The sequence below is a fragment of the Mobula hypostoma genome, chromosome 1 (assembly GCF_963921235.1).
Source record: "Mobula hypostoma chromosome 1, sMobHyp1.1, whole genome shotgun sequence".
NCBI lineage: Eukaryota > Metazoa > Chordata > Chondrichthyes > Myliobatiformes > Myliobatidae > Mobula > Mobula hypostoma.
The window spans coordinates 8159116-8231204 of NC_086097.1; the positions used below are offsets into that span (position 1 = coordinate 8159116).

The following is a 72089-nucleotide window of genomic DNA, read 5'->3' on the forward strand; positions in this document are numbered from 1 at the left end:
TCCTCTGAACCCTCTCCAGTTTTGCAACATCTTTTCAAAGATCAGGGGCCCAAATCTGCACACAATTCTTCAAGTGAAGCCCCACCATTGCTTTATAAAGTCTCAAAACTATATCCTTGCTTTCATAATCCAGTTCTCTTCAAATTAATATAACATCGTGTTTGCCTTCCTCACCACAGACTCAACCTGTAAGTTAACCTTTAGAGAACCCTGCACAAGGACTCCCATGTCCCTTTGCACCTCAGATTTTTTGGATTTTCTCTCCTTTTGGAAAATAATCAATGCCTTCATTTCTTCAACCGAAATGCATGACCATACACTTCCCAAAACTGTATTCCATCTGCCACTTATTTGTCCATTCTCCCAAACCAAGTCCTCTGTAGCCTCTTTACTTCCTCAAAACTAACTGCCCCTCTACTTATCTTCATATCGTCTGCAAACTTTGCAACAAAGACATAATTCAAATCATTGACATAGAGCATAAAAAGAATCAATCCCAAATAGACCCCTGGGGAACACGGTTAGTCACCAGCAGCCAGTCTGAAAAGGTTTCCTTTATTCCCTCTCTTTGCCTCCTGCCAATCAGCCACGATTTTATCCATGTTAGAATCCTCCCTGTAACATTATGGGCTCATAGCTTGTTAAGCAACCTCATGTGTTGCACCTTGTCAAATGTTGTCTGAAAATCCAAGTACACTACATCAACTGATTCTCCTCTGTCTGTCCCACTTGTTATTTCTTCAAAGAATTCCAACAGATTTGTCAGGCAAATTCTCCCTTGAGGAAATTCAACCTGTAAATGTACCTTTAGAGAATCCTGCACAGGGACTCCCAAGTCCCTCTGCAACTCAATTTTTGTATTTTCACTCAATTTAGAAAATAATCAACCCTATTGTATCATGTGCCTCCAAGTACCCCGAAACAGCACTCTTAACAATTGACTCCAACATCCTCCCAACCACTGAAGTCAGACTAACTGGCCTATAACTTCCTTTCTTCTGCCTCCCTCCTTTCTTGAAGAGTGGAGTGAGATTTGTACTTTTCATCTTTTGGAACCATTCCAGAATCTAGTGATTCTTGAAAGATCATTACTAATGCTTCATGATCTCTTCAGCCACCTCTTTCAGAACCCTGGGGTGTACACCATCTGGTCCAGGTGACTTCAGATCTTTTCACAAGAACCTTTTCTCTAGTATTGGTTCCGTCACATATTTCATGAGCCCTGACACCCTGAAACTCCCACCATACTGCTGTGATGCTCTGGAAATTGTAGCAATATTTATTTTTAAACATCCCAACTGTAGACTTTGAAAAAAGAAATGTCAGCTGAAAAACAGAGAAATGAACAGACACAAGAGATGGCAGATGCTGAAGTCTGGTGCGACACATAGGCTGCTGGAGTAACTTAGTGGGTGAGGCAGTATTTGTGGGAGGAAAAAAATTGTCAATGTTTTGGGCCAAAATCCTGCGTTGCTACTGAGAATGGAATGGCACAAGATGGCCAGCATAGAGAGGTAAAGGGGATTTACAGGAAAAGGACCAGTAACATCCTGAAGGATCCCACTCACCCTGCTCATGGTCAACTTGACCCACTTCCATCAGGGAAGAGGCTGTGTAGCATCCACAACAGGACAATCAGTGACTTTCCTCAAGCAGTAAGGCTGATCAACACCCCCACTCACAAACTCCTCTCCAGGACACCTAATGTCATTTAAGAAGGAATTGTTTTGGCCGGAGAGTAGTGAATCTGTGGAATGCTCTGCCACAGACTTCAGCGTAGGCCAAATATGTGTGTATATTTAAGGCAGAAGTTGATCGTTTCCTGATTGGTCAGGGCACCAAAGGATGTGGTGAGAAAGCAGGTGTATTGGGTTGAGTGGGATCTGGGATCAGTCATGATGGAATGCAGAGCAGACTCGATGGGCTGAATGGCCTAATTCTGGTCCTTTGCCTTATGGTCTTATGGTCTAATGTATGAACACTCCTGTGCCTAGCATTGCTTTATGGATATGCAACCACTATGTATATAAGCTAACATTTATTTATTGCTATTTATTTAGAGACACCGCTTGGAATAAGCCATTCAAGCCCCTCGAGCCATGCCACACAGACCATTGACCATTTACAATGACCAATTAACCTACCTGGCATGTCTTTAAACTGTGGGAGGAAACTGGAGCACCCAGGGAAAACTTAGAGCTCCGACACACCGAGCTGTCATAGCATCGCGCTGACCGCTACGCTAAAATGGCACCCTACGTATTTATATTTATTGTGTTTTTTTTATTATTGTCTTCTTTATCCTATTGTGTTTTTTATGCCGCATAGGATCCAGATCCAGGGTAATAATTATTCCATTCTCCTTCACGCTTGCATATTGGGAAATGACATTAAACAATCTTGAATCTTGAATCTGGAAGAAAGGACTCCACGGAAAATGAACAGATCTCGTTGGCACCTAGGAATGTAGGTGTGCACTTACTAAGAACCTTCAGAAATGGGTGTCAGCTTCACTCTGTTATAATTGTCTAACCTCCTGTGAGTATTATTTCTTTGTCATGTTGGAGAGGTTTGTGAGTTCTTGGATTCTGAAAGTGATTCTGTCTTGAGAGCCCCTGCTTGGGTCACCCATAATGGTAATGTCAAGGGGGAGGATCCAGAAGAAGCGCTATCTAACTAAGACCTCAATGGCAGAGGGGGTGGAAGATGATGATACATCACAACTACACTGAAGGTGAAGGAACTTGTAACAGTGAAGGGTCCCCAGTCATCTTGCATTTCATGACATTGGTCCCTGACCCTGACCAATCAAAGACCATGTAGTGACTGCAAGTGCATCAGCCTCCCCATGTTAAAGAAAGTCATGCACAGCGTTCTCCATTATAAGTTAATAACCCTGAGGAGAACATCATATTCGACTTGAGAGATTGATCTATATTACTACTTTGGTATACTGTTCCCCCACTACCTCCATACAGTTCGCTCCTTGCCTAACAAAAATGAGCAAGGCATGTTTTTATCGCCTTATTCCTTCTTGTTAGAGGCACGGAAAGAATGAGGTTTTGATTTCATGTCTATTATGAACATTAAAGGCTCTTCTGCAATCAGAATTGGCTGGCACAATGGGTTTACACACTTCCCTTTATCCCTTTCATCTCCAACTGTAGTTCATAATCCAACTCACTAATAGCATGAAATTCCCCTTCTCTGTCGACTGAATGAGACTGAATTGGTAGTTCTGTGACAGAGATCCAATTAAGTATTCATGTTTTAAGCGTCGCAGTGAGAGTATTTCAGTGCTTGAACAAACTCATTAATGTCAGCACTAATTTCAGTTACTGATATCTGCAACGGCTGTATTTTAATGGCTGGATAAGCCTTTCTTAAGTATTCACATTGATTTTAACACCATATTACTGTATTTCATTTAAAGCAATACTCAGCTTGAACCTTATTGCCAGTTCAGCAATGTCTGTATTTCAGAACTTGTCTAAACACTGTAAATATAAGCATTACTTTTACCAGCAGCATCGGTAGTATGTGCACTTCAGGCCCTGTGCAAACATCATAAATACCGCACTATTTTCATCATGGCGCGTCTATTCTTGAGACTTTGTGTAAACATTATAAATACCGGCTCTAATTTAATACCAGCGTGTGTCATGCCTGCACTGTGTGAATGCTGAAGACGCCAACAATAATTTTAATAATAATGACATCGTTTTGATATTTCAGGGTGAAAAAAATTCAAAGAGTAGCATTTAATACTTTTGCACCATTACTTCAAACAGGCAGCCAAGACCTCTCAGTGATTATCAGAGTCAGTTCGTTGTCTTCTGCACTCCAGTTCATCTTTCCTTGATCCTGCCACATAGTTACTATCAATAGATTTGCTGAGTACGCCTGCAGGAAAGTGAATCTCATCATTTGTATGTGGTGGCATATATGCACTTAGATCATAAATTTTATTTATTTATTTATTGAGATACAGCGTGGAATTGGCCCTTGCGGACCTTCGAGCCACGCTGCCCAGCACGCCCCGATTTAGCTCTGGCCTAATCATGGGACAATTTACGTTGATAAATTAATGTGCCAATAGGAAACCAGGAAAACTATAGGAAACAATGTGGGAGGAAATTGGAGCACCCGAAGGAAACACAAGCGGTCGTGGGATAAATGTACTTACAGGCAGTAGCGAGCATTGAACCCGGATCTCTGGCACTGTAAACTACACTCTAATTGACTTCAAATTTGAACTTTGGAATGACTCACTTAACTCAATCTCCTTTTTCAGATTCTTGAGATGGTGAAGATTTGAAAGCTCTTCAAAGTTTTTACTTAACACATCCACAGTGAATATGATAATCAGACTTAAATTAAACAGAAACCACTTCCAAACAGAAGTTTAAAATGCCATTCTTTTTACATAACTTTACTATTTTTTCACTTTCGCTTTGGCCTATTAATGTCACGCATTAATCAACATGGTGGGCGGATAACAGATGTCATTGTGACGAGCTGTTATTTAGATATATAACAGAGTGGTGCAGAGGTAATGTCTAGTATAATATGTATTAAACACATTGCAGCCTCTAAAATAGGCAGAATATAAGCAATATTTTCAAACTCACCAACTGAATCCTTGTAAAGCTGACTGAACAAGCTGGTCCGAGTATGTAAGCACAAGGGTAGTTTCGTAGTCTGTCCCTTGTGCTATCGGTATATAATGTAGTTCATTAGTGGTGGAGAAAGCACGTTTTTATTATTTGTCTTTTGCACACCAGTTGTTAGTCAGTCTTTGTTGTTTATTGTTTTTCATGAATTCTATTATATTCTTTACTTACTGCCATTTCACCACTGGCATTTAGGGCAGCAGTGAAGCTCCTCCATCTCTGGTGGTGTTCAGGGCTTCCTTCTTCATGTCAGTAGCTTCCTCTTGGTTTTCACTACTGTCGGTCATACAAGTCTTGGGTGGAGACTCAGGAATACCGCCGCGCTCAGATCTAGAAGGAATCTTCATTGCTGTTTCCGTAATAATTTTGTTTTACCAGTCAGGGATGTTAACCCTGAGCTGAACCCCCAAACACGGAGGACCGGGGACCACTCTTAGTCTGGTATCCTCCCTTTCACCTGTTTGCAATGGGTGACTTTACCAAGAATCAAATCATCCAGCCAATGTAGCTCTTTGGATTATTGAGGTACACAAGCCTTCAAACAATACGACAAGGTTCTGCTCCTCATGGGGAATTGTTTGTATTTCTTTACCTGCGAGAAAACAAGTCTCAAGATGACATATACCTACTTTAATGACAAACTTACTTTGAACTTTGTGAAATAGTTGGAAGAAATTCTAAACTGGTGATGCAGATTTGGATTTACATATGGGTATGCAGAAATATCCTGCTCCTCCAAGGGAAAAAAAAAATCATAAAAAGAAAGAGGAATAAGGGTTTTTGAACCAGATTCAGGTTTAATATCACTGTCAAGAAATTTGTTGCTTTGTGACAGCAGTACAGAGCAGCTGCATCAAGAGCACTGGCCTCTGTAGTATCTATGACATCTTCTAGGAGCAGAGCCTCAAATAGGCAACATCCATCATTAAGAACTCCCATCACACATGTCATGCCCTCTTGTCATCGCTACCATTACGGAGGAGGTTCAGAAGCCTGAAGGCACACACTCAACGATTCAGGAAAAGTTTCACTGCAATTCATGTTTTTTCACTATTAATATGTATTGCATTTTATTGTTGCCAGGAATACAACAACTTGCATAACATATGCAGGTGATACTAAACCTGATTGTGATTCTAAGCAATATAGTCAGAGTCATACTTTAGTAATCCCAGGGGAAATTGGTTTTCATTACAGTTGCTCCATAAATAATAAATAGTAATAGAACCATAAATAGTTAGATAGTAATATGTAAATTATGCCACTAAATTATGAAATAAGTCCAGGACCAGCCTATTGGCTCAGGGTGTCTGACCCTCCAAGGGAGGAGTTGTAAAGTTTGATGGCCACAGGCAGGAATGACTTCCTATGACGCTCTGTGCTGCATCTCGGTGGAATGAGTCTCTGGCTGAATGTGCTCCTGTGCCCAACCAGTACATTATGTAGTGGATGGGAGACATTGTTCAAGATGGCATGCAACTTGGACAGCATCCTCTTTTCAGACACCACCGTCAGAGAGTCCAGTTCCATCCCCACAACATCACTGGCCTTACGAATGAATATAATAATAAAAGTAAAAATTATGTATATAATATATATAAAATAAAATCAATAAGTAGTGTAAAAAGAGAGGAAAAAAGATAGTGAAGTAGCGTACATGAGTTCACTGTCCATTCAGAAATCTAAAGGGAGCCAAATAATTGGTTTTTGAAAAACAATAATATCCATTATTCAAGTTTACTCTGTCCAGTTCACACACTTTCTTTCAAAGAGGCAATGTCCTCCCTTTTTAATTCCCATTATGCTCCTCCCATAATGGGATGGGAAGATGGCGGCACGATGCAGCTCGCAGCGGCCACTCCGGTGGTGATGTCAGTTATTTCTCAAGTAGGGTGCCGTGCACAATTCTGATTTGATGGAGACGGATGTGAGAGCACGGAGGAACATCTGGTGAAACTTCTGAAATGTCTGCTTCGCTGCTGCTGCTACTGTGTGGTCCAGGATCTCCAGAGGAGAAGGCCCCGAGTCCTCGGCTTTGCTTGTTGCTCGGCGGCCGGGACACGGTCAAAGTGCTTATCAGAGGATGGTGCTCGGAGAGGCTGTGTCGGAGGCTCGAAGTTTTCGGATGGACTCAGAGTCCGCTGTGGTCGGGTGCTTCCAAAAGTGCTGCATCAGCGAGTTGGCAGCATTGGAGGTTCATGGTAGGGAGAGTTTCTCCCTTCTGTCACCTGCGTGAGATGATGAGTCTATCGGGACTTTGAGACTTTTTTTTTTACCGTGCCCATGGTCTGCTCTTTATCAAATTATGGTATTGCTTTGCACTGTTGTGACTATATGTCATGTCTTGGTCTGTCCCGTGTTTCTGTGATATCACACCGGAGGAATATTGTATCATTCCTTAATGCATGCATTACTAAATGACAATAAAAGAGGACTGCGTGTCCTCATAATCTAATCTAAAGTTCCTACAGCATTTTGTGTGTTGCTCAAGATTTCCAGCATCTGCAGAATCTCTTGTGTCTACCTCATTTTGCCTTCTAAAAGGAGTCCAATGCTGTTAGACTGGACCAGAATATTCTCTCGTCCCTCTACTAGCCAATGCTACATTACAATGCTGACTGCATTTTAGAAGTCTTGGCCAAAGAAGGGCTTTGGGTTGGCTTGAGGTCATAAAAGGTGCAAGGTAAATAGCTGTTAATACTAAACACGAGAAAGTCTGCAGATGCTGGAAATCTTGAGCAACATAAAATGCCAGAGGAACACAGCAAGTCAGGCAGCATCTACAGAAATTAATAAACAGTTGATGTTCGGGCCAAGACCCTTCTTCAGGACTAGAAAGGAAAGGGGAAGATATCCGAATAAAATGGAGGGGGTGGGGAAGGGAAAGGAGGATAGCTAGAAGATGATAGGTGAAACCAGGTGGGTAGGAAAGGTAAAGGGCTGGAGTGGAAAGAATCTGATAGGAGAGAAGAGTGGCCCACAGGAGGAAGGGAAGGAAGGGGGGCACCAGGGGCAGGTGATAGGCAGATGAGAAGAAGTAAGAGGCCAGAGTAGGGAATAGAAGAAGAGGGGAGGGGGAGGGAATTTTTTTTACCAGAGGAGAAATCAATATTCTTGCCACAGGTTGGCGGGTACCCAGGCGGAATACAGGGTTTTGCTCCCTCACCCTGAGAGTGGCCTTATCTCAGCACAGGAGGAGGTTATGGACTGACATCTCAGAAAGGGAATGGAATTAAAATGTTTGCCACTGGAAAGTTCATTTATTTTTACTGCTAGTTGGCTTTGGGCCATACCAGGTTTAAAAGGAAACTCAAATAGCTCATTCATCACATCCACATGAAACACTGTTACGGCATCCATCATCAGGGACCCCCATCACCCAGGGCATGCTCTCTTCTTGCTGCTGCCACCTGGAAGAAGACACAGGAGCCGCAGAACCTACAGGTTCATTAACAATTATTACCCCTCAGCCATCAAGTTCTGGAAGTAGAGGGGATAACTTCACTCAACCTCACTTGCCCCATCACTGAAATGTTCTCACAATCTGTGGACTCTTCATCTCATGTTCTCTATTTTTTGCCAATTTATTTATTATTATTACTTTTTTTCTTTTTTTATTTGCACAGTTTGTTACCTTCTGCATTCCGGTTGAAAACTCAAGTTGGGTGATCTTTTGTTGATTCTGTTATGCTGATTATCCTATAGATATATTGAGTATGCCGACAAGAAAATGAATCTCAGGGTTGTATATGGTGACTTATATGTACCTTGATAATAAACTTACTTTGAACTTTGAACTATAACATGCATTGTGATTTAACCTTGCAAAGGATGCCATTAAAAAAGGTAAATACTTCCACTTTAGGTTTACAGCAAGGAGAGAAATATTCAATTGAGGAAAATAAGAGGTTGAAACATGACCACAGGAACTTAGAAGCCTAAGAAGAAATTTAGAGTTTTTGCTTAAATAATTGAATGATATCTATTGAATGAATACAGAATGCAATTTTACCTAGTTGTCATGTCAGTGATAAATCGCGTCAAGTTAAGATAATCTCAAATAGATTGCAGAGATAGATGAGAAAAATCTCTTTACAATAGTGTTATTGCAATATGTAGCAAGTTGTTGAGGCAAGGAATATATTATTTATCGTAACAAGACAGTCTTTTAAAGCAGAGGTATTGTCCTAAGTTATTGGCAGCAAAATGGTTCTTAATCATTACTCTATAAATCAGATTGAAACTTTGGGATTTCCAAGCATGGGAATTTTAAATTTGCTGCCTATTACTCAGTGAACCTAAATAGGCTTTTCTATAGGCAGCCTCCTCCTTCCAAATCAAGAGAAATCACTTGATTTAATTTAAAATATTTATGAGTTTGTCCTCTCAGTTCAATAACATGAAAATCCTATGCCTTGGTACATGATGTCTAGGTAAGTTTTTAATGACATACCAAGGGATAATTACAGCTCAACAAATTCTAGCCCTAAAGAAAACTAACTTTTTCCAGATGTATTCTCATAAACTCATAGTGGATTTTACAATCATCATCATCATCATCAGTTGCCATACATATTTTAAAATTTATTTATGATATTTGTTGCTTCAATCACATACAGCTATTCTTTATTTGCTATTCTGTACAATGTTTGCAGCTATGATTAGAAATTGTACTCATTGCCTTGTCAATAATTGCTGAATGTGATTGGCTACTTACAACACAGCTGCAGAAACTGAGGATTCTTTTGAATTGTAGTACAGGTGCACAGAACATTGGAAAAAATGTTTTCAACTTTAACCTCAGTATATCTTGCTTCCCTTGTGACCTATGGTGAGTACTGTTGCTTCACTACCAACTGCAACTTTTCAGCTGTTTATTTTTGGAAAAAGAAATGCAGCACAACACATACAAAATGCTGAAGGAACTCGGCAGGCCAAGCAGCATCTATGGAAAAGAGTGCAGTCGACGTTTCGGGCCAAGACCCTTCAGCAGCGCGAAGGGTTTAGTCCTAGTGAGACGTGGAAGAAGCCTTGCCCGAAATTACCCCATGGTGCCCAGAACCTCCAAGTGCCAGAAACATCCACTACAGACAGAGTAGCAGAACACTGGCAGGTTAAGTGGCCTCCGGTAAGCTGAGGGAGGGAGTGGTTACAGTTTGAGGAAGAGCTATTGGAGCCTCTAGAGATGGGGTTTAGACATTTTGCTGGCTGCTTGCTGTATAGAACCTACTTTCTCCTTCGCATTACGGGGGACTGCAAAGAAAAGAGCCATCTGGATCATCACAGAAGCTGCTGAACAGGCCTCCAGATGGCTACGGTTCAAGACCTACGACACAGGACCTGATCAGCCCTGTCTGGGTCGCCTGGGTGAGAGTGTCAGATGTTGAAAGACCTGATGACCCCAGGTTACATCACTGACGATGTGACCCAGTGCGTCCTAGGAGGTACCTTAGCACTATATAGATAAGATGGTAGTGGGTTTACACACACAAAATGCTGGAGAAACTCAGCAGGTCAGGTAGTATCTATGGAGAGGATAAAGTCAGCTCCTGGCCTGAAACGATGACTGTTTATTCCCCTCCACAGATACTGCCTGACTTGCTGAGTTCCTCCAGCAAATTCTGTGTTCCTGAGAATGTCCAGCACCTACAGAATCCCTTATCTTTAGGGAGTGGGGTTAATTGTCGGCCAACCTAATGCATGACCTGCAGCTAATGGGACTCCTGGATTGTCTGTGACTGGCTTCGTGGCTGTGGACCCACTTGCATGAACTTCAATTCTGAATGTTATTTGCTTACTTTTATTGTTGTACAATTTCTTTTCCTCTGCAGATTGGGTGTTTGACAACCTTTTTTAATGGGTTTCTTTGTTTTGTGTCGGCCTGTATGGAGAGGAAGCTCAAGGTTGTATATAGTATACATGCTTTGATAAGGTACGTTAAACTTTGAACTGTGAAAACATTGGCTCATCTCTGATAGACGAACTGGCCCCTTTCCTTGAAATAATTCATACTTCTTCAGGGCAGGTAGAATTGAGGAAATAGGGAGTCTGCAGAAGGACTTGGACAGATTAGGAGAATGGGCAAAGATATGGCAGATGGAATATAGCGTGGTGAAGTGTATGGTCATGCTGTTTGGTAGAAACAATAAAAGCATTGACTATTTTCTGAACAGAGAGAAAAATTCAAAACTTAGAGGTTCAAAGGGACTTAGGAATCCTTGTGCAGGATTCCCTACAAGTTAATTTGGAGGTTGAGTGCATGGTAAGGAAGGCAATAGGAAAGCATTCATTTCAAGAGGACTAGAATATAGAAGCAAGGAAGCAATGCTGAGGCTTTAATAAGGTATTGGTCGAACCACTCAGAGTATTGTGAGATGTTTTGGACCCCTTATCTAAGAAATTATGTGTTGGCATTGAAGAGGGTCCAGAGAAGGTTCGTGAGAATGATTCTGGGAATTAAAGGGTTAAAATATATGGAGTGTTTAATGGCTCTGACCTGTACTCACCAGAGTTCTTAAGAATGGGGGGAGGGATGGATTTCATTGAAACCTATCAAATATTGAAAGGCATAGACAGAGTGGATGTGGAGAGGATGTTTCCCATAGAGGGTGAGTCTTGGACCAGAGGATGCAGCCTCAGAATAGAGAAATATCCATTTAGGACAGAGATGAGGAGGAATATCTTTAGACAGAGGGTGGTGAATCTATTGAACTCATTGCCATGAACGACTGTGGAGGCCAAGTCATTGAGTATATTTAAAGCAGAGGTTAATAGGCTCTTGGCTCATCAGGGTGTCAAAGGTTACAGGGAGAAGGCGGGGGAATGGGATTAAGATAGGGAAAAATCAGCTATAATGGAATGGCAGAACAGACTTGATGTACCGAGTGACCCAATTCTCCTCCTATGTCTTGTATTGATAGACTAAACACTGCACACCTACTAAGGAAGAAGTTCATAAAGAAATGCTCTCCAGTTGCATTCTGTTTAAATAAATAGTCAGAATGTTTAGTGGTTTTATGCATTGCTCATACCCAATTGTCCTTGATGTATTGTGCTCTAACCATCCATAGTCCCATTGCAAATTTGATGGTTTACATCTCAGGATAATTCAATCTACTTCATTATTTTCTGTCAGATTTTATCTTCCTTCTTATGGATAACCAACACAATGTCATTGTGATTAGATGAAATAACTGGATGGAAAATGTGATAGAATCATAAGCATGCTTTGCCGCTTCAAGGCTATTTGAGCTGTTTCAGCGATAACATGCATTGCTTTGCAACTTCATTCTTGTCATACTCATGATGAATACTTCTCTGTCTGTTTGTCATTCCTTGCTCTCAAATACGACAAGATCAGAGGCGGAGATTATTCACCAAAAGCAGTACGCGCAAAGTGCAGCTTCCCTATTGGATGCCTCTGATCCCCTTTTCCATCGGTAAATATTTGGGAGATGCAGCAGCTGTGCTGGAGATTATGTTCAATCAGCACAGGCACCTGTCTTTCTCCCCATGTCCAATGGCATGGAATTCATTTAATTCACCTTGGAAGGATGAAAGGCTGAATTATTCCTGCACACATTGAAACAGAGAAGCTTCTGTCCCTAAATGTAACACTTGGACAACACTGGTGTTTGATCAGCGGGCTCGGACAGCTTCAAATGGAACCCATAATTCCCTACTCTTTGCTGCATTCCCCCAGCCCCCACAGTTGTTGCCAGCAGATGTATGTCACATCAATATTACAGTTTACACAACTGCGGCAACTGGACGATGACATCAGCTGCTGTTATAATAAGTAGAAATTCTAAAACAACTTATGAAAACACCAAAACCACATGATCGCACTTTGCTGCATGTAGTGCTAAAATAGTATTCCCAGAGCTGAAGGCGTCCACCTCAAGTATTTCAGTTCTGAATTCAGCACTATTGTCCCTCAAACGTTGGCAAACAAGCTCCTACTCCTTGGTCTAAACGCACCGCTGTGCAAATGGAGCGTTGAAATTCCAAACCAATAGATCTCACAAAGTCTGGATGTAGAACTGCTCCTCCCTCCCCATCATCCTCAACATGGGTGCTCCCCCACTTGTGTACTGGAAATGACATGGAATAATCTTTGAAACAAGTTATTGAATCCATGAACACTCACCTCTCATCAGAGAAAGGAAGAAAAATAGAGCTACATAGGAGATAAGGGTTAAATTGACTGTAGAGTAGGTTAAATCTTCTGGAATATATTTCTTATGTTGACGTTAGTCAGTTTATTGGTGGTAATATTATTTTATATGTTGTGTGTGTGAGTTATATGTACTGTGTTGAGCACTTTGGTCCAGAGGAACATTATTTTGTTTGGCGGTATACATTTGAATGACAATAAACTTGAACTTGAACATAAACTTGTAAAGACTGGCGTAATATTGTGAGCCAAGGGGTCTGTAGTGTGCTGTATGCTCTGATTGGTGGGTTTTCCATTGTATCGGACAGTGACGGATTTGTGCAATTCAGTTGTGTGTTCATAGGTGGCTGCCGAGTCCAAGTTGTGAGTGATGTAGATGTCCACATTAAAGGCATGAAAACTCTGCTGCATCTGGAAGTCGAGCCATTGTGACTGCTTTCCTTCTTTTCTAGTCAGCAATTAGTACTGCTCGGCATCTCTCTTCTAATCAAGGCTCACCAGTTACCCCAGTCTTGTGCACTCTGTTCCAGCCATTCTGGCACAGCCCAGCGTGTGCATGTTAGCTTTCACACAGTCTTTGAATCTCTTACGGGATATGCCTTGTTTCCTTTAAATTAACTTTCCATTCTTTCCCTGCTCCCATATAATTATTTAACTTTGCATTAATGAATCTATTATTCACCTACAGTTTAATGTGGTAAATTTTAAATTCCAACCATTTCTGACTAAATAATTCCATAATTTATGGTATAATTTTATTAAATTATGATTGTATTTTACTAATAGGGTTCCTGGACTTCCTGTGAATGCCTGAAAGAAAACAAATCCCAGGGTTGTATTATTTAAAATTTTTATTTATTGAGATACAGCAGGGAACAGGCCATTCTGGCTCTTCAAACCATGCTGCCCAGGAATCCTCTGATTTAATTCTAGCCTAATCTTGGGACAATTTGCATTGAGCAATTAACCTACTAACTGGTATGTCTTTGGACTGTGGGAGGAAACCAGAGCACCCAGAGGAAACCCACACTGTCTAGAGGAGAACTTACAAAGTCCTTACAGGCAGCATTGGGAATACGGTGACATATCTGCACTTTGATAATAAATTTACTTTGAAGTTTGAACATAATATTAGCATTATGCCCTCTATATCAGGTTTGGTCTACAAGCGTGTATCCAACCCCATCAAAGCTGTCCTAAGCAATGTGTGAAGAGGTACTGTAACTATCTAGGCTGTGTACTGTGCTATCAGTTAGTGTGACTGGATCAAATCAATCAGCACAATCGTGTAGTGTCTCCTGTTTCTTTACATCTGACCTTTCTTGATGAACTTCCCAGTGTTAATTGCAACATTTAATCAGCCCATTTTTCAAAGGATGCCTAATGCTTTTATCGCTAACTAGGAGTTAGTGAATGAAGTTTGTTGTTTGTTTGAGTGTTTTGATGCATGCAGATCTTTAACATGGAGGAATGGAAAAAAATAGAAATTTAATATCAGAAGGTCAGAAAGTGTAGAAATAGAGAAGGGCATTGAGCAGAGCAAGTGAAGTACTCTCTTTTTCAGAATTGCGTACATTGGTTAGCAATATCTTTCACTCTGTGACGTAAATGCTTATTTGTCAATCATAATTCAGTCTGAAAATGATCTGGATAAAGTATGAATTTGTAAGTGGATTTAATCAATCTCAAATGGTATCTGGATCCCAGAAGAGATGAAATTCAGTGATATATAACTTGTAAGTAAACTTGCACTTAATTCTAAAAACATTTAATCTTCTCCCGTCTAAGTATATCTTCCCATTTGTTTTAGTTTTCTTGACAATTTTCTCCTTTCTTATGCTCCTTGGAGTACTGGTTCTCCAATTCCCCACCTGAATGCCTGTACATAACTCATGGATAAGTATTGACAGGGCATGTGGACAGAAATACATCATGGCAGTACCATTGTGAGAGTGCTGGATCCTCTTTTCATCCAACGGCCACACATCTAGCAGAATTTATTCGATGCAGGCCAAGAACAAGAAAGCATTTTTTCCTCTCTCTTGTGACCAGGGATTATTAAATGCATATTTGAGTGTTTGAGCAAGTTACTGAAGAATAACATAATTTCTATGGGTACAAAACTCAGAGTGTTGCAGCGCTACGTTCATTCCACACTAACGCATGGAAGTGAATGTTGGACAACATCAAAGCAAATTGAGGAAGACTTGAAGCTGCAGAAATATGGTTTTTGAGAAGAATGATGAAAGTATTGTGGAAGGCCAGAGTAACAAATCAGGAAGTGTCGCAAAAAGCCGAATAAGAAGAGAGCTGACATCATCAATCAGGAAAGGGCAGATGGAATTTCTGGGACGTGTACTGTTAATGGATGGACAGAACAAAGTTTTGAAGGGCTTGGTAGAGCTTCTCAGATTAAAAACAGATGGAAGACCATGATCACCCATGTCATACTATATGACAAACAATAATGATGGTGAGGGACCTGAGTTTAATTCCAAGTCTGTTCCTGTAACCACATGAGCTTCCTTTAGGTGCCCTGTTTTTTTCATCAAATCCTAATTGATGCCACAGTGGCGTCGTGGTTAGTGTGACACTGTTACAGCTTGCGATGTTCCAGAGCTCAGAGTTCAATTCCAGCAACATCTAAAGGATTTTGTGCATTCTTCCCGCGACCGTATGGATTTCTTCCGAGTGCTCCAGTTTCCTCCTACAGTCAAAAGACGTACCGGTTCGAAGGATAAATGCTCACTGTAAATTGTGCTGTGATTATGCAAGTGTTAAATCAGGGGTTGGCTGGGTGGCACGGCTCAATGTGCCAGAGGGGCCCGTTCTACGCTGTATCTCTAACGAATGATGAGATGGTTTATAGGTTAATTATCGCTGTTAAGAGAAGGGGCAATGTGATCTGGTAATTGTAACACTCTACTCTGCAGTCTGTTATTGTTTCCTCCTGGTACTAATTTACTTAGGTGGCAGGGTTGAGATATATCTCTACCAAAGGAAGGGTAAAAATCTCCGTCCCTCTGCTAGCCTGCGCGTCATCTTTGGGCAAGGTGTAGCATATGCTTTGACACCGATCAGGGTTGCATGAACTCATGGGAGCAGGTGGCAGATGGTTGTATCAGCAGCTGGAGCATATCACCAGTCCTGGTTATGTGACCACTGACACCAGGCAGACAATCTCTGAAGAGTATTGATAATGGCTGGGATCACCATCTTGTAAAGACGCTGCCCAGAAGGAAATGGCAAACCACTTCTGTAAAAAACTTTGTCAAAAACAATCATGGTCATAGATAAGACCATGATCGCCCACGTCATATGACACGGTACAAAACGAACAAACTATCTCAGTGCATCGATATTGTCACAATGGGGGTGCTGGTAGTGAACCCAAATGCTAGACACAGACACTGAAGTACAAGGAACAGGACTTAACTAGAGTAGGGATGTGAAAGGATACAGACAAGGAGCACAGACAAGAACACAGACTAGGGCTTGGACCTTGAGCCAGAGACTGGACAAGGACCCAGAACCTGGGTCTTGCCTCGGGCTTGGGCCCCAGAATCAGGCATGCACATGACATGACTGCAGGACTGGAGGCTGGGGTCTTGAGGCTTGAGATTGGAGACAGGCTTGGGGTCTTGGGGCTTGAGCTTGGAGACAGGCTTGGAGTCTTGGGGCTTGAGCTTGGAGACAGGCTTGGGGTCTTGGGGCTTGAGGCCTGCAGGCTGGGGTCTTGAGGGTTGGGTCCAGGGTACTTTGAGGCTTGGGTATGGACTCCAAGACAGAGACTGGGCAAGGACCCAGAACCTGGGACTTGACTCGGGCTTGGACTCCAGAACTAGGCGAGGACAAAACGAGGCTACAGGACTGGACATGGGTTGGGTGTGGGATGCTTGGGTAGGGCGAGATACAAGGACAGGTAAAGGCACATGGACAGGACTCAAATAGGACTGGACTAGGCACGGACTGGACGAGGGCCTTCAGGAGCACAGAGCCTTGGACTAGAAGAGACAGGAGCACAAAACCAGGACCCCTCCTTGGAACAGGATGTAGGGCCAGGACTCACACAGATAACACAGAGCCAGGACCCCTCCTTGGGAACAGGATGTAGGGCCAGGATTCATACACAGAACACTGAACATGAAGAGATGGATCCCAACACAAGGTGGTGGCAAATGGTCAGACCTACCTAGCGAAGGCGTGGACACAGAGAGACAATGCCACACAACGAAAGACAGTTCCTTATCTTGACCTAACAAGGCTCCGGTCTTGCTCCAGCAGTAAGACTTCAGCGATACAGGCAGGGTATACAGGTGGGGTATCCAGGCTAGGTGAGCAGGCAGAGAGTCAGGCAAGGGAGGAAAGACAAGGAGCAGAACAGAACAGTCCAGCAGGGAATCCCTGGTTTGCAGAGGTATTTATGTCTCAGCCCCAAAACGAGAAACATGTGCCCACAACAGAAACTGGGGAAAACCAGAAACCCCAGAACAAGGAACCATGGACCGGACCGTGAACTGGAACACGGACTTTACGGACTGGACTATGACAGATATTATGAAATGATCTGCATGGTTGGCATGCAAGCCAAAGTTTTTCACTGCATGTTCTTTCATGTGATAGTGATGAAACAATTTACTAATTTTATCAGCCAATGGGAATGTTAAGGGAATAGAATAGGATAAGTTTGGGATTAATATAAATGAGTGTTTGCCATGGGTGAAGCATTTGCTCCTGTGTAATATGACACCATGATTCAAAAGATTCCATAAAAAAAAGTATCCTGTGAGAGAATGGCAGAGAGGGTCAGTGAATTCTGGTTTTGACATAGGTCACAGAATTCCTCAGTCACATCAAATGGAAAATGAGACCACCACCAATGGGAATATGCTGAATAGGAATAATCAGCAGAACTCGTAAGAAGATTCAAGATTGTTTGATGTCATTTCCAATACACAAGTGTAAAGGAGAACAAAATAATTGTTTTTCTGGATCCAATGCAGCACAATAAAACATAATAAGACAAAGAACACAATAATAAAGTAACACAATATAAATAAATACATAGCTTATATACCATACATGGACTGATCGTATGTCCATAAGTGACACTTGGCACGCGAGTGTCTGTATATAAGGGCACTGGGAAGAAATGATAAAGCAGTGCTGACAGGGGGTGTGGAGGGGTGGAGATGTTGATCAGCATTACTACTTGAGGAAAGTAACTGTTTTTTAGTCTGGTGGTCCAGACATGGATGCTATATAGTTCCTTACTGACGGGAGTGGGCTAACCGGTCCATGAGCAGGGTGGCAGGGATCCTTCATGATGTTAATGGCCCTTTTTCTGGAACCTGTATATACAGTACTGTGCAAAAGTCTGAGGCACATATATATAGTCAGAGTGCCTTTGACTTTTGCACAGTACTGTTGTAATTGTATGTATTGCACAGTAATACTGCGCAAAAAAAATCATGACACGTGAATGATGATACACCTTTGCATTCTTTCCCGGCCATGTCTGCTATGCAGCCTTCCCTGCCAGTATCCTCCTCCAACCCTGCTAGGCAAGTACCTCTGACATGCCCCTGTAATTCCCTTTACTCCATTGTGATACTGATACATGAGAGTAATGCTTCTCCCTCTCAAATTTCAGTATGAATGCAATCATATTATGATCGCTGCCTCCTAAGGGTTCTTTTACATTAAGCTCCCTAATAAGATCTGAGTTAATACACAACACTGAATGTAAGATAGCCTTTCCTCATTGGCCTCTTCAATCCGGTCTTCCCAGGAAACAGTAGGTTCCAGCAGGACCACTTGCTTCGTAGACTCCGATATTAACACCATGTCCTGGTGGAGCGGAGTGGCTGCGATGTTTTCTGGGAACTTGAGCGGCCTCCCTAGGTCGACTTGGAGCTGCCAGTCTCGTGCAGTGGCAAGAAGACGTCCCGAGGAGCTAGGCTGATGTCGAGCCTTCTCCCCCACTCTGTTGAAGGTGATGGACTGTTTGGGAGCATGCTGATTTTTGCTGTCTTGAATCGCTGTGCTGACTGCGTCCGCCACAGACCTCAGGACTTGGACATGACGCCAGCGGTAAGGCCCTTCCCCCAACGCCTTCGGACAGCAACTTAGGATATGCTCCAAGGTTGCCCCTCTTCTTTATACCTTATACTTTATTGTCGCCGAACAATTGGTACTAGAACGTACAATCATCACAGCGATATTTGATTCTGCGCTTCTCGCTCCCTGGATTACAAATCGATAGTAAATATTAAAAATTTAAATTATAAAGCATAAATAGAAAATAGAAAAATGGAAAGTAAGGTAGTGCAAAAAAACAGAGAGGCAGGTCCAGATATTTGGAGGGTACGGCCCAGATCCGGGTCAGGATCCGTTCAGCAGTCTTATCACAGTTGGAAAGAAGCTGTTCCCAAATCTGGCCGTATGAGTCTTCAAGCTCCTGAGCCTTCTCCTGGAGGGAAGAGGGACAAATAGTGTGTTGGCTGGGTGGCTCGTGTCCTTTATTATCCTGGCAGCACTGCTCCGACAGCGTGCGGTGTAAAGTGAGTCCACGGACGGAAGATTGGTTTGTGTGATGTGCTGCGCCGTGTTCACGATCTTCTGCAGCTTTTTTCGGAATTGGACGGGACAACTTCATACCAGGTTGTGATGCACCCTAGAAGAATGCTTTCTACCGTGTATCTATAAAAATTAGTGAAGGTTTTAGGGGACGGGCCAAATTTCTTTCGTTTTCTCAGGAAACTGGAGTTTTCTGGCACAGTTGGCATGCTGGAGTGTTTGCCATGCCCCACCTGTGCAGGTTGTCTGGGCTTGGGAGAACGTCATAGACTGATTGGATGAGAAACTTGATGTGCAATGGTTCGGCTCTCCAGAGCTCTGTCCGGGTTAACTTGCGAGGTTCCGCATGCTCCTATCTAGTCCAGGTGCCTTGTTTATACATGCCGGCCATCTTGCTGTATCGTTCTTCCTCCACTTCTGCTTGTATCTCCTTCTGAACCAGTTGACACTTCTCCTTTCCACGGGTTTTGTCATAGCATGGTTTGGGAAAACAGCCCGGTCCTGCCTGCCCCACCGTCACAGTGCCCACCAAACTGTTGTGCCGCAGCCGTGCCTCCGCTCTGTCGACAGCTTCCTGTGCCTGCCACTTCCTGCCGGTCCTTACACGGATTCCTGCCGAAGCAACTTTAACATCAGAGGCGTCTCAGTACATCATAACCTCCCTGGCTCGAGTGACTCTGAATTCCTCTGATAGGCCGCTGATGGGGAGCTGCAGCTTGGCGGGATGCCCATACAGGGCAATGCTGCTTAAGGTCCGGGGGAGCCCTAGCCACCTCCGGAGAGACTGACTGATGGTCTTCTCCAGAGCCTCCACTGTTGACATTGTAGACCAGAAGGGGCCAGAGTAGCCTTGGCAGGACTCCGTGTTGGTACATCCAGGCTCTGAATTTTCCTGGAAGCCCCGATTTCTCAATCGCGCTGAGCCAGGTTATCAAGTCGCTCCTCGTTTGTTGAAGTGCGGCTGTGTCCTTCAGGGAACTGTCGAAGATCTTGCCCAGGCTCTTGACTGGTTTTTCTGTCACCATTGGAATCTGGATCCCTCCCAGGGTAAAGTGGAACCGGTCGGCCACTCTTCCCTCCTTCGGGACCACAGACCTGGACTTGGCTGGTTTAAAGGTCATCCTTGCCCATGAGATGAGCCGTTCCAGCCCTTGAAGGAGCCATCTGCACCCAGGGACGGACGTTACCATCACCGTCAGGTCATCCATGAATGCTCGTATGGGGAGCTGCCGAGTACCAGAATCTAGACATGGGGCCTCCACATTCCACCTCCGCTGACTTGACAATCATGTTCATGGCCAGTGAGAAGAGTGATAACGAGATTGTGCAGCCAGTGATTATGCCCTTCTCCAGCCGATGCCAGGTGGATGTTAGTGACCCTGAGGAGACTCTCAACCTGAAGTTGCTGTAATAGTCCAGAATGAGGTTTCGGATCATCTCTGGAACATGGTGTCTTGTCAGTACTGTTTCAACGAGCTTGTGTGGGATGGATCCATAAGTGTTGGTTAGGTCAAGCCAGAGTGCTGCAATGTCTCCTCTGTTTTTCCTTGCCTCCCGGATCAGCTGGGTCACCATTCCTGTGTGCTCTAGGCATCCAGGTACTCCTGGGACTCCCCCCTTCCGTACTGAGGTGTCTGTGTGTCCATTCTTCAAGAGGAACTCAGTTAAACATTGGGCCACAATCTTGAAGAAGATCTTCCCTTCAACGCTGAGCAGTGAGATAATACGAAACTGCTCGATGTTGCTTGAATCTTCTTCTTTTGGTATCCAGACACTGTCCACGTGCCTCCACTGAGCAGCGACCTTTCCTCTCCACCAGTTCACCTTTAAGATCTTCCAGAGTCACACAAGGAGCCTTGGGCCCTGCTTGTAGACTTTGTAAGGCACTCCGCTAGGACCAGGGGCGGAACTTGCTCTTGCTGCTTTGACTGCTTCTTTGACATCTTTCAGGGTGGGCTCAGAGATGTTGAATTGGGTCACCGGTTCTGGAGGTGTCACCAGTGCCTCACACAGGCTGAGGTTCGGCTCCTTCGAGATGTCATTAAAAGTGATATTGAGATGGTGGTTTATCTCCCCCACAGAACAAGTGAGGTGGCCACTTCGCTTCTGTCCTAGTATCCTCTTGGTGAAGCCAAAGGGATTGGTAATGAAAGCACTGCGCTTTCGGGCCCTCTCTTTGCCCTTCCTTTGGTGCCACTCAGCCCACCTGAGTGTGATGAGCCTCCTCCTCATGATATCTGTGAGGTCTGACAGGGCAGTTTTCTCCTTCTCCTTGGCCAGCTTAAATTGATGCTTCAGAGATTTGAGTTCTCATCTCTGCTGGCTGATCTTCAGTTCCCGCCAGTTTGGTCCCGCTGGATTACTTGTTTCATGCTTTTCCTTGACGCCAAACCGTTCTGAGCCTATTCTCGTTATGAGGGTGTACATAGTCCGGAGCTTCTGGTCAGCATTGCCCTTCGATATCGCCCCCAGAATCTTGTCTACATCCTCATCCAACTGGAGCCACTCCTTCTTGTTAGCGGCAGGCCACTTTGCCTGACGCTGTTCCGACTTTCTGCTTATTGGGGGAACTAGGAATAGTTCACAAGGCGCAGGATAGATATGTTCCACAGATGAAGAAGTTCTCAAATGGCAGGGGTAGGCAACCGTGGCTGACAACAGAAGTTAAGGATGGCATAAAAGTCAAGGAAAGAGCATACAGTATAATGTAGCAAAAATGAGTGGGAAGTTGGATGATTGGGAAGCTTTTAAAATCCAACAAAAAGCAGCTAAAAAATCAATCAGAAGATGAAATATGAGGGCAGACTAGTCAATAATATAAAGCAAGCTACCGGAAGTTTTTTTCAGTTATATAAATAGTAAAAGAGAGGAGAGAGTTGATATTGGACCACTGGAAAATGATTCTGGTGATGTAGTAATGGGGGACAAAGAAGTGACAGATGAATTTAATGGGTACTTTGCGCTTGTCTTCACTGTGGAAGACACTAGCAGTGTGTTAAGGTTCCATGACTGTCAGGGAGAATCAGTGGGTGTTATTGCTATCACAAAGGAATAAATGCCAGACAAACTCAGCTGTCTTAAGGTAGATAAGTCATGTGGACCAGATGGACTACGTCCCAGAGTCCAAAGAGAGATTGCTGAAGAGATAACAGATGGATTGGTCATGATCTTTCAAGAATACTTGATTCTGGCATGATCCCAGTCCCAGAGGAGTGGAAGATTGCTAGTGTCACTTGTATCAAGTCAAGTCAAGTCACTTTTTATTGTCATTTCAACCATAACTGCTGGTACAGTACACAGTAAAAATGAGACAACGTTTTTCAGGACCATGGTGCTACATGAACAATACAAAAACTACACTGAACTATGTAAAACTATGTGAACTATGCAGTAGGTTGGTGTCAGTCCAGGCTCTGGGTATTGAGGAGTCTGATGTCTTGGGGGAGGAAATTGTTACATAGTCTGGTCGTGAGAGCCCGAATGCTTCGATGCCTTTTTCCAGATGACAGGAGGGAGAAGAGTTTGTATGAGGGGTGCGTGGGGTCCTTCATAATGCTGTTTGCTTTACGGATGCAGCGCGTGGTGTAAATGTTTGTAATGGCGGGAAGAGAGACCCTGATGATCTTCTCAGCTGACCTCACTATCCACTGCAGGGTCTTGCGATCCGAGATGGTGCAATTTCCGAACCAGGCAGTGATGCAGCTACTCAGGATGCTCTCAATACAACCTCTGTAGAATGTGGTGAGGATGGGGGGAGGGAGATGGACTGTTCTCAGCCTTCGCAGAAAGTAGAGACGCTGCTGGGCTTTCTTTGCTATGGTGTTGAGGGACCAGATGAGATTCTCCGCCAGGTGAACACCAAGAACTTTGGTCTCTTAACGATCTCTATGGAGGAACCGTAGATGTTCAGTGGAGAGTGGTCGTTCCGTGTCCTCCTGAAGTCAACAACCATCTCTTTTGTTTTGTTCACATTCAGAGACACGTTGTTGGCTCGGCACCAGTCCGTTAGCCGCTGCACCTCCTCTCTGTATGCTAACTCATCATTCTTGCTGATGAGTCCCACCACGGTCGTGTCATCAGCGAACTTCATGATGTGGTTCGAGCTCTGCTCTTTAAAAAGCAGGAAAGCAAAATAAAGGAAATTATAGGCCAGTTAGCCTAACTTCAGTGGTTGAAAAAGAGTTGGAGTCTATTATTAAGGACAAGGTTTCAAGGTAATTGGAAACTAATGATAAAATGATTTAAAGTCAACATGTTTCCTGTGAAGAGAAATCTTGCCTAACAAATCTGTTTGAGTTCTTTAAGGAAGTAACCAGCATCGTGGACCAAGAAGAGATAGTGAATGTCAGTTACCTGGATTTTCAGAATACATTTAATACGGTGTCACACATGAGGGTACTTGACTAGGTAAAATCTTATGGAATTACAGGAAAGGCAATGGCATGGATAGCGGAACAGCTAACAGGCAGGAGGTAGCAAGTGGGAATAAAGGGGAACTTTTCTGGCTGGCTGCTGGTGACTAGTGGTGTTCCACTGAGGTCTCTATTGAGACTGCTACTTTTCACATTGTTTGCAGTGATCTGAATAATGGAATTAATAGCTTTGTGGCAAAGTTTGCGGATGATATGAAGATAGGTGGAGGGGTAGGTAGTGCTGAGGAAACAATGTGATTGCAGCAGGACTTAGACAATTTGGAAGAAAGGGCAGAAAAGTGTCAGATGGAATACAGTGTTGGGAAATGTATGATAATGCATTTTGGTAAAAGGAACAATAGTGAGGACTATTATTTAAATGGGGAGATTATTTAATGGGGAGTCCTCGTGCAAGACTCCCAAAAGTTTAGTTTACAGATTGAGTCTGTGGTAAAGAAGGCAAATGTAATGTTGCCATTTATTTCAAAGGGAATCTTAATATAAAAGCAAGGAGATAATGCTGAGCTTTTAGGCCACTGGAGCTGTCAACAGTTTTGTGCCCTATATATCAGAAAAGATGTGATGTAATTGGGGAGAGTCCAGAGAAGGTTCACTAAGATGATTCCAGGAATGAAGGGGTTAATATATGAGGAGCATTTAGCAGCTTTGTGCCTGTACTCACTGGAATTTAGAAGAATGTGGGGTGACCTCATTGAAAACTACCGAATGCTGAAAGAACTAGTTAGGGTGGATGTGGAGACGATGTTTCCTATGGTGGGGGTATCCAGAACTAACGGGCACAGCTGCAGAATTGAGGGGTGACCCTTTAGAACAGAGGTTAGGAGGAATTTTTTTAGCAAGTGAGTATTAAATCTGCGGAATGCTCTGCTGTGTTGGACGCCAGTTCCTTGCATATATCTAAGGCGGTATTTGATAATATCCTTATCGGTCGGGGCATCATAGGATATGGCGAGAGGCAGGTCTATGGGGTTGATTGGGATCCAGAATCAGCCATGTTAGAATGGCGGACCAGACTTGATTGGCTGAATGTCCTAATTCTGCTCCTATGCCTTATGATCTTACGAGTCCACTCCGCCATTTCATCATGGCAGATCCATTTTTCCTCTCTGCCCCAATCTCCTGCTTTCTCCCCATATCCCTTCATGCCCTGACCAATCAAGGATTATTAACCTCTGCCGTTAATATACATACAGACTTGGCAGCAACCTCCACTGATTCTCCACTCTCTGGCTAAAGAAATTCCTCCTCATTTCCACTCTATCAGGACACTCCCTCATTCTGAGGCTGTGTCCTCTGGTCTTAGACTTTCCCACTATAGAATACATCAACTCTAACAAGGGCTTTCAATGAGATTGCCCCACATTCTTCTGCATTCCAGTGAGTAGAGGCCTCGAGGCATCAAACGTTTTTCATATGATAAGCTTTTCAAACCTGAGTTCTTTTTTGTGACATGACCATACACTTCTCAACACTGTATTGCATCTGCCACTTGTTTGTCCATTCTTCTAATCTGTCTAGGTCCTTCTGTAGCCTCTTGACTTCCTCAAAGTTACCTGCCCCTTCATCCATCCTCATACCATCTGAAAATTTTGCAACAAAGCCATCAATTCCATTATCCAAATCATGAACATATAACATAAATAGAATCGTTTCCAACACAGACGTTTTATGGGACACCGCTAGTCACCGGCAGACAGTCAGAAAAAGGTCCCTTTATTCCCATTCTTTGCCTCCTGTCAATCAGCTACTACTTTATCCATGCTAAAATTTTCCTTGTAATACCATCGACCCGCAGCTTGTTAAGTGGTCTCATGTGTGGCAACTTGTCAAAGGCCTTCTGAAAATCCAAAGACACAACAGCAACCAATCCTCTTTTGTCTACCCTGCTTGTTATTTCTTCAAAGAGTTCCAACAGATTTGTTGGGCAAGACTTTCCCTTGAGGAAACCACACTGACTATGGCCTATTTTAGCATTTTAGCATGTGCCTCCAAATACCTCGAAACCACATCCTTAACAAGTCAGCTGCAACATCTTCCTAATCTCTGAGGTCAGGCTATCTGACCTATAGTTTCCTTTTACTTGAAGAGTGGAGTGACGTTTGCAATTTTCCAATCTTCTGGAACCTTTCCAGAATCCATTGATTCTTGAAAGATCATTACTAATGCCTCCACAATCTCTTCAGCCATCTCTTTCAGAAACCTTGAGTGTACACCATTGGGTCCAGGTGACTTATCTACCTTCAGTCCTTTCAGTTTTCCAAGAACCTTTTCACTAGTAATGGTAACTTCACACTCTTCATGACCCCTGATACCTGGAATTTTCACCATACTGCTAGAGTCTTCCACAGTAAAGACTGATGCAAAATACTTGTTCAATTCATCCACTATTTCCTCCATTATGACCTCTCCAGCATTGATTTTCAGTGGTCCGATATCCAATCTCATCTCTCTTTTACACTTCATGTGTCCTTCTTAATATTATTGGCTTGCTTACTTTCGTATGGCAGCATCCATCATTAGGGACCCTCAGCATCTAGATATGCCTGATCCTTACTAATATTTTGGGAGGAAGTACTGGAGCCTGAAGACCCACAGTTATTATTTTGGGAACAGTTTCTTCCCCTACCCTATCAGATCGCTGAGTGGTCCATGAACACTGCCTCATAGAGTCATAGAAAAGCACAGCACAGGAACAGGTCCTTCAGCCCATCTAGTTCATGCTGAACTATTTTAACTGCCTAGCCCATTAACCTGCCCTCCATACCTCTACCATCTCTGTACCTAGCCAAACTTCTCTTAAACTTTGAAATTGAGCTTGCATTCACCACTTGCACTGGCAGTAAGCTCCACACTCTCACGACCCTCTGAATGAAGAAGTTTCCTCTCATGCTCCCTTTAAGCTTTTCACCTTTCACCCTTAACACATGACCTCTGGTTATAGTCCCACTCAACTTTGCTGGAAAAAGTCTGCTCGCATTTACCCTGTATTTACCCCTTATAATTTTGTATACCTCTGTAAAATCTTCTGTCAATCTTTTATGTTCCAAGAAATAAAGTCCTAATCTACTCAAACTTTTCTTATAACTCAGGTATTCCAGTCCCGGCAAGACACGTGTAATTTTTTTTGTACTCTTTCAACCTTACTTGCATCTTTCCTGTAGTAAAACTGCACATTATACTCTGAATTAGGCCTCACCAATGTCTCATACAACTTCAACGTAACATCCCATCTCCTGTACTTAGCACTTCGATTCATGAAGGCCAATGTGCCAAAAGCTTTCTTTATGACCCTATCTACCTGTGCCACCACTTTCAATGAATTATGGACCTGTATTCCCAGATCCTTTTGTTCTACCACACACTTCAGTAAAAGTAATTTTTGTTTAACGTCTTGCACTGTTCTGCTGCGGCAAACAACAAAAAAAAATCATGACATATGTCAGTGATAATAATTCTGATTCTCATTGTTCAAAACTCTAGAGAAATAGCCTGCTTGACCTCTTCACATATGGAAAATCTGCTCCTGCTGAAAGTAATCGATTTAATCTTTGTTCAGTTCCCTTTTTAGCAAGCCGATTTGTTTTGTTTTTAGGTAAGGGAGCAAAACAATGTACAATACTTCAAATGTGGTTTTGTGCTGCATGCTGACTTTCAGACACTTACGTACAAGAACCCTATGTCTCTGAAAATTATGTAATCAATATTATGTAATTTCTCATCTTTAAAAAAATAATCTGTTTCTCTGTTGTGTGCACCAAAGAAAATAATGTCACAATTTCCACTGTCAGGTTCTTGCCCACTCAGATTGTCCACATGTGATTGAACGCAATTTGTTCTGCTTACTCTTCAGAATTCTACCTAATTTAGAATCATCAGCAAATCTTGAAATATGACATTGTGATATATGATTGGCCAGGGCATAAGGGATACGGGGAGAAGGCAGGAGATTGGGGCTGAGAAGGAAAATGGATCAGCCATGATGAAATGATGGAGCTGACTCAATGGGCCAAATGGCCTAATTCTGCTTCTATTTCCTATAAACTTATTGTTTCTTCAACAAGTACCCCAATTGTCACAGACTACCAACCTGAGAAACATATCCAATTAATCCCACTCTTTGTTACTTTCTGTATGATGACCAATTCCCAACCCATCCGCAATTCTGTGTGCTGTAAACTTGTTGACCAACATCTTATATGGGATCTTATCAAAAGCCTTCTAAAAATCTAAAAGCACCACACCCTTAAGTTTTTCTCCTGTTCTATTCTCTTACCAAATCAAAAAAATCTTTCAGCAGATCTATCAAGCATGTTTAATGAGTCTCCCATTAACTTGAGAAATCTTATCTGACCTGCAGAGGAATTTGCAGTGGGAGGAAAAGATCCAGTTGTCATAGTGCATGTGGGTATCAACAACACAGGTAGAACAAGGAAAGAGGTTCTGCTGAGGGAATTTGAGCAGCTAGGGACTAAACTAAAAAGCAGAACCAAAAAGATGGTAATCTCTGTATTACTACCTGAAATAGAGAGTTAAATGCGTGGCTCAAGGATTGGTGTAGGAGAAGTGGGTTTGAATTCATGGGAAACTGGCACCAGTGTTGGGGAAGGAGGGAGCTGTTCCACTGGGACAGGCTCCACCTGGACTGTGATGATACCTGGTTCCTGGCGAATCGCATAACTAGGGTTGTGGTTAGGGCTTTAAACTAAATAACAGAGGGGTAGGTTCAACAGATTGGAGAAGTATGGATAAAGTAAAAGAGGAAAGTGTGGATAAAGAAAAAGTAAAGGCAAAAGTTAAAAAAAGAGTAAAGAAAGGTTGGAGTACAGAAAATTCAAGTGCATAAGAAACAATGATTACTAGATTTTAAAGGCACAATGAGTTTAAGGGCACTTTATCTGAATGCTGGTAGTATTCAAAACAAGGTCAGTACAAGGGGTCTGATTTAGTGGCCATTACAGAAATGTGGTTGCAGGGTGGAGAGGATTGGGTATTAAATATTCAATAATATCATGTAATAGAGAAAGATAGGCAGGAAGGTAAGGGAGGTGAGGTAGAGCTCTTAGTTAAGGATAAAGACCAAGGTGACAGTGAGAGACAATATTAGATCTAAGGAGCAGAATGTTGAATCCATCTGGGTAAAGATTAGGAATAGTAAAGGAAAAAAATCACCAGTGGGAGTTGTCTATAGGCTACCGAATAATAACATTACAGTGGCACAGGCAATAAACAGAGAAATATGTGAGGCATGTAAGAATGGAACAGCAGTTATCATGGGGACTTTAACTTGCACATAGATTGGGTGAATGAAGTTGGTCAAGGCAGTCTTGAGGAGGACTTCAAAGAATGCATATGTGATAGCTTTCCTGAACACCATGTTACTGAACCTGCAAGGGAACATGCTGTGTGGAATATGGTCCTGTTCAATAAAATTAGTGATCTTGTAGTTAGAGATCCTCTTGGAAGGAGTGATCACAGTATGACTGAGTTTCTCATACATGGAGGGTGCAATAGTTCAATCTAAAACCAGTATATTATGCCTAAACAAGGAAGACTACAACGGGATGAGGGAGGAGTTGGATAGGGTAGACTGGGAGCACATGCTGTGTGGTGGGATGGTTGAGGAACAATAGAAGACTTTCAAAGAGATTTTTCACGGTATCAACAAAAGTGTATTCCAGTTAAAAGCCAGGACAATAATGGTGGGGAGAGCCAGACATGGATAACTAAGGAAATATAGGGAAGGCATCAAATTAAAAGCTCATGTGTACAAAGTCACTAACAGTAGTGGGAAACTGGAAGATTGGGAAAACATTAAAAAGCAACAAAGAACCACTAAGCGAGCAATAAAAAAAAGGGAAGATAGATTATGAAAATAAACTAGCATAAAATATAAAAACAGATAGTGGAAGTATTTATAATTATGTAAAGCGGAAAAGGGTGGCTCAAGTGAACACAGGTCCCTTGGAGGATGAGACAGGGGTATTGATATTGGTTAATGAGGAAAAGGCTGAGGCTTTGAATGATTATATTGTGTCGGTTTTTATGGTGGAGGATACGTTTAACATGCTGAAGAGAGATGATACTAGAGCGAAAAAGCAAATTGTGCAGAGGATACGGAGAGTCTGCAGAGAGATATCTATAGATTAAGTGAGTGAGCAATGGTCTGGCAGATGGAGTGCAATGTTGGTAAATGCAAGATCATCCAGTTTGGAAAGAAAAATGAAAGGTCAGATTATTATTTAAATACTAAAGGATTGCAGCATGATGCTGTGCAGAGGGACTTGGGAGTGTTTGTGCATGAATCATAAAAGGTTGGTTTGCAGGTGTAGCAACCTATCAAGAAGGCAAATGGAATATTGGCCTTCATTGCTAGAGGGATTGAATTTAAGAGCAGGGAGGTTATGCTACAACCGTACAGGGCACTGGTGAGTCCACACTTGGAGTACTGTGTGCAGTTCTGGTCTCCTTACTTGAGGAAGGATATACTGGCTTTGGATGTAGTGCAGAGGAGGTTCACAAGGTTGATTCCAGAGATGAGGGGGATAGAATATGAGGAGAGATTGAGTCGTCTCGGACTGTACTCGCTGGAATTCAGAAAGATGAGAGGAGATCTTATAGAAATGTGTAAAATTATGAAAGGGATAGATAAGATAGAGGCAGGAAAGTTGTTTCCACTGGTAGGCAAGTCTAGAACTGGGGGACATAGCCTCAAGATTTGGGGGGAATAGATTTAGGATGAAGATTTTGGAGGAGGAACTGCCTTTCCCAAAGAATGGTGAATCTGTGGAATTCTCTGCCCAATGAAGGCAGTGGAGGCTACCTCAGTAAATATATTTAAGACAAAGTTGGATAGGTTTTTACATAGTAGGGGAACTAAGGGTAATGGAGGAAAGGCAGATAAGCGGAGATGAGTCCATGGGCAAATCAGCCATGATCTTATTGAATGGCAGAGCAGGCTTGATGGCCAACTCCTGCTGCTATTTTTGTTTGTTTTTATGTTCTTATGAGACAGAGAGGGAGAATTCATCTACCTGACGTCAATGTAATGGGCTCAATAAAAGAAATGCAGAGATATCTTGAATTGCAAGTCCAAGCTTTCTGAAAATGGCAACAATAATTGACAGGGTGGTAGGGAAGGTGTAGATTCTACACTGTGGAGCATATTTGTCTTCTTTGGTCTGTGAATTGATTATCAGCATGTTGCAGAAGAGGATGTTGCCTAGATTAAAGATAGGAAATGTATTGTCTACTTTTATCAATGCCTCTGTCCAGATTCTGGATTATTTTACCAAATGGATCCATGGATACTTTGCTTCTGAAGAACTACGATGCTCACGACTAACTCATCAAGCACTTCAACACACACCCAGTGGCCACTTTATTAGTTACCTCCTGTACTTAATAATAAGGTCACTAAGCACATGCTTGATGTTTTCTGCTGCCTTAGCTCATCCACTTCAAGGTTTGATGTGTTCAGAGATGCTCTTCTGCACATCACTGTTGTCTTTCAGTAAAGATTATGGTGCATAGATACATAGCAGTCTCTTGGGGGTCAACCAAAGGTGTTTTTTCCCTTGCTAAATTTGTTTTTCTACACAGTAAGACTATTCTTGACTCCAATAACTACCTGCACAGCAGGTCTACTGCATCAGTGAGCTGCTGTTTGTTCAGAGTAACCGGTCAGAGAGTTGTAAGAGCCAGACGGCAGTTCAGAGAGGCAGAATCGGCCTATTGGGCCAGGGAGGTTGAACTGGCCCATCAGGTCATCCAGTCGAGATGGGCTGTTGGCCCGTTGTTCCTGGGGATTTGGATTGGACTGTTGGGCCTGTGGATTCAAGTTGAGCCATTGGGCTGGGGGATTCAAGCTGGGTCACTGGGCCTGAGGATGCGAACCAGACTGTCAGACTAGGGGATTCGGGCCTGGGGATTTGAGCCAGGCCATTCTAGGGGATTCAGGTCTGGGGATTCGGGCTTGGGGATTCAAGCCAGGCCTTTGTACCTGGAGGTTCGAGCCAGGCTGTCATGCTTGGGGATACAAGCAGGGCCGTCGGCCTGGAGATTTGAGCTGGGGAGTTGGGCCATATTAGAAGCTGGATTGGGTTCAGAAGAGTTGACCTGAGTGCAGATTAAGCTGCTGCGTGCTTCTCAGAGTTGATGTCTTTAAGTTGGTGTCAAAGGCGGCTTGCAGAGAAACAATGAGTGACTGTCGTGGATGGTTCTTTTGCAATTGCAAGACCCTGTTGGGCACTGATAGCTGCAGGCCTGCTTCCCTTTTTTGGTGATGGGCCAGGCAACAAGGCAGCAGTGTGCCTCAGTTGTAGCTAGGACTGGGCCTCAGTCCTCGGACTTGCGTTGCAGCATAGTGTCTGGGTTTGGTTGGCGTGTCCCCTCCTGTGGTGCTGCCCTCTATTGGTGGATCAGTTGAATTACAAGCTGGACTGCTGTGAACGATCAATTTGCAGGACTTGTCGCTCAGGGACATGGACTTAAAGTTTATTTTTACATGGCTATGTTCTTTTTTTTCTTTATTGTTATTTTGGATGCGCGTGTAAGTTTTGCATCTTCGTCCTAGAGGAACACTATCTCATTCAGCTGTATCCATGTATGGTTTGAATAGCAATTAAACTTGATTTTATTTCATTTGATTTTGAGTTACTGTCCCTTTTCTGACAGCTTGAACCAGTCCGATCATTTTTCTCTGACACCTTGCATTAATAAGTCATTTTTACCCACAGAACTGCCGCTCACTGGATGCTTTTTCGGTTGTCATACCATTCTCTGTAAACTCTGAAGACTGTTGTGCATGAAAATTCCAGCAGATCAGCAGCTTCTGAGATACTCAAACCACCCCATCTGGCACCAGGAATCATTCCACAGTCAAAGTTACTTAGATTACATTTCTTCCCTATTTTGATGTTTAATCTGAGTAACAACGAAGTATACAAATTGAAGAATTTCAGACTTGTATACGTTGATAATAAATGAGCCTTTGAACCTTGCACAACTGCACCTCCTGACTATGTCTGCATGCTGTTATGCATTGAGTTTCTCCCACATGATTGGCTGATCAGATATTTACAAAGTACATTAAATGTGTACAGGTGAACATACTGAATGTGAGACCTTTGACTGACACGTCAGAACAGGAATGGAAATAAAAGGGTTGTTTTCTCCTTCTGGTAACCCACCCCCCAACCCACTACCCCTCTATTCTTCTTTAGCCAGAGAGTGGTGAATCTGCAGTATTGGTTGCCACAGGTGGCTGTGGAGGCCAAGTCTTTACGTATATTTAAGGCAAAGGTTGATAGATTCCTGGGCATGAAGGGATACAAGGAGAAGGCAGGAGATTGTTTTTGAGGGGGAAAATGGATCAGCCATGATGAAATGGTGGAGCAGACTCGATGGACCAAAAGGCCTAATTCTGCTCCTGTATCTTACGGTCTCACCTCTTCTCACCAGCCCCTTTATCTTCCCAACCTGGCTTCAACTATCACCTTCTAGTTATCCTCCTACCCCTCCCCACATCTTCCCACTTCTTCCCAGCTGTGAGGAAGCCTCTCAGCCCAAAATGTCAGAAGTCCATTTATTTCCATGGATGCTGCCTGACCTGTTGAATTCCTCCAGCATTTTGTATGAGTTACAGTATTGACTTGTTCATAATTATGCAACCTCAGAATAAAAACTAAACAACTGAAGTAAAAAAGTTAATATTTTATCTTTCCTTAATTATAAAATGGATTATTTTAAAAAGAGCATTGTTTGGTTCCTGACTGTTTAGAAACTGTCTAGACAGAACATCTGTATTTTAGTTAGAGTGCAACCAAGTTCTCAACCACTCAGCTGTCATGGTTTCTGGAAAAAAAATCCCAGGTTGTAAAATAACAGCTGCAGCCATTTGTCAACTAAAGTAACTCCTGTTACAGCTTACAGTTCATGAAAGGAATGCTTGCCAACTGTCAGTTCCATCAAGTCTCTTGATGGCTGGCAGCAACATTTTCCGGTAATTAGTTTTTAATTAAAAAAAAGCCCAGATGTATAAAGCAGATATTTTATTTGACAATTTAGGCTTCCCTCAAACACAATTTATAGGTGATGAATCTCACAATTTCCTGAATTACGTTCAGCAAGTCAGTGTGTTATCTGCTCAGAGGTTGGATGGGCCGCGGTGTGACTTGCCCTCTGACTCTGAAATATCTTTCCATCGTTTTCACCCACAAATCATAGACGGAATACTCTTAACTAACCTGCATGAGTGCAGATCGAACAGATAACGTGATTATAATCTCAGAGATTCTGCAATTGCGAAACATTTGAGTCAACGCACACAAAATACTGGAGAAATTCACTGGGTCAGGAAGCATAGAACCATAGAACACTTCAACACAGAAAACAGGCCATTCGGCCCTTCTAGTCTGTGCCGAAACATTATTCCACTAGTCCTGTTGACCTGCATCCAGTCCATAACCCTCCAGACCTCTCCTATCCATGTACTTATCTAATTTATTTTTAAAACTTAAGAGTGAGCCCGCATTCACCATGTCAGATGGCAGCTCGTTCCACACTGCCATCACTCTCTGAGTGAAGAAGTTCCCCCTAATGTTCCCTCTAAACCTCTCCTCTTTCACCCTAAAGCCATGTCCTCTCGTATTTATCTCTCCTATCTAAGTGGAAAGAGCCCATTCACATTTACTCTGTCTATACCCCTCATAATTTTGTAAACCTCTTATCAAATCTCCCCTCATTCTTCTACGCTCCAAGGAATAAAGTTCTAACCTGTTCAATCTTTCCCTGTAACTTAACTCCTAGTAAATCTCTGCACTCTTTCAATCTTACTGATATCCTTCCTATAGTTAGGTGACCAGAACTGTACACAATACTCCAAATTTGGCCTCACCAATGTCATATACAACCTCCCCATAACATCCCAACTCCTATACTCAATACTTTGATTTATGAATGCCAGGATGCCAAAAGCCTTCTTTACAACCCTGTCTACCTGTGACGCCACTTTCAGGGAATTATGTATCTGAACTGCCAGATCTATTTGCTCCTCTGCACTCCTCACTGCCCTACCATTTACTGTGTATGTCCTACCTTGATTTGTCCTTCCAAAATGCAGCACCTCACACTTGTCTGTAAAAAATTCCATCTGCCATTTTCTGGCCCATTTTTCCAGTTGGTCCAGATCCCTTGCAAGCTTTGAAAGCCTTCCTTGCTGTCCACAACGCCTCTAATCTTAGTGTCATCAGCAAACTTGCTGATACAATTTACCACATTATTATATAGATCATTGATATAGCCAACAAACAACGGGCCCAGCACAGATCCTTGAGGCACACCATTAGTGACAGGCCTCCGGTCTGAGAAGCAATTATCCACTACCACTCTCTGTCTTCTCCCACACAGCCAATTTCAAATCCAGTTTACAATCTCTCCATGGATACCTAGTGTCTGAACCTTCTGAACTAACCTTCCATGTGGTACCTTGACAAAGGACTTACTAAAGTCCATGTAGAGAACATCCACAGCCTTTCCTATAGCTACTTTCTTGGTAACCTCCTCGAAAAACTCTACAAGATTCGTTAAGCATGATCTATCACACACAAAGCCATGCTGACTATCCTTAATCACCCCTTGGCTGTCCAAGTACTTGTATACCCGACCTCTCAGAACACCTTCCAATAATTTACCTACTACTGATGTCAGGCTTACTGGCCTGTAATTACCTGGTTTACTTTTGGAGCCTTTTTTAAACAACGGAACAGCATGAGGTACCCTCCAATCCTTTGGCACCATACCCGTGGCCAAGGACATTTTAAATATTTCTGTCAGGGCCCCTGCAATTTCTACACTAGTCTCTCTCAAGGTCCGAGGAAATATCATGTCAGGCCCAGGGAATTTATCCACCTTTATTCGCTGTAAGACAGCAAGCACCTCCTCCTCTTTAATCTCTATATGTTCCATGACACTACTGCTTGTTTCTCTTCCTTCCATATACGCTATGCCAGTTTCCTGAGTAAATGCTGATGCAAAAAAATTGTTTAAGATCTCCCACATCTCGTGAGGCTCCACACATAGATGACCACTTTGATCTTCTAGGGCAGTGGTCCCCAACCACCGGGCCGCGGATCGGTACCGGGACACAAAGCATGTGCTACCGGGCCGCGAGGAAACAATATGATTTGGTCATATGAAACGATATGAGTCAGCTGCACCTTTCCTCATTCCCTGGCATGCACTGTTGAACTTAAACACCACTACCCCCACCCCGCACCACCCCCCCCCCCAATCAGCTGGTCCGCAAGGATATTGTCAATATTAAACCTGTCTGCGGTGCAAAAAAGGTTGGAGACCCTTGTTCTAGGGGACCAATTTTGTCCCTTACTATCCTTTTACTCTTAATATACTTGTAGAAACCCTTCGGGTTTACCTTCACATTATCTGCCAAAGTAACCTCATGTCTTCATTTTGCCTTCCTGATTTCTTTCTTCAGTATTTTCTTACATTTTCTATACTCTTCCAGTACCTCATTTGTTCCTTGTTGCCTATACCTGCTATACACCTCTCTCTTTTTCTTAACCGGATCACCAATATCCCTTGAAAACCAAGGTTCCCTATGCCTGTTAACTTTGCCTTTAATCCTGGCTGGAACATACAAACTCTGCACTCTCAAAATTTCGCCTTTGAATGCCTTCCACATACTTAACACATCCTTGCCAGAAAACAACTTATCCCAATCCACTCTTCTCAGATCCTTCACAAGCATGAGGAAATCTGCAGATGCTGGAATTTCAAGCAACACACATAAAAGTTGCTGGTGAATGCAGCAGGCCAGGCAGCATCTTTAGGAAGAGGTACAGTTGACGCTTCACGAAGGGTCTCGGCCTGAAACGTCGACTGTACCTCTTCCTAGAGATGCTGCCTGGCCTGCTGCATTCACCAGCAACTTCTTTGTGTGTTGCTTCTTAGATCCTTTCTCACTTCCTCAAAATGAGCCCTTCTCCAATTTAGAACCTTAACTCGAGGACCAGATCTATCCTTATCCACAATTAACTTGAAACTAATGACATTATGGTCACTGAACCCAAAATGTTCGCCTATACATACTTCTGTCACCTATGGCAGAAGTGATCTGCATCTATAGCAGGGAATAAACTGAGGATGTTTCGGGCGAAGACCCTCCATCAGGATCAAAAAGGAGGGGGGCAGAAGGCAAGGGCAGTACCCTCTCACCCTTTTGCTTTTCACCTCACCATCATCTACCCCTTCTTTTTCCCTTTCTTCCATGGTTCACTGTCCTCACCTGTTAGGTTCCTTCTTCTTCAGCCTTTTATTTCTTCTACCAACCACCTCCCAGCTTCTTCCTTCAAGCCCACCTCCCCCATCCACCCACCTTCCCCTACACCTGGTCTCACCTATCAGCTGCCAGCTTGTACTCCTTCCCCTCCAACCACCTTCATAATCTGCCTTCTACACCACCACCACCCCCACTTCCTTTCCAGTCTTAAGCCGAAACATTTATTGTTTACTCCCTTCCATATTGCTGAGTTGCTGAGTTCCTCCACCATTTTGTGTGTGTTGCAGTTGTGATTGGTACCTAATCCTCCTTTGCAAAGATTTACTCCTTCCACCATGGGGGTGCTCTAGCCATACCGCAGTTTGCTCGTAGAATTCACTGCATCAAGCTTGCAAAGGCTTCCTCGTCTGAACTATGCAAACCCGAAGACAAGATGAACAAGGGTGCTTGTAAGCACAATGCAAACTCTACACCATCCTGACATGGAAGTATGTCACCATCTAAATATCGTAGTTTCTCACCAAACGATATTCAAGAGAGCCATTATCTTTCTCAGGCAATACTCATTGTCCATGCAGTGATAGTTACCTCACTAGAATGTATTTTTAATTTTAAAAAAGCTCATCTTGATAACCTTGTTCCCTAGAGCATAAGAGATTGAGAGGAGGTTTGATAGAGGCATAGAAAATTAAGAGCGGGAGAGACAGGGTAAGTATAAGCAGTCTTTTTCCACTGAGGTTAGGTGGGACTACAACTAAAGGTCATGGGATAAGGGTGAAAGGCGAAATGTCTGAAGGGAATATGAGGGATAAATTCTTCACTCAGAGGGTGGTGAGAGTGTGGAACGAGCTGCCAGCAGAAGTGGTGAATGCGGGTTTGATTTCAACAATTGAGGAATTTAGAAATGTACGTGGATGGGATGGGTATGGAGGGCTATGGAGCGAATGCAAGTCAATGGGGCTAAGCAGATTAATAGTTCAGCATGGACTAGATCGGCTGAAGGGCCTATTTCTGTGCTGTAGTGCTCTATGACTATAAGTACAAATGGTCAGAATCAGAATCAGATTTAATATCTCTGCCACATGTCATGAAATAGGTTGTAATACAGAATAATAAAAAACGATAAATTACAATAAGAAGTATATATAAAAATAAATTACAATACTACAAAAAGAGAGGGAAAAATACTGAGGAAGTGCTCAGTGGTTCATTGTTAATTTATAATTCTGGTGGTGAAGGGGGAAGAAGCTGTTTCTGAAATGTTGAATGTGCGTCTATAGGCTCCTGAACCTTTTCCTTGAGAGTAGCAATGAGAAGAGAGCATGGTCTGGGTGATGGGACTCCCTAATGATGGATGCTGCCTTTATGAGGCATCGCCTTTTGAAAATGCTGGGGAGGTTGGTGCTCATGATACATTTTTCTGCAGCTTCAAGCAGAAGGCTGATTACTTTCAGCAAGGCGAAAAATTTTAGAACAGTCAAAAAGGAACATTTCCTTCCACACATAACTTCTTAATTCACATCTGTGTTTTATTTTGCTCTTCTATCAAACAGAAAATAGCTTTGCATTTACATTAAGTACAAAAAGTCATGCAATCTGGGCTGTGACCAGAAGAACCTTGCAGCTGTACCCATTGTCTGAAGTCAGGGTGTGCAAGCACAGTACAATGTATATCACACACTTAACATTCAGTCTCACAATCAGTTGCCGGTAGATTATAAGGTTTCAGCACTGTACACTGTTGCATACATGGAATACTTCTCATAATCTCACAGTGTGGGGTAGGACCTTTCATCTCACTGATGTTAGGCAGACAGAGACGTGAAGTAATAAACTATTTGCAGCCAGTGCTTGATTATGTGTCCTGTGAGTAGCTCAGTCATGAGGATTTATTTTTGAGTTCTGTGATTCTTTTGCCCTGATTGCACCATTGCTAATTCAATTAAGGGTCGTCTAACATACTTGGGTTTTAAAAGAGAAGGCAGTCAAGTACTAATGTCATGTTAAGCCACTCATCTAAACCTGGGGTTATGCAAGTAGCCAGAAGCCAAGTTAAATCACTAAGCCATTAAAAAATAGAATGTGGAAGACTCAGCAAAGAAACAATAACAGTTGATGTAAACTCTTCATGACCATGGTATGCATGTACTGTAGAATAGATTACTTTGTTATATGTTATTGAAGATCTATAAATAGAGATTGATTTAAAACCATAGAAGCAGAATTAGGCTATTTGGCCCATCAACCCCATTCTCTTGCCTTGTTCTCAACCCCGTTCTCTTGCCTTGTTCTCAACCCCGTTCTCTTGCCTTCTTCCCGTAATCTTTGACACCCTTAGAACCTATCAACCTCCGCGTTAAATATACTCAATGACATGGCCTCCACAGCTGTCTGTGGCAATGAATTCCATAATTCATTACTGATTGTTGAAGGAAAATGTATCAGATCACAAGGTTATTGTTTTCTCAAATATTTGTTCTTAGAGAAGTACTGGTAGGTCAGCCAAGGCACAGATGATCTGGGAATGGTGGTAAGATTTACTAAATGACAATAAAAGAGGACTGCGTGTCTTCATAATCTAAAGATTTAAATAACTAGCAATTTAACAATTACTGTATTCAACAGTTTACTGTCCTCTTCCAGCAGACTCCCTTTTCAGCCCTTTACGTCTTCCACCTATCAGCATATCACCATATAACCATATAACTACTACAGCATGGAAACAGGCCATCTCAGCCCTTCTAGTCTGTGCTGAACTCTTACTCTCACCTAGTCCCACTGACCTGCACTCAGCCCATAACCCTCCACTCCTTTCCTGTCCATATAGCTGTCCAATTTAACTTTAAAAGACAAATCATTTCACATCATTTCACATCACCTCCTAACATTTCACATCATTCCCTTTCATTTCCCTTCCCCACTCTCCTGCCCCCCTCCCCCTTCACCTGGACTCACCTAATATCTGCCAGCTTGAGTCCCTTCCCCTCTCCCTACTATTTTATTCCGGATTCTGCAATCTTCCTTTCCAGTCCAGGTGAGGGGTCTTGTGTTTGTGCATTTTCCCTCCATTGATGATGCCTGACCTGCTGAGTTATTCCAGCATTTTGTGTGTGCGTTGCACAAGATTTCCAGCCTCTATGGTCTCATTTTGTATCAATTGAGGTACTTGGTACAGGCAGATATTTTAGAGACTTTTAAGACACGTTTAGATAGGCACATGAATGTGAGGAAATTGGAAAGATATAGACATTGTGTAGGCAGAGGAGTTGAAGCAGAACTGCTTTAGTCAGAAGGTAGTGAATCTCTGGAATTCATTGCTACAGGCTGTTGAGGATAAATCATTAGGATTATGGTTTCAGTACAATGGTACCTCAAAGTTCAGAGTATATTTATTATTAAAGTACAAGTGTCACCATATTCAACTCTGAGATTCATTTTCTTGCAGTAAATCCAGGAAACACAATGGAATCAATGAAAGACTGCACCCAAGAGAACAGACTAACAAGCAATGTGCAAAAGACAACAAACTGTGCAAATAGAAAAGAGAATAATAATAATAAATAGTTAAGCAATAAATATTGAGAACATGAGATGAAGAATCCTTGAAAGTGAGTCAATAGGTTGTGGGAACAGTTCAGTGATGGAACAAGTGAAGTTATAGAGAGGTACAGCGCAGAAACAGGCCCTTTGCCCCATCTAATTCATGCTGAAATAATTTAAACTGCCTAATCGCATTGACCTGCACAGTCCATATCCCTGGCATCCATGTACCGATCTAAATTTCTCTTAAATTTTGAAATCAAGCTCGTATGCACCTCTTGTGCTGGCAGCTCATTCCACACTTTCATGATCCTCTGAGTGAAGAAGCTTCCCCTCATGTTCCCCTTAAACTTTTCATCTTTTACACTTAACCCATGACTTCTGGTTGTAGCCCACCCAACCTCAGTGAAAAACACCTGCTTGCATTAATCCTATCTGTATCCCTCATAATTTTGTATACCTCTACCAAATTGCCCCTCAGTCTTCTACATCCCAACACATAAAGCCCTAACCCATTTAATCTTTCCTTATAACTCAGGTCCTCCATACCCAACAACATCCTTGTAAATTTTCTCTGTATTCCTGCAACCTTATTTACCTCTTTCAAGCAGGTAGTTGACCAAAACTGCACATAATTCTCCAAATATGGTCTCACCAATGTCACACAATTTCAACATAATATCCCATCTCCTGTACCTAATACAGTGATTTATGAGGACCAATATGCCAAAAACCTTCTTTATGACTTTATCTACCTGTGACGTCACTTTCAATGAATTATAGACCAGTACTCTCAGATCCCTTCGTTCTACCACACTCCTCAATGCCCTACCGTTCATTGTGTAAGTTGAGTGAAGTTATCCGCTCTGGTTCAAAAGCTTGATAGTTGAGGGGCAATAACTATTCCTGAACCTGTTGGTGTGGGTCCTGAGGTGACCCATTGAGTGTTTCCCTTTGGCCAATAGTGTATCTAACACCGATTCATCAGTTACCTTGGGAAAAAAGTTATCTCTTCAAAATTTCTTTAGGAATGGTTACAGACTTTCAAGTTATAATGTTAGAGGGAAATCATTCTGTGTTTGATACCATTCCTTTCCATTAAGTACTCGATCAGATATGACCTGAATTGTGGTCGCTATCTGACATCCTATCTGTAGTTATGTCAGAAGTTGATTGCAGCTTCCTGTTGTTCTTGTTTGCTGCTGTGAAAAACTTCAATTCGTTTAAAATGCATATCAATAGGACCGATGCAATTATTGCTTTCAGTTATGACAAAACCGATGTCATATCTGAAATAGATATGTTGGCTACATTCATATTTATTCAGGTGCTTTTGGTGGTCTCATGTCTACATTTGATAAACTATTCATATTGAAATTAAATCTTCCAGACCCCTCTCAATAATTGGCCAATTGTTAATGTTTCTGGCAATAGATTTAATTTATTACAATACGATTATATTCTGAGTTTAGTTTGTCTAAGACTGGCTTATAATTGCATTATGAATACTATGTTATGTTTCCAATCTACAATTTGACTGTGACGGAAACCATACCACAGTTTGAAACACCACGTGTAAGATTCAATGTCCTTGATTTGTCCTAGTTTACCAATAACTGTACACGGCTTCATTTCTGCATAAGCTGAATATTTTCCTTTGCTTATTTTATATCAGTACCTGATGCAGGGAGTGATATTAGAACCCTTAATACTTGGTTCTTATGTCTCTTTTGCTTAAATGGAAAGATGCCGCCCCTCCTAATCACGCCCAATGGTTACGTGATGTGATGTCATGTTTAAATTTAGAGAAGATTCGATGTTCAATCTCTGAATCTAGTCAAGACTTTCAAACATTGTGGGGACCTTTTCTGGATTATTTTCAAAACCTTTGATTTGCTGTTAAAGCACTGATGATGACTAATAATTTTTTTTTCCTTTTTTTCTTAGCTTCGGTCTTGGTAGTGGGTTAGATTTTTTTATATAATAAAATTACTATATTTCGATGTTACGAATTGGTTGACTTGTATGAATATAGGGTAAGGAGTCTTTATATGCGATTTAGTATAATGTATTGATATATATTTTTTTCCTGTACTCTGTATTCTTATATGTAAATTAATTAATAAAAATATTGGAAAAGAAAAGTACCTTTAATATATCTGCTAAAGTTGATGTATAATTTTGAACTTGAGTGGCAGAGTGGAGATATGTCTCTACCAAAGGAGGTGAAAGGCACTCCTTCCATCTGCTAGCCTGAAAGTCACCCTTGGGCAAGGTGTAGCACCTGCTTAGCTCCCTGTTCAGGGTCACAAGAAGCCGTGGGAGCAGCTGGTGCATGGTCATATGATCAGCTGCTGCATATCACAAGTCCTAGTTATGCGACCACAGATAATCTCTGGAGTATTGATAATGGCTGGGCTCACCCGTTTTATAAAGACACTGCCTAGAAGAAGGCAATGGCAGGCGACTTTTGTAGAAAAATTTGCCTAGAACAATCATGGTCGTGAATAGGCCGTGATCGCCTACGTCACATGACATGGCATATGATGATGGTGATGAATTCTGGACTATATATAAAAACAAAGTTATGCATCTCATTTTGATCTCTTTGCCTTTACAAAGGCTCTAATTATGTCGTCATGAGGTCAACAATTGTTGGCATCAATTTTTAATTCCAGATAGACAATTACTGTTTTTGGAACCACATCTAAAGTAGAAAGATTGTGTTCCTCATTAATGATGGAATGAAAATGTTGGCCTGGTTACAAGGGCAGGGTTCCATGCTCTCCAAGTTATTGTCCATTGCTTAGTGGAATATTTTTAATATTTTTGGCGGATGATATCAATCACCAATACAACTGTGTGTGATGGTATAGATCAATATGAACATTTAAGGTGAGATATTGCTTACATTTGATCCACTATAAAATGCAACATGTCAAAATTGTGAAAATGCTGTTCCTGCTAATTCCTCATAAGGATGCAAGATGTTGGTTCAAAGTACATTCATTATTATAATACAGTGTGTATACTGCGCACAGCCTTGAGATTCTTCTTTCCGTAAGCAGCCACAAAACAAAGAAACACAATAGAACCCATTTAAAAAAACCTTACACAACAAATACCATCAAACACCGAATCGTGCAAACAATAAAAAAGTAAACAAATAACAGGCAGAACATGAACCTGAGAGTTCCCGACAGTGAGTCCACGGTCACGGAGTCAGTTCGGTGCTGAAGCGCTACGATCAAATCTCACAAACTGTATCAAAGTGTCAACAAAAAAGACATGGATCATGAGGTGCAGAGTGCACTGCTGTGAAATCCATTCAGCGCTGAGGTGAGTGAAGCAGGTGATGGATGCCATTTAAGACACTTCAGAGTTGCCACGTGGTCTAACCGTTCTATCATTCTTGAGCTCTATTCCAAGTGAGTTACCAATTCACTTTTAGTCACTCTGTTAAAGACTACATTTTTTCTCTGACTTGTCTGTTTTTTGCTTTACTTTTTAGGAGTATAACATTGTGAAGTTTGCAATGCAACACACATAAAAGTTGCTGGTGAACGCAGCAGGCCAGGCAGCATCTCTAGGAAGAGGTGCAGTCGACGTTTCAGGCCGAGACCCTTCGTCAGGACTAACTGAAGGAAGAGTGAGTAAGGGATTTGAAAGTTGGAGGGGGAGGGGGAGATCCAAAATGATAGGAGAAGACAGGAGGGGGAGGGATGGAGCCAAGAGCTGGACTGGTAATTGGCAAAACGGATAAGAGAGGATCATGGGACAGGAGGTCCGGGAAGAAAGAAAAGGGGGGGGGGAACCCAGAGGATGGGCAAGAGGTATATTCAGAGGGAGAGAGGGAGAAAAAGGAGAGTGAGAGAAAGAGTGTGTGTATAAAAATAAGTAACAGATGGGGTACAAGGGGGAGGTGGGGCATTAGCAGAAGTTAGAGAAGTCGATGTTCATGCCATCAGGTTGGAGGCTACCCAGACGGAATATAAGGTGTTGTTCGTCCAACCTGAGTGTGGCTTCATCTTTGCAGTAGAGGAGGCCATGGATAGACATGTCAGAATGGGAATGGGATGTGGAATTAAAATGTGTGGCCACTGGGAGATCCTGCTTTCTCTGGCGGACAGAGCGTAGGTGTTCAGCAAAGCGGTCTCCCAGTCTGCGTCGGGTCTCGCCAATATATAAAAGGCCACATCGGGAGCACCGGATGCAGTTTTTCACCCCAGTCGACTCACAGGTGAAGTGTCGCCTCACCTGGAAGGACTGTTTGGGGCCCTGAATGGTGGTAAGGGAGGAAGCGTAAGGGCATGTGTAGCACTTGTTCCGCTTACACGGATAAGTGCCAGGAGGGAGATCAGTGGGGAGGGATGGGGGGGAATGAATGGACAAGAGAGCCCCCATCCCTCCCCACTGATCTCCCTCATGGCACTTATCCGTGTAAGCGGCGACTCCCTTGTCCATTCGTCCCCCCATCCCTCCCCACTGATCTCCCTCCTGGCACTTATCCGTGTAAGCGGAACAAGTGCTACACATGCCCTTACACTTCCTCCCTTACCACCATTCAGGGCCCCAAACAGTCCTTCCAGGTGAGGCGACACTTCACCTGTGAGTCGGCTGGGGTGATATACTGCGTCCGGTGCTCCCGATGTGGCCTTTTATATATTGGCGAGACCCGACGCAGACTGGGAGACCGCTTTGCTGAACACCTACGCTCTGTCCGCCAGAGAAAGCAGGATCTCCCAGTGGCCACACATTTTAATTCCACATCCCATTCCCATTCTGACATGTCTATCCACGGCCTCCTCTACTGTAAAGATGAAGCCACACTCGGGTTGGAGGAACAACACCTTATATTCCGTCTGGGTAGCCTCCAACCTGATGGCATGAACATCGACTTCTCTAACTTCCGCTAATGCCCCACTTCCCCCTCGTACCCCATCTGTTACTTATTTTTATACACACATTCTTTCTCACGCTCTCCTTTTTCACCCTCTGTCCCTCTGAATATACCCCTTGCCCATCCTCTGGGTTGCCCCCCCCCCGTCTTTCTTCCCGGACCTCCTGTCCCATGATCCTCTCGTATCCCTTTTGCCTATCACCTGTCCAGCTCTCGGCTCTATCCCTCCCCCTCCTGTCTTCTCCTATCATTTTGGATCTCCTCCTCCCCCTCCCACTTTCAAATCTCTTACTCACTCTTCCTTCAGTTAGTCCTGACGAAGGGTCTCAGCCTGAAACGTTGACTGCACCTCTTTCTAGAGATGCTGCCTGGCCTGCTGCGTTCACCAGCAACTTTGATGTGTGTTGCTTGAATTTCCAGCATCTGCAGAATTCCTGTTGTTGTTGAAGTTTGCAATGTATTGGTTTGACCTATGACGTGGCACACGGGGTATGGGCCAAATGCAGGCCACTGGATTAGTTCAGGAAAGCACCCTGGTCTACCTGGTTGAGTTGGGCCAGGTGGCTTGCTTCCCTACTTTATTTCTCTACAGTGGACAAGGAGTATGTTAATGACAACCTCAAGTTCAATACATTTGGAGCACACAGAAGGCCTGGATAAGACCATAAGACAAAGGAGCAGAAGCCGGCCATTCGGCCCATTTAGTCTGCTCCGCCATTTTATCATGAGCTGATCCATTCTCCCTTTTAATCCCACTCCCCTGCCTTCTCACCATAACCTTTGATATCCTGGCTACTCAGATACCTATCAATCTCTGCCTTAAATACGCCCAATGACTTGACCTCCACTGCCACCCATAGCAACAAATTCCACTGATTCACCATCCTCTGGCTAAAAAAATTTCTTCGCATCTCTGTTCTGAATGGGCGCCCTTCAATCCTTAAGTCATGCCCTCTCATACTAGACTCCCCCACCATGGGAAACAACTTTGCCACATCCACTCTGTCCATGCCTTTCAACATTTGAAATGTTTCTATGGGGTTCCCCCTCATTCTTCTAAACTCCAAGGAGTACAGTCCAAGTTTATAAGCTGTGGAAGGAAAACACTCAAACCATCCAGTCCATCAGGCACCTTATGCCCCATCTGTGGCAGAGTCTGTGCTTCATACCCTGGTCTCATTCATCATCATCGTCGTCATTATGCACCAAGTTGTATGACGTAGGCGATCATAGTCTATGATTGTTCTTGACAACTTTTTCTACAGAAGAGTTTTGCCATTGACTTCTTCTGGGCAGTTTCTTTACATGGCAGGTGACCTCAGAGATTGTCTGCCTGGTGTCAGTGTTCGCATAACCAGCTCATGTGATATGCACCAGCTGCCCATACAACCATCCACCACCTGCTCCCATGGCTTCAAGTAACCCTGATCCTGGGGTGGGAGTGTGGGGGTGGGGGGGCTGCTGAGCATGCGCTACACCTTGACAAAAGGTGACTTGCAGACTAGCAGAGGGAAGGAATACCTTACACCTCCTTTGGTAGAGACATATCTCCACCCCACCACCCACCTGGTCTTGTTGGCAACTGGGCAACTTGAAGTGGAGCCAAGTCAGAATCAGAATCAGGTTTAATATCACTGGCATATGACGTGCAATTTGTTGTTTTGTGGCAGTGGTATGTTGCAATACATAATGAAAACTGTAACTTACAGTAAGAAGTATTTATATATTTAAAAAGTTAAATTAAAGAGTAGTGAAAAAGGAGGAAAAAAGTAGTGAGATAGTGTTCATGGGTTCAATGTTCCTTCAGAAATCTGGTGGCATCCTCAAATCTCAAGACACCACCTACGAAAAAGAAGGCGGATGGATAAGTTATTCCCTACCAGAACAGACACTCCTACAGGGCTCAAACACGAGGAAATCCGCAGATGCTGGAAGTTCAAGAAACACACACAAAATACTGGTGAACGCAGCAGGCCAGGCAGCATCTATAGGAAGACATTTCGGGCCGAGACCCTTCGTCAGGACTAACTGAAAGAAGAGATAGTAAGAGATTTGAAAGTAGGAGGGGGAGGGGGAAATCCGAAATGATAGGAGAAGACGGGGGGGGAGGGATGGAGCTAAGAGCTGGGAAATTGATTGGCAGAATGGATATGAGGCTGGAAAAGGGAGAGGATCATGGGACGGGTGGCCTAGGGAGAAAGAAAGGGGGAGGGAGGAAGCCCAAAGGATGGGCAAGGAGTATAGTGAGATGGACAGAGGGAGAAAAAGGAGAGAGAAAAAAATAATAATTAATAATAATAAATAAACAAACAAACAAGCAAACAAACAATAAATAAATAAATATGGGATGGGGTAAGAAAGGAAGGGGGGTATTAACAGACGTTAGAGAAGTCGATGTTCATGCCATCAGGTTGGAGGCTACCCAGACGGAATATAAGGTGTTGTTCCTCCAACCTGAGTGTGGTTTCATCTTGACAGTAGAGGAGGCCGTGGATAGACATATCAGAATTTGAATGGGACATGGAATTAAAATGTGTGGCCACTGGGAGATCCTGATTTCTCTGGCGGACAGAGCATAGGTGTTCAGCGAAACGGTCTCCCAGCCTGCGTCGGGTCTCACCAATATATAGAAGGCCGAATCGGGAGCACCGGACGCAGTATATCTTTCCCTCCCCCCACCTTTGCTTTCTGCGGGGATTGCTTCCCGCGCAACTCCCTTGTCCAATCGTCCCCCCCGTCCCTTCCCACTGATCTCCCTCCTGGCATTTACCCTTGTAAGTGGAACAAGTGCTACACATGCCCTTACACTTCCTCCCTCACCACCACTCAGGGCCCCAGACAGTCCTTCCAGGTGAGGCAACACTTCACCTGTGAATCGGCTGGGGTAATACACTGCATCCGGTGCTCTCCATCAAACGCTATCTGGGAAATACAATCACAATAATAATTCAGATCATCACCATTGCCAAGAATAGATAACAAAAAGTTTAAGTCAAGATTCTAGAGAACTAATAATGTCTGCAGAATGGTGCCTTGACAAGATTCAACAGGAAGACGGAGGTGTTGAAAAATGAAAGAGGAGTTCGATGGAGTTAGATTAGTAAAGATGTCAGAGGACACCAGTGTAAAACAGTCACTGTATATCAAAGAAGGAATTCACAGTTCTTTGTTCAGAGAGCCGTTACACTGTCAGAGATGAATAGCTCAATACATTTAAAGGATCCCCCATGGGTAAAGAGCCTGAGAGTATACTGAGAGGACAGAATAAACAAAGGGAGTATGGTCTTCCTTTGAGCCGTAAGTAAGGTATTGATTTATTGGCTGAATAACCTGGTTCTGTGATGTATTCTTCCTCCTTGGATTCTGCTGTGAAAGTAGCTTAATGTATCAGAAGTTTGCACCCTACTGTTTGAATTGTATGTATCTTTAGTGTGACTCATTGGCTGCAATGTATACCCTGGCTAGATCGGGACCTTCGATTCACGCCCTGCTGGTTTGCCAGAGGCTTGCACAGCTGGATGCCTTTCCTGATGATAACTTTACTCCTTTGTCAAGAGTTTGGCTCTAACACAGAATGGTTAATATTTCTGTTCCATAGACTATATTTTATGTAATCCAGCATAGTAGTGAAAGGACGCTTTATTTAAGAAAAAAAAAAGTTGCTCCAGAGAAAATCACCCTAAAATTATACATTTTCATCCAACAATGTGGCCATTGTCACTGGCTGTGTTACAAGTGGGACAGGCCACATGTCGCCATTGAAGTAGATCTCCACTCACTCAATGGAATCTGAAACAAGTACAGGGCCACATAAATAACAATGAGATAGCAGAGAAACATTTCTATTCTTCACAAATTTAGGAACGGTACGTCCGATTCTGTCACATAATGGAGCTGAAAAAATAAATTGTGCCTTTCTATCAAATAGACTAGATTACTGCCATGCACATTTTACTGGCCTTCCAAAGTAATGTATTGACAAACTTCAACTCCTTCAGATTGCCTTTGCTAGAGCTTTAGCTAAAACAAGGATGAGGGAGCATATCACTCCTGTCCTAGCTACTCTGCATTGGCTTCTGGGATCTTTTAGAATTGACCAAATTTAAAATTCTCTTACTTGTTTTTAAAGCTCTCAATGGTCTGCGACCGGAGTACAGAACAGCACCACTTCTGTTTTAGAGTCTTGCTCGACTTCTCAGCTGTTCTTCTGCCAGTTACTTAACTCTAACCAATCTCTCTCAGAAAAAAAATGTCACTTTATCCCATTGTAAAGAACTTTGAACTATGATGTATGAAAAGTACTCTACAAATATTATTATTATTATTTAAAAGAGCAACATTCTGAAGACCAAACATCAGTTCAAGCAATCCCATTCTATCACAGGTAAAGCCCTCCCCACCACTAAGAGCATCTACATGGAGTGCTTTCCCACTATCAGAGACTCCCACCACCCAAGTCATGCTCTCTTCTTGTCGCTGCCATCAGGAAGAAGGTACAGGAGCCTCGAGACTCACACCACAATTCAGGAACAGTCATTACCCCTCAACCACTGGCTCTTGAACCAGTCGCACAACTTCACTCAATTCCACTTACCCCAAAACTGCATTGTTCCCAGAACATATGGACTCACTTTCAAGGACTCATCTCGTGCTCTTGATATTTGTTGCTTATTTGTTATTATTATTATTATTGTTGTATTTTTTTCCTTTTGTATTTGCACATTTGGTTCTTTATCCATCCTGTCGGGTACAGTCCTGCATAGATTCTTGTCATCTTCACAGAGTCTTGTCATCTTCAGAAGTTTTCTGATGACTCTGTAATAGTTGGATGCATCAGCAAGGGGGATGAGGCTGAGTACAGGGCTACGGTAGGAAACTTTGTCACATGGTGTGAGCAGAATTATCTGCAGCTTAATGTGAAAAAGACTAAGGAGCTGGTGGTAGACCTGAGGAGGGCTAAGGCACTGGTGACCCCTGTTTCAATCCGGGGGGTCAGTGTGGACATGGTGGAGGATTACAAATACCTGGGGATACGAACTGACAATAAACTGGACTGGTCAAAGAACACTGAGGCTGTCTACAAGAAGGGTCAGAGCCATCTCTATTTTCTGAGGAGACTGAGGTCCTTTAACATCTGCTGGATGATGCTGAGGATGTTCTACGTATCTGTGGTGGCCAGTGCTAACATGTTTGCTGTTGTGTGCTGGGGCAGCAGGCTGAGGGTAGCAGACACCAACAGATTCAACAAACTCATTCGTAAGGCCAGTGATGTTGTGGGAATGGAACTGGACTCTCTGACGGTGGTGTCTGAAAAGAGGATGCTGTCCAAGTTGCATGCCATCTTGGACAATGTCTCCCATCCACTACTAGGATAGAATCAAAGAGGACAGGAAATTTTTTAATTGGGGAAAGGCAAATTATGAGGCTATAAGGCTAGAACTTGCAGGTGTGAATTGGGATGATGTTTTTGCAGGGAAATGTACTTTGGACATGTGGTCGATGTTTAGACATCTCTTGCGGGATGTAAGGGATAAATTTGTCCCGGTGAGGAAGATAACGAATGGTAGGTGAAGGTACCATGGGTGACAAGTGAGGTGGAAAATCTAGTCAGGTGGAAGAAGGCAGCATACATGAGGTTTAGGAAGCATGGATCAGATGGGTCTATTGAGGAATATAGGGATGCAAGAAAGGAGCTTAAGAAGGGGCTGAGAAGAGCAAGAAGGGGGCATGAGAAGGCCTTGGTGAGTAGGGTAAAGGAAAACCCCAAGGCATTCTTCAATTATGTGAAGAAAAAAAGGATGACAGGAGTGAAGGTAGGACCGATTAGAGACAAAGGTGGGAAGATGTGCCTGGAGGCTGTGGAAGTGAGCGAGGTCCTAAATGAATACTTCTCTTCGGTATTCACCAATGAGAGGGAACTTGATGATGGTGAGGACAATATGAGTGAGGTTGATGTTCTGGAGCATGTTGATATTAAGGGAGAGGTGGGTGTTGTAGTTGTTAAAATACATTAGGACAGATAAGTCCCCGGGGCCTGACGGAATATTCCCCAGGCTGCTCCACGAGGCGAGAGAAGAGATTGCCAACCTTCTGGCTAGGATCTTTATGTCCTCGTTGTCCACGGGAATGGTAGCAGAGGATTGGAGGGAGGCGAATGTTGTTCCCTTGTTCAAAAAAAGTAGTAGGGATAGTCCGGGTAATTATAGACCAGTGAGCCTTACGTCTGTGGTGTGAAAGCTGTTGGAAAAGATTCTTAGAGATAGGATCTCTGGTCATTTAGAGAATCATGATCTGATCAGGGACAGTCAGCATGGCTTTGTGAAGGGCAGATCGTGTCTAACAAGCCTGATAGAGTTCTTTGAGGAGGTGACCAGGCATATAGATGAGGGTTGTGCAGTGGACGTGATCTATATGTACTTTAGTAAGGCATTTGACAAGGTTCCACACGGTAGGCTTATTCAGAAAGTTAGAAGGCATGGGATCCAGGGAAGTTTGGCCAGGTGGATTCAGAATTGGCTTGCCTGCAGAAGGCAGAGGGTGGTGGTGGAGGGAGTACATTCAGATTGGAGGATTGTGACTAGTGGTGTCCCACAAGCATCTACTCTGGGACCTCTACTTTTCGTGATTTTTATTAACGACCTGGATGTAGGGGTAGAAGGGTGGGTTGGAAAGTTTGCAGACGACACAAAGGTTGGTGGTGTTGTAGATAGTGCAGAGGATTGTCAAAGATTGCAGAGAGACATTGATAGGATGCAGACGTGGGCTGAGAAGTGGCAGATGGAGTTCAACCTGGAGAAGTGTGAGGTGGTACACTTTGGAAGGACAAACTCCAAGGCAGAGTACAAAGTAAATGGCAGGATACTTGGTAGTGTGGATGAGCAGAGGGATCTCGGGGTACATGTCCACAGATCCCTGAAAGTTGCCTCACAGGTGGATAGGGTCGTTAAGAAAGCTTATGGGGTGTCAGCTTTCATAAGTCGAGGGATACAGTTTAAGAGTCGCGATGTAATGATGCAGCTCTATAAAACTCTGGTTAGGCCACACTTGGAGTACTGTGTCCAGTTCTGGTCACCTCACTATATGAAGGATGTGGAAGCATTGGAAAGGGTACAGAGGAGATTTACCAGGATGCTGCTTGGTTTAGAAAGTATGCATTATGATCAGAGATAGGGCTTTACTCTTTGGAGAGAAGGAGGATGAGAGGAGACATGATAGAGGTGTACAAGATAATAAGAGGAATAGATAGAGTGGATAGCCAGCGCCTCTTCCCCAGGGCACCACTGCTCAATACAAGAGGACATGGCTTTAAGGTAAGGGGTGGGAAGTTCAAGGGGGATATTAGAGGAAGGTTTTTTACTCAGAGAGTGGTTGGTGTGTGGAATGCACTGCCTGAGTCAATGGTGGAGGCAGATACATTAGTGAAGTTTAAGAGACTACTAGACAGGTATATGGAGGAATCTAAGGTGGGGGCTTATATGGGAGGCAGGGTTTGAGGGTCGGCACAACGTTGTGGGCCGAAGGGCCTGTACTGTGCTGTACTATTCTATGTTCTATGTTCTATACATAATGGACTGGTTGGGCACAGGAGTACATTCAGCCAGAGACGCATTCCACCAAGATGCAGCACAGAGTGTCATAGGAAGTCATTCCTGCCTGTGGCCATCAAACTTTACAACTCCTCCCTTGGAGGGTCAGACACCGTGAGTCAATAGGCTGGTCCTGGACTTATTTCTTAATTTACTGGCATAATTTACATATTACTATTTAACTATTTATGGTTTTATTACTATTTAATTATTTATGGTGCAACTGTAATGAAAACCAATTTCCCTCGGTTTCAATAAAGTATGACTATGACTACTATGACCATGACTAGATTCTATCATGGTTCTTGGATTTTCTGAGTAATTATCTCAGGATTGTATATGTCGACACATATGTACTCAGATAAAAATTTACTTTGAACTTTGTAATCAGATGTGGGATGCCAATAGCAGACCCTCAAAATAAACACACCATTTTACCGATAAATCACCATCAGCTGAGAGTGTCTGACCAGTTCTCAGTCTCTCCTCCGTTGGTACTTGGCAGGAGAGAGATTGACAAGGGTGTCTTTGACATCGTTTGGAGGATATTATTGTCTAATTTCCCAACAGTGACATTAACTACAGATGTTATTCCATGCCTCAGCCAGCCTTTCTTCTGACGATTACCCTTGTTCCTTTGTGGAACTCTTGTAGCTTTGTTAAGTCAGGGAACTTAATAATTTGCATGCAAGTTTACATAGGTCAATAAAAATGCTTCAGTGCAAACTATCAAATCCCATTTTGACTTTATAAAACATAAAAGATCCCAGGATGAAAATTAATCCTTCAATATAATCCTGTGAGCTTGTTATGCCCTTAGTCACTGCTTCACAGACTGTAACTTTGCTCTGACCGCGGAAATTCTTTTTTGATGACAGAAAATCATGTTAGCAAAGAATATTCTAAACATTATATCTTCGTAAAGCTTGATGTTTTGACAACATTATTGTGTAGTGTCATGGTCTGCATGTATTCACATGGGGAAGGAATACTTTTCTAATAAAAACACATTTCAAAAAAGAAAACAAGCAGTAAGCTATTTTTTCTCGTAACCGTGTCTATGATTCCAGCTGCAGTATAAGAATAACGTGTGTCACCCTGATGTAACTTGTAGACTGTATCATTAGAAAGGAAATACTGTATTTGGTTGGGTAGCAGAGTGGAGATACATCTCTACCGAAGGAGGCATAAGGCGCTTCTTCCCTCTGCTAGCCTGTGGTCTCCCTTGGCCAAGTTGTAGCACTTGCTTAACTCCCCCCCCCAACCAATCAGGGTCACGTGAAGCTGTGGGAGCATGTGGTGGATGGTTATATGAGCAGCTGGTGCACATCACAAGTCCTGGTTATGCAACCACTAATGTCAGGCAGACAATCTCTGAAGAGCAAAGACACTGCCCAGAAGAAGGCAATGGCAAACCACATCTGCAGAAAAAGTTGGCAAGAACAATCACATAACAGGGCACAGAATGTATGAATGGTATATGGAGTGATAGGGTGGGAGATAATTATCAAAAGGTACTCCTGATTGTTTACAGTGAAGTTATTCTCCTTTGCACAATTAAACACTTTTTCTACAAAAAGTGGTGGATTTTAGCCCAGTCCTTCACAAGAAAAGCCCTCCTTACCATTGAGCACATCTAAAATGAGTGCTGCCACAAGAAAGCAGCATCCAACATCATGGTCCCCACTACCAAGTCCATACTCTCTTGTCACTGCTTCCCACATCACTGGGTTAGAAGCAGTTGTTACCCTTCAACCATTAGGCCCCTGAACCAGCGTGGATAACTTCAACCATCAGGCCCCTGAACCAGCGTGGATAACTTCAACCATCAGGCCCCTGAACCAGCGTGGATAACTTCAACCATCAGGCCCCTGAACCAGCGTGGATAACTTCAACCATCAGGCCCCTGAACCAGCGTGGATAACTTCAACCATCAGGCCCCTGAACCAGCGTGGATAACTTCAACCATCAGGCCCCTGAACCAGCATGGATAACTTTACTCACTTCAACACTGGACTGATTACTGAAGGCAACTCACTTTCAAGGACTCGATGATTATTTTTAAATTTTTAAAAATTTATTGAGATACAGCATGGAATAGGCCTTTCTTGCCTTTTGAGCCCTACTGTCCAACAATTGCTTGATTTCATCCGAGAATAATCGCAGGAGAACTTACAATGACAAATAAATCTACCAACTGGTACGTCTTTGGTACGTGTGAGGAAACCAGAGCACCTAGAGGAAACCCAAGCAGTCATGGGGAGAACGTACGAACTCCTTACAGGGTAGCGGCAGGAATTGATCTGGGTCGCTGCTACTGTGAAGTGTTGTGCTAACCACTATGCTACCGTGCCACCATGTTCTTGGCATCTTTTCTTTATCTATTTAATTATTTACTATTACTATTAATATTTGCACAGTTTGTCTTTCTTTGCATATTGGTTGCTTCTCAGTCTTTGTGTGTAGCTTTTCATTGATTCTATTGTATTTTTTTGTTCTCCTGTGATTGTCCGCAAGAAGTGCTGTGATAATGTAATGGTTACTGTGACGCTATAACAGCTCAGGGTGTCAGAGTTTAGTTCTGGCATCATCCGTAAGAAAGCTTGTATGTCCTTCCTCTGTGCACTTGGGTTTCCATCTACAGTCTGAAGATAGACAATAGGTGCAGGAGTAGGCCATTCGGCCCTTTGAGCCAGCACCGCCATTCAGTATGATCATGGCTGATCATCCATAATCAGTACTCCTTTCCTGCCTTCTCCCCATATCCCTTGACTCCCCTATCATTAAGAGCTCTATCTAACTCTTTCTTGAAAGCATCCAGAGACTTGGCCTCCACTGCCTTCTGAGGCAGAGCATTCCACAGATCCACAACTCTCTGGGTGAAAAAGTTTTTCCTCGACTCCATTCTAAATGGCCTACCCCTTATTCTCAAATTGTGGCCTCTGGTTCTGGACTCCCCCAACATCGGGAACATGTTTCCCGCCTCTAGCGTGTCTAATCCCTTAATAATCTTATATGTATCAATCAGATCCCCTCTCATCCTTCTAAATTCCAGTGTGTACAAGCCCAGTCGCTCCAATCTTTCGACATATGACAGTCCCGCCATCCCAGGAATTAACCTCGTGAACCTCCACTGCACTACCTCAATAGTAAGAATGTCCTTCCTCGGATTTGGAGACCTGAACTGTACACAATATTCCAGGTGTGGTTACACCAGGGCCCTGTACAACTGCAGAAGGACCACTTTGCTCCTATACTCAACTCCCCTTGTTATGAAGGCCAACATGCCATTAGCTTTCTTCACTGCCTGCTGTACCTGCATGCTTACTTTCAGTGACTGATGAACAAGGTCACCTAGATCTCGTTGTACTTCCCCTTTTCCTAACTTGACACCATTCAAAGATGTGATGGTTCATCAGACTCTCAGTCATCCAGGTCATTGTATGTCGAGCAGCAGTGGACTTACAGTGTTGTCTAGAAGATGTTTTGCCACTCATCCAAGAGGCTTCTTCAGTTCTGACCCATGGTGGGTAGTTTTCTGGAATATAAATGTTAAGACTAAACAGAGCAATATTGTGTATGCTATCCAGTGTAATGAGAATTGCACGGATCTGTATATTGGCGAGATAAAGCTACCACTTCACAAACGGATGGCCCAACATCGGAGGGCAAGCACCTCAGGTCAAGACTCAGCTGTACCTCTGCACCTAACGGACAAGGGACACTCCTTTGATAACAATGTGCACATTTTGGACAGGGAGGACAGGTGGTTTGAAGACGGGATTATTGAAGCCATCTTGGTCAAACAGGAAAATCCATCCCTATACAGAGAGTGTGGGGTACAGCATCACCAATCAGCTACTTACAAAACAGTCCTAATATCTCCACCCTGGCATCCCCACAGCAGTTCACACCTCCATTCATGCAAAGATAAGACTAATAACCCTCTCATTACCTCTATGACTCTTAATGACCCTCATGTGATTTCTACACCTTTAAACAACTCACAGAGTTTACTATTGCTTCACATACCAGTTAGTTGTCCTATGCTTGGACTGGGGTTCAATCAGTGGGTTGCTGGGTGCTGCCAGCACCAGGTCAAGGTGTACCATCATCTCTTTGGGGGGCTCCACCCATTGTGCCATGTGGCAAGTTTGACATGCACCAGCTGAGGCTCCAGGCAGTCGGAACTATTGCAACAGGGGAGCTTTAGGGTGGACCCTGAGGCATAGATAGCTGGAGCCCATTGGTTTTCTTCTTCCTCTGAGGGCTTTGGAGGTGCCTACCACATTGCCTGTCCTCCCATGGCTGTGGTGTCTTGGGTTCCCAAGTGTGGGTTATGTTGGGAGGTAGATGATAAGGGTGGGGAGCCTAGCTACACTCGCCCAATCAGGTTTCTCTCTGGTTTGGCACCCTGTACTCGGGAAATCAGCCCGGGGGACCGGGGAGGCATACCACTCAGTCCCTTGACTAATTCCTTAGATCTAAGGGAGTGTCATCCAACCTTGGAACTCTTCCATTTCATGGTCAACTTGTAATCCCACACCTGACACAAATATGGCGAGCATTCGGTCCATGATGACAGACGAGAAAAACTCCTGAATCTCAACCGCTGTTTGTATTGTGACAAGCACAATAACAGACAGAGTGCCATCGCTCGGTAAGTACTAGCTCAGATGGGGGAGGTGATTATTACACACTTCAGTTATATTGAGGGTGCCACAAAACACAGAAGCAAACAACTGTACAACCCGAGCTAAGATGTAACAATAAATGAACTCGGACATCTTACCGTAATTCTACTGATCATGCACATCACCAACGCATATTAAAACAAGAACACTAAGTAGCGTTGTCCACTAGGAATGCTGGAGTGAACTGTTATCCACACCCCTGGAACGTCACAGTATGTAATTATTGATGTAGTGTGGTAGTGTTCATGGGTTTATTGTCCATTCAGAAATCTGATGGTGGACGGGAAGAAGCTCTTCCAGAATCGTTGAGTGTGTGCCTTCAGTCCTCTGTACCTCCTCCCTGATGGTAGCAATGAGAACAGGGCATCACCTGGGTGATGGATGCCAACTTTTTGAGGTATCTCTCGTTGAAAATACCCTGGATGCTGGGGAGGTTCGTGCCTGAGTTTGCAACTCTCTGCAGGTTATTTTGATCCTGTGCAGTGGCTTCCCACCCACCGCCACCCCCACCGTCCCCCACACCGCCCCATACCAGCTGGCAATGCAGCCAGTTGGAATGCTTTCCATGGTGCATCTGTAGAAATTTGCAAGTGTCTTTGGATCTTCAAGGCTGAAAGAGAGGTAGTTTTCATACCGAAACTGATTACAAAGCACTCAGTAACCTAATACAGTTGCTTGAGTTTTGTGGTTTCAAGTTCAATGATCAATAATAAAACAATTTAATTAAAATAAGCATCCAATCTCACAGATGTGCTAGCACCTCCTCTGTGCAAACCAACAAGAACCACAGAAAGTCACACCCATCTACCTTCCAACTCAGTGGAATTACTGGAAAATAGGGATAGGGATCCCATGGGACAATACAAGGAAGGGGTGGGATGTCCATTCTGATTTCCTGACCAAGTGTAAATCAACACATTGGAATTCATCCTTGTGATAAATGTGTCCATGTTCTAAGAGGTGAACATTGCAAACATCCTCTGAAATTCTCTTCTACTGACATCAGTGGAATTAAATTTAGAAACTGAGTGCATTGTACAGCCACTAGTATGTTGTATGAAAAACACAGGTACTCAGGGTAAATTCATAAGCAACAGTCTGGCCATTTATTCTACTTTTTGGATACAATAGGGTCTTTTAAGAGACTCTTAGATAGATACATGGAGCTTAGAAAAATAGAGGGCTATGTGGTAGGAAAATTCTAGGCAGCTTCTCGAATAGGTTACATGGTTGGCACAACATTGTGGGCCAAACAGTCTGTAATGTCTTGTAGATTTTCTTTGTTCTATGTTCTATGTTTGTGGGATTTTGTTATGTACAATTATGCTTTTTTTGTGGGATCTGCATTATAAACAAGGCCAGTGTTTCTAAATGTTCCTGGACTGAGTGGCACATAATAACTCAACCGTATATGGATTCATAGACTGGGAGGTGATTAAATTAAAAGGTACTCCTGATAGTCGTCAGTGAAGGTATTCTGTTTTACACAATTTTCTACGATGTTAACCCAGTCCATTACAGGGAAAGCTCTCCTTATCATTGAGTACATCTACAAGGAGTTCTGCCACGTGAAAGTGGGACCCCCACATTCCAGGCCATGCTCTCTTCACATTGCTACCATCAGGAAAGATGTACAGTAGTCCAAGGTCTCACATCATCAGGTTCAGGGATCGTTATTACCCTACAACCATCAAGCTCCTGAAGTGAATGACTTCACTCACCTCAATACTGAACTGATCACTGAATGCATAATCATTTACAAGGACTCTATAACTGAAAGGCTTGCTGGGGCCATTAAAATCAACACTATTGCTGTCATAGAGCATGCAAGCTGATCCTTCAGTCTAACTCATTCATGCCAGACAAGATGCCTACCTGAAACGTTCACACCGGCCTGTGTTTGACTTGTATCCTTCTAATCCAGGATCTCCCAACCTTTTTATGTCATGAACCCGTACTATTAATTGAAAGGACCATGGACACCAGATTGTGAACCCCTGCTTTAAACCTTTCCTATTCATGCACCTGTGTACCATTTCCTGTAGAGCTGAGCTGCTTCAGCTAGTCTGGTGTCACAACAAGGATGACTGGGTAAGAATAGTTACATGTCTTTAGCTCCACAATATTAGATAACCAGTTGGCAGAGGTGAAAATCAGCTGATACAAATATTGCTAAGAAGTTGTTGATCCTTTCTGTGCCTTGTGGTGCATCGGGTGGCAACCTTACCATTGCTTTAACGTTAGTCTGTTTTCACAAGGTCAAGTTGCTAGTTGCACTCAAACCAACACGGATGGAAGGCATGCAAAGAGCTGGCTGGATTCCAGCCTGGGGCCACTCACCTCAACATCTAATGCAGATGCCACTGCACCACAGGCCAACACATTGCCAAGAAGTGGTTTGAAATAATTACATAGTAGTACTAGGATAAGTGTAGCTAAGCTTCAGCTCCAGTGACCTTGGTTTGATTCAAACCTCGAGCGTGCCTTGTAATGGATATAGGTGAAACCACCGAGAGGATCACCAGGGTCTCCCTCCCTTCCTCCACCCCCACCCCCCATTTGTGACTTTACCGGGAGCGTTGTATATGCAGGGCCCAGGGCATTGTTGAGGATCTCTACTACCCATCCCACAATCTCCATGGCACACCTCCATTAGGAAGGAGGTACAGGAGCATCAGGACTAAGACTGCCAGGCTGCAACACAGCTTCTTTCCTCAGGCTCGGAGACTAAAGAATACCCTGCCACAACTGAGATCTCATCACCAGGTCAGCAAGCTGTTTACTGTACAGTTTCCCATTTACTATTTACTAGAGCTACACATTACATGCACTTCAATGATTCAAAGATTCAAAGAACATTTATTACCAATGTATGTATACTGCATGCAGTACAACCCCAAGTTTCATCTTCCCACAGACAGCCACGAAACAAAGACAATCACAGAACCTGTTCAAAGAAAACATCAAGCCCCCAATGCTCAAAACAAAAAGAACAAATTGCACAAACGACAAAGAAACGAGTGAAATACATGGAATATAACCAGATTTGAAAGAAAAGAAAGAAGTGAAAGAAGTGGACTTTCAGAAGGCCTTTGAGAAAGTGACACACATGAGGCTGCTTACCAAGTTAAGGGCCCATGGTATTACAGGAAGGTTACTAATATGGTTAGAGCATTGGCTAATTTTTAGGAGGCAGAGAGTGGGAATAAAAGGATTCTTGTCTGGTTGGCTGCCAGTGACTAGTGGTGTTCCACAGGGGTCAGTGTTGGGACCGCTTTGTTTTATGCTGTATTTAAATGATTTAGATAATGGAAAAGATGGCTTTGTTGCCAAGTTTGCAAATGATACAAAGATTGGTGGATGGCCAGAGAGTGTTGAGCAAACAGGTAGACAGTGGGAGGACTTAGACAGATTAGGAGAATGGGAAGAGAGTGGCAAGTAAAATACAATGTTGGAAAATGCATGCTCATGAACTCTGTTAGTAGAAATAAATGCGCAGACTATTTTCTAAATGGGGAGAAAATCCAAAAATCTGTGATGCAAAGGGATTTGGGAGGTCTTGTGCAGAACATCTTAAAGGTTAACTTGTAGGTTGAGTCGGTGGCGAAGAAGGCAAATGCAATATTAGCATTCATTTCAAGAGGTCTAGAATACAAGAGCAGGGATGTAATGCTGAATCTTTATAAGGCACTGCTGAGACCTCACCTTGAGTATTGTGAACAGTATTGGACTCTTTGTCTAAGATATTCTGGCAGTGGAGAAGGTTCAGAGGAAGTTCACAAGGATAATTCCAGGAATGAAAGTGTTATCATACGAGAAATGTTTGATGTCTCTGGATCTGTACTTGCTGGAATTTAGAAGGATGGGAAGGGGGGGAGGAATCTCATTGAAACCTTTTGAATATTGAAAAGCCTAGACAAAGCAGATGTGGAAAGGATATTTCCCTTGGTGGGGGAGTCTAGGACAAGAGGGCACAGCCTCAGGATAGAGGGGTGTCCATTTAAAACAGAGACACAGTGAAATTTCCTTAGTTAGATGGTGGTGAGTTTGTGGAATTTGTTAACGCAGGCAGCTGTGGAGGCCAGGTCATAGGGTGTATTTAAGGCAGAGATTGATAGGTTATTGATTTGACATGGCATCAAAGGTTACAGGGAGAAGGCTGGGGAATGGGGTTAAGGAGCAGAAAAAAAAGATCAGCCATGATTGAATAGTGGAGCAGACTCAATGTGTCAAGTGGCCTAATTCTGTTCCTGTGTCTCATGGTCTTACGGTCTAAGTAGTTTTGCCAACCATCTGGAAGATATTGCCCTTAGTCAAGTTGTTTTCTGCCGCAATCTTCTGGAATCATATTGCTTTGTATTTTATTTGTGGCAATATTTTGTTTTATGTGCTGCATGTGATATATGTTGTGTGGCTGCATGCTGGTACAGAAGAATGTTGTTTTGTTGTGTATATATACAGTCATATGACAGTAAAATGGAACTAGAACTTGAGATGAAATTTGTACCTTCTCCATGCCGATTGTTGTAAATCTCCACTGTTTTCAGTGGCTAAGGATTGAATAAGGGGAATAGGTTGCCAGGAAAATGGAACCGGTGAGAATGTTTTGTGCTAACAGGAAGTCTGACAAAAATGAGTTAAATTGGCAACGTTAGTGAAGCACCTTCAATTACTCCAAAAGACTGAGGTTTGGTAAAAATACTGAAAGGCTTTTATTCGCTGTACAATACGACCTCCACAGTGAGTGTCTGCCCCCGGACTGAGGGGGAGGGGCAAGGCGAACACCTTTATACAGGACTCTGTGGGAGGAGCCACAGGAGCAGTCAGCAGAGGTGTGTGTCCAGACAGGTAACCAAGTTACAACGTATATACATGGTTTACCACATTCACCCCTCCTTTTTTTAAAAAGAGTCCCGCGGGATGAAGTGACTGACAATATTTACAAGAAGTATATTTACAGTTTAAGTCTATCAGGCGGTCGAGTCCGTCGCTGTGATCTACGTAGCACCGGCGATGGAGGTTGTGCTGGCTCCGGCCTGACTTCAGGTGCCAGCACGTTAGGCGTCGGTAATCCCTCGTGCGTGTGCATCGCGCCCGGTATGGGAGTGTCGTGTGGTGTCTGTATAGGGTTTGGGGTGCACGGTGTCTCGTAGGTACATACATTGGTGGGTACGGGGTCAATAGTCACCACGGAGTGTTCAGGGTAGGGGCCAGGAGCTCCTGCGGGCGCCAGGTCGAGGCTGGAGACCGTGTCCTCCCGCCCATCAGGTAAAACCACTTAGGCATACTGGGGGTTCGCATGAAGTAAGTGAACCCTCTCGACTATCAGGGAGTATTTATGGCTCCTCGCATGTTTCCGGAGCAGCACTGGCCCCGGGGACGTCAGCCAAGATGGTAGGGTGGTTCCAGTGGTCAATTTTCTGGGAAAAGAAAAGAGCCGCTCATGAGGGGTGGCATTGGTGGCTGTGCATAACAGGGAGCGGATGGAGTGGAGTGCCTTGGGAAGTACCTCCTGCCAGCGGGAGACCGGCAGTCCCTTTGACGTGAGGGCTAAGAGTGTGGCTTTCCACACTGTGCCATTCTCCTTCTCTACCTGTCCATTCCCCCGGGGATTATAGCTCGTGGTCCTACTGGTTGCAATTCCCCTAGCCAGTAGATATTGGCGCAGCTCGTCACTCATAAACGAGGACCCTCTGTCACTGTGGATATAGCATGGGTATCTGAACAGAGTGAAGAGCTTGCGCAGGGCTTTTATAACTGACGTGGTAGTGGTGTCCGGGCAGGGGATGGCGAAGGGGAACCGCGAGTACTCATCAATTACGTTAAGAAAGTACACATTGCGGTCGGTGGAGGGAAGGGGGCCCTTAAAGTCAACACTCAGTCGCTCAAAGGGGCGGGTGGCCTTGATGAGTGGTGCCTTTTCGGGTCGGTAGAAGTGCAGTTTGCACTCTGCGCAGACTTGGCAGTCCCTGGTCATCGTCCTGATCTCTTCAAGGGAGTAAGGCAGGTTCCGGGCTTTCACGAAATGGAAAAGCCGGGTGACTCCCGGGTGGCAAAGGTCTACATGTAGGGCGTATAGCCAGTCGATCTGCGCGCTGGTGCATGTTCCCCGGGATAGGGCATCGGAGGGCTCGTTGAGCTTCCCAGGCCTGTACATGATGTCATAGTTGTAGGTGGAGAGTTCGATTCTCCACCTCAGAATTTTATCATTTTTGATTTTGCTCCACTGCTGATTATTAAACATGAATGCGACTGAGCGCTGGTCAGTTAGCAGGGTGAACCTTTTGCCGGCAAGATAGTGCCTCCAGTGCCTTATAGCTTCCACTATGGCCTGGGCCTCTTTCTCTACCGCAGAGTGCCGAATTTCAGGGCCTTGAAGTGTACGGGAGAAGAACGCCACTGGTCTTCCTGCCTGGTTGAGGGTAGCAGCCAGCGCAAAGTCGGAGGCGTCACTCTCTACCTGGAAGGGAATGGCCTCATCCACCGCATGCATTGTTGCTTTGGCAATGTCCCCTTTTATGCGGTTGAAGGCCGTGTGGGCCTCGGAAGAGAGGGGGAATGTGGTGGACTTGACCAGGGGGCGGGCCTTGTCTGCATAGTTAGAGACCCATTGGGCATAATATGAAAAGAAGCCCAGGCACCTTTTGAGGGCTCTGAGGGTATTGGGAAGAGGGAGTTCCAACACGGGGCGCATACGGTCGGGGTCAGGGCCAATGACTCCATTCTCCATGACACACCCAAGAATAGCAAGTCGGGTGGTCCCAAATACACACTTGCCCTTGTTATAGGTGAGGTTGAAAGATTTGGCTGCTTGGAGAAATTTTTGGAGTTTGTTGTCGTGATCCTGTTGGTCGTGACCACAGATGGTGATGTTATCCAGATATGGGAACGTGGCCTTCAGTTGGCACTGGTCCACCATCTGGTCCATTGCCCTCTGGAAGACAGATACACCATTCGTGACACCAAAGGGGACGCGCAGGAATTGATAAAGCCTGCTGTCCGCCTCAAAAGCAGTGTAAGGGCAGTCCTCCCGGTGGATGGGGAGCTGATGGTAAGCGGATTTTAGGTCTATGGTCGAGTACACCTTGTACTGTGCTATCTGATTGACCATAACCGCAATGCGGGGTAGAGGGTACGCGTCGAGCTGCGCGACCCTATTGATGGTCTGGCTATAGTCCACCACCATCCTATTCTTCTCCCCGTTCCGAACAACCACCACCTGCGCCCTCCAAGGACTTGTGCTTGCCTCAATGACCCCCTCCCTGAGCAGCCGCTGCACCTCCGACTTAATGAAGGCTCTGTCCCCCGTGCTGTACCTCCTGCTTTTAGTTGCCACAGGTTTACAGTCGGGGGTCAGGTTGGCGAACAGCGGTGGGGGAGGGATCCTGAGGGTGGAGAGGTGGAGTGGTGTTGGTAGTGTGGCAGTTGGCATGATGTTGGGTGGGATGCGCAGGTCGGTGTGTGTGTGTGGTCAGTAGCGGGGTACGTGACATATCTCTACAAAACAGGGGATTTATGACAGTAATTGGCGGGTGGGGCCCATCATACTTCATTGTCACGCTTTTCAGGTGGCTCTGGAAGTCAAACCCCAACAGCACAGGGGCACACAGTTGAGGCAAGACCAGTAACTTAAAGTCCCGATATTCTGTGCCTTGCACCACTAGCATCGCTACACAACCCCGCCGGATGTCTGTTGTATGCGACCCGGAGGCCATGGTGACCCTCCGACTTACCGGCCGTATCATGAGTCCACAAGGCTGCACCGTGGCCAGGCGGATAAAACTCTCCATGCTGCCTGTGTCAAACAGGCAGCTTGTCCTGTGCCCCTCCACCAGGATGTCCATCATTGACCTTGCGAGCTGGTGGGGAGCGCTTTGGTCGAGGGTCACAGAAGCCAGGGTGGGGTCGCTGTCTTGGTCCGGTGTGGTGAGGTGCCCCGTGAGCACCCGTTGGTCGTAGGCGGTGGGAGGTGGTGCCGACCAAGATGGCCGCCCCCATGTCTCGCACGTGGTGGTGGCGTGCAGGGAAGATGGCGGCAGGCAAGATGGCGACCCCCACGTCTCGCACGTGGTGGCAGTGTGCAGGGAAGATGGCGGCAGGCAAGATGGCGGCCCCCATGTCTCAAACGTGGTGGCAGTGTGCAGGAAAGATGGCGACCCCCACGTCTCGCACGCGGCGCTGCTCGATCCCGCTCGCGGTTTTGACTTACAGACCTTGGCGAAGTGGCCCTTCTTTCCGCAGCTGGAACAGGTAGCTTGTCGGGCCGTGCAGCGTTTCTGGGGGTGCTTCTCCAGTCCGCAGAAGTAGCACTTCTCGGACTCATGACTAGCTGCAGCCGAGGTCGATTCGCCGGCAGGTTGCGGGGTCTGCGGCGCCACGAGTCCATCAGGGGATCGCGTGCCTGGAGAGCCTCGGAGTTATGCAGAGCGGCCTCCAACGTATCAGCCAGCTCGATCGCCGAACTTAGGGTAAGATTGGCTTTTTCCAGCAGCCACTGGCGCACGTACACTGACCTGGTCCCCGTAACGAAGGCGTCTCTCACTAGGAGTTCTTCATGCTGCGCCGCCGTCAGCTCCTGGCAATTGCAGGCCCACACGAGTGTCTGTAGGGCCCGGACAAACTCAGCACTCGATTCCCCGGACCGTTGTTGCCGTGTCGCTAAGCGATGCCGAGCATAGATTCTGTTTATCGGCCACAGGTATTGTCTTTTGAGTGCGTTCATCGCGCCGTCGTAGTTCGGCTGGTCTCTGATCAGCGAATAGACCCGTGGACTGACCCTGGAGAGTAGAACTCTGTGCTTCGCTACGGGGTCGGTCGCTTTAATCTCCTCTAGATACGCTTCGAAGCAGGCCAGCCAGAGTTCGAAAGCGTTTCCAGCGTCAGGCATTTGCGGATGGAGGTCTAATTTTTCTGGTCTCAGGACCTGTTCCATGTTTTAAAATGTACAGCGAATAAAATTGAAGCACCTTCAATTACTCCAAAAGACTGAGGTTTGGTAAAAATACTGAAAGGCTTTTATTCGCTGTACAATACGACCTCCACAGTGAGTATCTGCCCCCGGACTGAGGGGGAGGGGCAAGACGAACATCTTTATACAGGATTCTGTGGGAGGAGCCACAGGGGCAGTCAGCAGAGGGGTGAGTCCAGACAGGTAACCGAGTTACAACATATATACATGGTTTACCACAGTTAGTGATGACTGTTTTGGATTATACCTAATTGGATTTAAGATCCTCTGATGTTGTAGGGTGATTTAAATCAGGCAGTTGTCCAAGCCACCAGATTACTAGTCTTGTAGCATAGTGACTAAATTTTAACAGCAACTGCATTTTAAAAACACATTGAAATGTTCTCCAGCCAAGAAAGACATTTTGTAAATGATTTTTCTTTGCTTCTCTTTGATCAAAGTGAAATCATTGTACAAGGCAAAGCAGCCACGGATCACACAAAAAAAGACCGTCTTTTAAAACTTCATTTATAAAATGATGTTGTCCCAAAATATGGGTCAGAATCTTTCTGAAATAATACAGTTTTTTTTTAACCAGTCTTTCCAAATGATGGTGGGGAAATGGCTATTTTCTATAGCTGAAAACATATTAGCAAATTGGTTTGAACACTGTATGTGTACATTCAGTGGCCACTGTAAAATTGATCGGAGTTCAATCCCCACACTTTCTCTAAGGAGTTTGTACATCTTCACGTCACCGTGTGGGTTTCCTCTGGGTGCTCTGGTTTCCTCCCACATTCTAAAAGTCATAGGTTAATTGGTCACATGGGTATAATGGGGCTGGAAGGGCCTGGTTTCATGCTATTGCCTCTAACGATAATGGTGGTGTATAAGGTACTCCAGCATCTGAGGTTATAGATTAGGTGGTGTATTGTTCGAGTTGAGTATGATTGTCCATTGGTGGGTCCTCAGATGAACACTCAGTCGCCACTGTAAAATTGATTGGAGCTCTATCCCCACCACTGTTTGTTCTCCCTGTGACCACCTGTGTTTCCTCCCACATTCTAAAATTCATACGGGTCGGGGTTGGTAGGTTGTGGACATGCAATATTGGCACCAGAAACTTGGCATCACTTGTGGACTGTCCCCAGCATAATCCTTGGATGGTGTTAGATGTTGATTCAAACGGTGCATTTCACCATATGCTTTGATGCACAAACGAAAAATAAAACTAATCTTATCTTAATCCTTTGGAGCTGAGGCAAATAGTAAAACTCCAGTTCAGATAGCCACTCATACCCACAAGAACAGATGAACAAGTGCATGTCACTTCCCACACCTTCAACATGATCACGGTTGATCTACCCCATTCCTTAGCTCTCCTTCTGTGACAGTTTATAAGAGCCTTTGATTCTCTGAAGTTTCAAAAATGGACCTTCTACTGCACCTCAGTAGGTCAAATGCAACGAGACAATATGCTGTTAAAGGCCTGATCCTTTATTTGTTTAAAACTTCTTTGTGCAGCTCCTGTTACTGCACACTCTCAATAAATCTGCCATTCACAGTATACAGTTTTCAAAGTGAGGAAGTAAAGAATTTCATAGCAAAGATTTATGTAAAAGTTTGATCATTTGTTCCAAATTGGAGAGGGTTGAGGGTAAAATTATACAAGTGGTAAAAGTTCAACGAAAACACTATCTGTTTATTGAAACTCGATCATTTGTCTGAGGTATTCCAGGACTAAAATCATGGATAACAAGTAGTTACAGACTTCTGCATTGATTGAATATCAGATGGAATAAAGAAAACTATCCAAAGCTTTACTTTGTTCTAAACTGTTTATGCTATGTCTGACGTTATTTAATCCTTTCTTTCTTCCAGTCATTCGTAACGCGGTTTTTGTGACAATTTTTTCTCTAAATTAAACAAAGCATTCAGTTAATGATTTATTTGCAATAATACCAAAAAATGGTTGTAAACAGTAGAGAGAAAAAAATAATTAAGTAACTGATATATCTGTCTTGAGTCAGAAGGTGGGAGGGGTCTTGGCAAGGAAACTATTATGACATAAGATCCATTTGAGCTTCTGACTAGAAATATACCTGACGTCAGATATTGCCTGCCAAGCAGTACAATCTCTGTTAATAGAACAATGCTTGAAGGAACATCTTTGATCATTTTGTTTTGATATTGAAGGTGGAAGGGAAACAAAAATATCAAGACACTCCATCTTTTGGTTCAATGTATTCTGAGCCATTTCGACCATATAGTAATGTTTTTTCCTGTACATAACTCCCACCAGCACCTTTTTACCCTTGCAGTTCAGATTCAGAATCAGAATCAGGTTTAATATCACCAGCATATATTGTGAAACTTGTTGTCTTTGCAATACATAATTACAAAGAATATAGTGTATATACATAGAGTTAACTTAAATAAGTAATGCAAAAATAGAAATAAAAAAGTAGTGAGGTACTGTTATTGGGTTCAATGACCATTCAAAAATCAGATGGCGGAGGGAAAGAAGCTGTTTCTGAATCGTTGAGTGTGTGCCTTCAGGTCCCTGTACCTCCTTCAGGATGGTAGTGATGAGAAGAGGGCATGTCCTGCAGGGTGGAAGTCAGGAACAGGAAGGGAGCAGTTACTACATTGGGAGTATTCTATAGGCCCCCTGGTAGCAGCAAAGATACTGAGGAGCAGATTGCGAGGCAGATTTTGGAAAGGTACAAAAATAACAGGGTTGTTATCATGGGTAACTTTAACTTCCCTAATATTGATTGGCATCTGATTAGTTCCAAGGGTCTGGACGGGGCGGAGTTTTGTTAAGTGTGTCCAGGATGGATTCCTGTCACAGTATGTCGACAGGCCGACTAGGGGGAATGCCATACTAGATCCAGTATTAGGTAACGAACCGGGTCAGGTCACAGATGTCTCAGTGGGTGAGCATCTGGGGGACAGTGACCACCGCTCCCTGGCCTTTAGCATTATCATTGGAAAAGGATAGAATCAGTGAGGACAGGAAAATGTTTAATTGGGGAAGGGCAAATTATGAGGCTATAAGGCTAGAACTTGCGGATGTGAATTGGGATGATATTTTTGCAGAGAAATGTACCATGGACATGTGGTAGATGTTTAGGGATCTCTTGCAGGATGTTAGGGATAAATTTGTCCCGGTGAGGAAGATAAAGAATGGCAGGGTGAAAGAACCATGGGAGACAAGAGAGGTGGAAAATCTAGTCAGGTGGAAGAAGGCAGCATACATGAGGTTTAGGAAGCAAGAATCAGATGTGTCTATTGAGGAATATAGGGTAGCAAGAAAGGAGCTTAAGAAAGGGTTGAGAAGAGCAAGAAGGGGGCATGAGAAGGCCTTGGTGAGCAGGGTAAAGGAAAAGCCCAAGGCATTCTTCAATTATGTGAACAAAAAAAGGATGACAGGAGTGAAGGTAGGATCAATTAGATATCAAGGTGGGAAGATGTGCCTGGAGACTGTGGAAGTGAGCGAGGTCGTCAATGAATACTTCTCTTCAGTATTCACCAATGAGAGGGAACTTGATGATGGTGAGGACAATATGAGTGAGGTTGATGTTCTGGAGCATGTTGATATTAAGGGAGAGGAGGTGTTGGAGTTGTTAAAATACATTAGGACGGATAAGTCCCCGGGGCCTGACGGAATATTCCCCAGTCTGCTCCACGAGCCGAGGGACGAGATTGCTGAACCTCTGGCTAGGATCTTTATGTCCTCGTTGTCTACGGGAATGGTACCAGAGGATTGGAGGGAGGTAAATGTTGTCCCCAGTTCAAAAAAGGTAGTAGGGATAGTCCGGGTAATTACAGACCAGTGAGCCTTATGTCTGTGGTGGGAAAGCTGTTGGAAAAGATTCTTAGAGATAGGATCTCTGGTCATTTAGAGAATCATGGTCTGATCAGGGACAGTCAGCATGGCTTTGTGAGGGGCAGATCGTGTCTAACAAGCCTGATAGAGTTCTTTGAGGAGGTGACTAGGCATATAGATGAGGATAGTGCAGTGGATGTGATCTATATGGATTTTGGTAAGGCATTTGACAAGGTTCCACACGGTAGGCTTATTCAGAAAGTCAGAAGGCATGGGATCCATGGAAGTTTGGCCAGGTGGATTCAGAATTGGCTTGCCTGCAGAACGCAGAGGGTCATGGTAGAGGGAGTACATTCAGATTGGAGGATTGTGACTAGTGGTGTCCCACAAGGATCTGTTCTGGGACCTCTACTTTTCGTGATTTTTATTAACGACCTGGATGTAGGGGTAGAAGGGTGGGTTGGCAAGTGTGCTGATGACACAAAGGTTGGTGGTGTTGTAGATAGTGTAGAGGCTTGTCAAAGGTTGCAGAGAGACATTGATAGGATGCAGAAGTGGGCTGAGAAGTGGCAGATGGAGTTCAACCCGGAGAAGTGTGAGGTGATACACTTTGGAAGGACAAACTCCAAGGCAGAGTACAAAGTAAATGGCAGGATACTTGGTAGTGTGGAGGAGCAGAGGGATCTCGGGATACATGTCCACATATCCCTGAAAGTTGCCTCACAGGTAGATAGGGTAGTTAAGAAAGCTTATGGGGTGTTAGGTTTCATAAGTCGAGGGATAGCGTTTAAGAGTCGCAATGTAATGATGCAGGTTTATAAAATTCTGGTTAGGCCACACTTTGGTGTACTGAGTCCAGTTCTGGTTGCCTCTATAGGAAGGATGTGGATGCATTGGAAAGGGAACAGAGGAGATTTACCAGGATGCTGCCTGGTTTAGAGAGTATGGATTATGATCAGAGATTAAGGGAGCTAGGGCTTTACTCTTTGGAGAGAAGGAGGATGAGAGGAGACATGATAGAGGTGTACAAGATAATAAGAGGAATAGATAGAGTGGATAACCAGCGCCTCTTCCCCAGGGCACCACTGCTCAATACAAGAGGACATGGCTTTAAGGTAAGGGGTGGGAAGTTCAAGGGGGATATTAGAGGAAGGTATTTTACTCAGAGAGTGGTTGCTGCATGGAATGCACTGCCTGAGTCAGTGGTGGATACAATAGTGAAATTTAAGAGACTACTGGACAGGTATATGGAGGAATTTATGGTGGGGTGTTATATGGGAGGCAGGGTTTGATGGTCAGCACAACATTGTGGGCCAAAGGGCCTGTGCTGTGCTGTACTATTCAATGTTTTATGGCGGGGGTCTCTAATGAAGGATGAAGCCTTTATGAGGCATCGCTACTTGAAGAACTCCTGGATAGTACAGAGGCTTGT

At 43.8% G+C, this 72089-nt stretch overlaps 1 pseudogene; it reads right to left on the bottom strand.

Moving 5' to 3' along the window:
- Positions 1–15723: 15723 nt before the first annotated feature.
- LOC134356741 (uncharacterized) lies at positions 15724–31943 on the bottom strand (annotated as a pseudogene).
- Positions 31944–72089: the final 40146 nt, after the last annotated feature.